The sequence below is a fragment of the Calliphora vicina genome, chromosome 1 (assembly GCF_958450345.1).
Source record: "Calliphora vicina chromosome 1, idCalVici1.1, whole genome shotgun sequence".
Lineage (NCBI taxonomy): Eukaryota > Metazoa > Arthropoda > Insecta > Diptera > Calliphoridae > Calliphora > Calliphora vicina.
The window spans coordinates 45,638,039-45,710,127 of record NC_088780.1 but is presented as its reverse complement, the minus strand read 5'-3'; the positions used below and the strand labels follow the sequence as shown (position 1 = coordinate 45,710,127).

The following is a 72,089-nucleotide window of genomic DNA, read 5'->3' as shown; positions in this document are numbered from 1 at the left end:
ATTGTACCCTACCCACTATGGTGGTGTAGGGTATACAAAATTTATTGTTTGCGTTATATGCTTCTCCACTTCATCTGAAAATATGTTAACTTCAATTAAAACCGGCATCAATTTTTTCTTTTGTTGTGCATTCTTTTCGTCATATTTCAAAAAGATAGTTTTTTATACAGAGGTTACTTGAAATAAAGAGGGATTACTCCTAAAACGCAAAAAATCGCAGTTTGAGATAAATTGATAATAACGCACTAATTATTATTTAATCTATTAGAAAAATTTGAAAGAGGTCAAATAGGGTCAAAATTTTTTATGGCTTACGAAAGTCAAAGTTTTGGATAAATTTTACGGCTTTGAGGTTATGTTTGAAAATGAGTTAATGAGAAAATTAGCTTTAATTAAATAAATTTGTACTTACTTGTCTCTTTATTCCCCATTTTATACCAATGAATTATTACGAACACAATTCGAGAAACACGCACTTAAATTTGTGCAAGCAATACTGAAATTGCAAGCACATTTATACAAAAATTATATCTATTGACTTTGACGCATAGCTGTGTAACGGTGCTTGATATTTAACTCAAACAAAAAACATGAGTCTTTTATTTGAAGTGTTTCCAATTAAAAAGCAACAAAAACAAATGTAAAACGGCACTTTGATTTTAACACTTTTGCACAGAAAAAGGTGTCATTTGACCTAATGTGCATTTCTAATATTTGAGCCGCAAATATTGGCTCAAATTTCCTTTCCAGTCCTTTCCTCTAGGTCCTATCATTCCTTTCCTGGAATATAATACTTTTCCGAGTCTACTACCAAAATCTCGATGAGTTCCATAAAGAATGTCAAAATTTTTAATGTTGGTTATATATTCGTGTTTAATGTATTCCTACGGATGTGGGCCTTATATAGAAAATATATATAATTAAAAATTTATTAGGAATCAATACCCACAGTAGTTGATGATTACAAATGTCGATATTCACAAAATTCAGTACTTTGATCTATGATAACATCTATTATATAAAAGAGTAACGTTACTGACTGACTGACTGATTCATCATTGCACAAACGGCTGAAGCTAGAATCACGAAATTTTAAAAAGAAGGGATTTTTGGAAATTCGAACGTTTAGGGGGTAAAAAAGGGTAAATTCGGTAACCTTATATCTACAAAACTAATAAAGATACAAAAAAACTTAAAATAGCATGTTACTCCATTTATAAAATAACCTGACAGGTGTTTCGTACTTTTTGGAAATTCGAAACTTTTAGGAGAGAATACGGGTAAAAACTGTATTTTGGTACTTTTCTTGCACCCTATGTATCTTTTAAACCAATAAACATAGAAACAAATTTTAAATCGTATTCTTTAATTAACAAAAAATAAAAAATATATAGGTTTGGTACTTTTTGGAAATTCGAACCCTTAAGGGATAAAAATTGTGTTCATTTTTGGTACTTTTTCACAAAATATGTTTTTCTATAATTTGACATAGACATACGAATATTTTATTATGAGCTCGCACCACGATACAGAAATTTATTTGAATTAAATTTTACCAAAGCAATGGGGATAAAAAAGGTACCAAAAAGGGGATAAAATCAGGAAAATAAATTTTATTGAAATTATTAAGCCAATTTTGATAATTTCTTAACATTGGTTCCTGGATTCGTACAAAAATTAACTAACAGGGTGTTATTTGGAATAGTACAGTTTGGTACTTTTTTTAAAACATATTTTTTCTTGGGCACATTAACACAGATTTTAATATTTTGAGACATGTCTGTAGCATAAACAATTTTGGCGAAATGGAATATTTTTAAAATTCGAACTTGATTGTTTCAAGGAAGAAAAGAGAAATTGGTACTTTTCTCCTAATGGTACTTTTTTTTAATATTTTAAATTATTTCACTTATCGACATTAAAGTTAGCTGATATTTATCTGAGTGAAGTTTGTGTTAGGAATAGGGTACAATATTTAGGTACCAAAATGTGAGAACTGAACTATAGGTACTTTTTTATTCATCTAATGGTACTTTTTGAATTTTATATGACAATGGACTTAGAAACATGAAATGAAGCATATATGGTCCTAAGTGAGTGTGAATTTTAGGGGTAGACTTTTTGGTACTTTTTCTTTATTCGACTTTTTGTAATTTCTTCACCAATTAACCTAAAACCATGAAATTAAGCTTATATGGGAGTGAGTGGGAAACCACACTCATATATTCTAATGGTAGTTTTTGAGTTTTCTGCAATAATGGACATAGAAATATGAAATTAGGCGTCTATGGTCCCAACTGAGTGAAAATTCAAGGCCATATTTCTTGGTACTTTTTCTTTGTTCTCATAGGTACTTTTTTGAATTTACTATAATAACGAACCTAGAATTTCCAAAACACCGAAGAACTTCAAAACCGCGGTTTCGTTTTTTTTCGGTTTTGTGATAATTTTTAAATATTAATTGTTATAGAAACAAAATCAGTTGATAATATAGGAAAGGCTATACAAATTTAAAATTCAAACTTGACGGGTTATGGTTTAGTGAGTGCGAATTCAAAAGTGATAATCAATGGTACTATTTATTTATTGCAATGGTACTTTTTGAATATTTTATAATAATAAACCTAACCAAACAAAGAATATTTAGGAAAAACTTCATTACACTATGTCCTTCCAGGCGATATTAACTACTGAAAATAAATAGTACTTTCTATCAATTTCATTTGTGAATGAGCATCTTTTCGCCATTCATAATACTAGTCTGGTATTAATTTTAGACATCAATGTCATAAAGCATTAAACGCGAATACTTATTTATGCTCTTTCCTACTCTATAATTATATGACACGAATCAAGATTTTATAGCAGTGTCAGTTGTCAGGTTATTAAGTTTTTAAATTTCCTTTGACTTGTGTAAATTATAACAAAATCCAAAACTATTCTTGTTACTTTTTCAATGCCTTAGCAATTTTGCCACTCATGTCTCCATTTGTGTTCACATTTGGTTAGTTTCAAACTCAATTAAACAACAATTGCAAATGTTGTGTACAGCTGATGTCAAATGCATTTGGCTTTATCTTTATACGTACAAACTAGAAGTTATTTAATCTAACCCCAAACATTATTTACGTGTATAATTTTCTATTTCTCTTTAAACGGGACATATGGTGTAAAATCTAATAAGTTTTATAATCCATACTATCCTCTACAAATCAGCAGTACATATACACGTGAAACATTGCAGATTTGTAAATACTCACCATGAATGGCAAACAAAGCAAAATATATAAATAAATTTTATATGACGTGGAATAGTAAATTAACATACATATATGTACGACTACATAAATATATGTAAGTATAATAGGATTAACTTTGTATTTTATGGTTTTTGCACTCACTACTTGCACCTTATACCTTATCGGCTGTAGAATCTATTACTATTTTAGATTTATTTACTGTTTTATCATATTTTAATATGATAATAGATTAAATGATGAGACGAAAAATTTATTTTTAATTTTTAACAACTTTTGCTTACTATTCTATGATTAGATAGTCGAAATCGACATCAGCAACAAATCGATTGTCAAGAACCATTAATTATACCGTTCGACACGTACATCTTTTTGAGTCAACTACGCAATCTAAGTGTAATCGTCCTTCATTACAATTTAGAACATAATTTTCTGAGTTTTTAAATGTAATGTAGGGTATCATATGATTGTCCTTCCCGCCAAAACTTTCTTACCTGTTTTACTTTGTAACATGTTAACAATATTTTCAATGGTTCTTTTTCATGTTAAACAAGTTATTGTATAATATTTGTGTGTATTTCTGGAAGGTGTGAAACTATTAAGGGAAAAAGTAACTTTGTACTCTAAAGATCTTTTATGAAAAAACTTTGTGGGGAATTAAATTTCAGCTGTTAAAGAGAAAATACTGTAGTGTCTTTTTGGAGCGCAAATGTTTTGTATGCACAAAGTGCTTTTATAATTTAATGAAATGATTTTTGCATTTTCTTAAATTATAAGTATTATAACACATAATGATTGGGGTTGTTAAGAACAAGTGGCTACAATAAATGTTTTCTTTACTAAAGCCAAACATGTAAATTTTACATATTTAGTATTTAAATATGAATTTTAAAGCAAATTTCGATCGATATCAAATTCTCAACTTAAATACATACTTCAAGGGACGTGTTATTTTTGGCGTATGAAAGTTATTATATATTGTGCTGAAAATATGTATACCTCACGTTGCACAGTTGGGTCAATCGTAAAAAAGTTGTAATAAATCTGAATCTTCTAAACTACTTGCCCGATTTTAAAATGATGTATGAACGACTCGTAGAGGAGATAATAGGCCAGAGTTCAGTGAATGAAACATTGTTACAAAGCAAGTGGGAAGACAAAGAAATTCTTGTTTATTTCACAAAACTATCAGTTATAGTTCAAAAGATATTTCAGTTTAAATTTTGAAACTTTCGTAGAATAAAAAGTTAGTCGTATAATAACTATTCTGGGTCCTCATAAAGTTCTAAGACGATCTAGATATGTCCGGTCTTGTGTCTGTTGAAAAGACGATGAGGCCAAAACAAAATGAGCTAGCTGGCTATAGAAAATGGGGTCCACGATTTCAACTAGCCACCAAGTACTCTGAAATGATACTGCAAAGTATGACGAAAAACGGGAAACCTTTGTCCCTAGTACAAGGTCGCCTCAACAAATGACTTGAACTTTGTATCATAATAATTAATGTCGTGATAAATTTGGCAATAACAAGTTGTATATGAAACTAAAGCTTTCTATAAACTTTTGTGAAGATCTGTCAATGATTCACCTTCTCCCCATAATAATCCCTATATCAGAAAAATATTTTATTGTCAACTAGCTGACCTTACAGACGTTGTCCTGTCCAAATTAAAAAAAAATCTTGTATTCGATTTGTGAATTTGCTAGAAGCGGTTTTAATTGGGTAAAAATAGTCAAAAAGAAAAAAACTAACATATTGCTGAATGATAATTTTTATTCATATATGTAGGTATGGGTTATGTTTGATTTAAATTTGATTTTAAAATATGTACAATGAATCTAAAATATACATAGAAGCGTTATTGAGAGATAAAAAACCTAAGTCTTTTGTCAAAAACCTAAGTCTTGCAACAACAGAATACATGTAAATCAATGTACATATTTTGAGTTTTTATATACATAAGTAATCAAATTTTGGTCTGAAATATAAGATCGAGCTCCTTTTCTTGATTAAACGCTTATTGGCCAAGTTATTAGCGAATTTAGATATCTTGAGTTTTTATATAAAAAATCGAAATATGAGTGATCACAGATCGAGCTCCAAGTTATTAGCGAATTTAAATATTTTGAGTTTTTATATAAAAAATCGATTTTTGTTGAGAAATATGAGAGATCACAGAACGAGCTCCTTTTCTTCGTTAAACGCATATTGGCCAAGTTATTAGTGAATTTTGATATATTTTTATAAGCGTTTAAAATCGAATGGCCTGTCGGTCGGAGCCATTGGGATCCATGGTATCAAAACGGCTTCTCCTTTTTACTTTCCATTAAGTAATGTTGCTTCGATGAGTTTATTCATCAGGTTTTTTACCGCAAGTCGGGTTCCATTACAAATACGTGGTTGGTTTACGTTTGGTAACATTATGGTTACCGATCAAACTTTCAGTTGGAGATTGTGTGGCGGTAATCCGGATAATTCCAGCGAGTTTAAAAACTCAAATGAAAAGTTGACGACATCATCTTGGAATCCACCGATTTGTACGTCATCAATTCGACAGCAATTTCAATTTGAATCCATAATGAGGAGGGTATGCGGGTAAGGACGAATGCGAAGATCTTGCAGAAATATTATGAGGTGATCTTTTGCAATGAGCTTAATAATTTCTTCTTTCAGTAAAATTTGTGAAACTTAAGGTAGTAAAAAAATATTTTTTTCTAAGTTTCTTAGGTGTTTTAAAATAATTTCCGAGGAAGCAATTCAATTTATTTTCTCATATTTAAATAAATAAAAATAAAAATTAAAAATATTTTAATTTTAAAAAAGGTTTACTTTTTTCTAGGAAATTTGTATATTTAGTATGCTCTAACTTTTTTAATAAGAGCTATAAGGTTTAACTTAAAACAAATTTAGTTGAAATATTGTTTTTACCGGACATTATGAAAATATGACCTTATAACAGACCCTTTGAAACCCCCAATTGTTTTTGATCACCTTCACTGTGTTTGGGGACTTATTTCATTTTAAAAATTGGGATTCTATTTCATATGAAATAAGACCCCAATAATGGGGTGTTATTTCATTTCTGTTTGGGGCATTATTTCATTTCGTTGGGGTCTTATTTCATTTTCAAAATTGGTGTTTTATTGCATATGAAATAAGGCCTCACATTTAGGGGGGTTATTTTATTTTTGGGGTGTTATTTGGTGGGGGGTTATTTCATGCCGCCGGACAGGGCAGCAGATTTTATGAAAATAATCAAACTTACGATACCATAAGAATTGTATGTATATAAACCATTTTAAATGTTGGGTGTATGACTTAAAAATACGGGATTTACAATAGATGGCATATCTTTTGAAGGCGGTTTTTGTTTTTAATAACTTATATGTCATTTTGAAGGGTACATATCTCCCATTTATTCTAACTTAGTTATTGAACATTATAAGCAAACTGTTGTTTTTTTTTGCTTCAAAAATTTTGAATTTTGTACCAACAAATAAATCGTATATCATCGGTTTCATAGTGCAAGATACAGGTTGTACGATTCAGAAGTGGTGATTTTGACACGGAAGACAAAGATCGCCTAGATCATTACTTGCGATCAGAAAATGGTCAAAATATGAATATGACTTTATCAAAATCTTGCTAATGACGTGCAATTACAAACCGATCTACCTTTCAGTGAATATTCCATACCGTCGGCATTATTTAGAAGTAGTTTAGTAATCACTGACATATAATTTGATATGTAGTACTATTTTTGTCCAAATTATGAGTTCTTATAATTAATTCACTTTATTTTCTTAAAGTCTATATCCTCATCTATGATTTGCTGATATATATTTTTGCAATTGAACCACTATTTCCAGAAGAATCAGACTCATTACCATTTTTTTTGATTTAACCCACTATGCGTTGTACAATTTTGATATAAAATATTTCACGCTAACCCACAATACGACTTTAACTGTAACATTCAAGCACAAATAAACCAAACTCCTTTAAAAATTAAATAAATTACATGTCAATTTGTTATAATACATGAATGCCTGCCTGTTTGGATGACAGTTGAATTGTGGATTTTGGATTCTTTTATATTTCTACTTTTCTTATTTTTATTTATTCGTTTTTATCTAGTATTCGACTGTTTGTATTCGACTGTAGATATGTACGTGAGCTTGCCACCGGTACGGTTCACTAAGTATTTTATACGGATGAATGGTTAGAACAAACAGTAGCTGGTATTAGTTATATTTGCGAGTATGTTTTAATAGCAAATGCAGCTGTAGTATTCGTATTACACTTAGCAGCTGAAGTAGCTGGAGCAGCATAACTCAACAGCTATGAAAACATTACATGCTATAAATCAATGGTAAGAAAAATAAGAAATATCAAATGCCATTTATCTTTTATTTAATGCAATAAGTGGCTTTCTTACAAACACAAAACGAAAATAGAAATATTGAATGCTGGTGCCAACGAAAAAAAGAGTTAAAAAATATGATTGAGACTTTCCAGAATTTATATACATATTTTAAATAATTTTCTTAGATTTAAATCACATATTAACTATGAAAATTTAAGTTTCCTAAGAAAAAGTTGTAATATATACGAGGTGTTAAACTTTGGCATAATATATGTAGAAAAATTATTGATGCTATTGTTGTATCAGTAGCAGTGTTGCCAGGAGCTGGCGAAAAAAGAAGCTATATTGGCTTCAAAAAAAGGCCAGAAAAAGCTAATCCGCTTTAGAAAAAAAGCCAAAAAAAAGCTAAAATATTATAAATTAAGAATTTTGGTTTATATTTATTTTTAAATAAAAAATTAGAAAATATGTCCATAAAATTCATCTGCTTTACTTAAAGGAAGTACTAAAAAGTTAAATACTAGATTAACAATGTCAGAAAATGGACATTGTTGGTTCTATATTTGTCCATTTGTAGTTTAATATATTCTGCCCCTGAGCCTTAAGCTTCGTAATTTTATTAGCACTTTAATTTTTCACTATCAATATGACATAATATATTTTTTTTGGTTTTACTACTTTATTATCAACGGGAAAAAAATTGATTTTGCGTAGAGTTTTCGTATGGTAATCTTTGTCGCAATTGCTCAATTAGTTTAATTTGTCGTATTATTTTTGTCATAATCTTCACTAATTAAAACGTTCTTTATTTTTTCTCTCATTCATCAAACTAGTATGAAAAATGTGTCAAAAACATTAAACAATTTTCAATTGGCGACGATAATGGATCAAATTCCTTGAATTTTAAATCAGAAAACAGCAAATGATTTATTTACTTTTTGTACTTTGTGCAATACTGGTTTTAAAAAAAGATGGTACGCCAAATTATAATGAGTGTATTAATTACTTAAAAGTTTGGCTTTTTAGAATTGCTGGTTTGACGAAATTAAAACAAAATGGGTTTTAACTCGAAGCATAGATCCACAAGACGTTTAACGGCTATTGATCGCTATCGAGTATCACAAGCTTTCAAGAGTTTGTGGGGCTCTTGTCCATTATATAATGATGAATATAATGTGTAATAACAATTTTGTCTTGAAAGAGAATTTGCTAGACATTTAAGCTTTCAGATATAAAATACTCTATTTCATTTTAAACCACTTGATATTGGCAATTGTTATTTGTTCTTTTAATACTGCACAATTCTTGAGTATGTTGAAAAGCTAAATGAAAATCAGTAATGAATTAAAATGAAAATGGTTCACAAATATAAATTTAGCCTTTTTATTTACTCTTTAGTCTCGAAATTTTTAGCCTTTTTTAATTTCAAAAAAGGCTATTTTGAAATTAAAAAAGGCTAGAAAAAAGCCACGAAGCTAAAACCAAAATTTCGAGGCTAAAGAGTAAATAAAAAGGCTAAATTTAGCCTCAAAAAGGCTAAACTGGCAACACTGATCAGTAGATTAAAATAATCCAACCAAAATGTGGTAAAACAAAATAACTAATGATATTTTATATCAAGCTATGTGATTAGGTTCATAATCTTCCATAAGGGGTGGTGTGGCTTAATTGGTTAGCGCGTTTGATCATTAAGCATGATATAGTATTTGTGGCCTGGGTTCGATTCCCAGCCGCGGCCAATCAACAACATCAGTTTATAATAATTATTAGTTTACTAATAACTAATATTTATCACAGCGCCCTACTTCGGTGGTGTAACACTAAAACGCCACCGAAGTAAAGTAACACATTTATATATAGGCCTATTAATTGCCTGAGTGTTACTTCTCTTTTTTAAAAAGAAAAAAAAAATTCCATAAGGACTTACTTTCAATATTACTTTAATGCAATCTTAAGGTTATTGCAGTCGGTTATATAAGCAATCAGTCTGTTATAGCAGGCTTCCTTTGGGTCCATAATATGTTCTCTTTGTGATAACTAAAACTTATAACATTACGTTCCCCAATCAGAACCTTTGCATGTCAAAACTCCAATAAAAAACAAACCATTGCACAAATGCTAAATATTTTAATATAATCACCAATGTCTATAATCCCTAATGAAGTCAAAGCTTTGGCTTCATCATCCTACGTATGAAGCCAATTAACCTGTTAGATGAAATATCAAAAATGGTCTATTGAGGTCCTAGCCAACATTGGACAGTCACAAAGCACGTGCGTGGACTTCATAAGCAGCTACCCTGCGCAATACCGAAGTAGGTAATATATAGTCTGATACTGTAATACTTGGGTCATTATTAATCCGAATTGTGCCCAACCATATTGCCTGGCCAAGGATCCACCCCCACGCTCTTCCAAATAGACAGGCATATATTTCCCCAATAACTTTACTGGTAGTTTCAATGATGAAGTGTAACCTCTAGATATTTTTCCTCATTCGAGAACTTAATAGACGAGCCATTTAAAGTCGGATCTAAGATCTACTTGGCTGGGTTGATGAACAATCCTCTATATCAGGAGCTATCTGCATCCTTTCCGATATCATTACGTCTTTCCACCCAGTAACAGATATTAGCAAGTCAGCGGCGTAACTATGTGTAAGGAAGTTGTTCCAATAGTTCATCGATGACCGGAGTTTGCTCTACTGTAGCCTCTGCCGATAATGCGCCACCTTGTGGGTAACACTTATTTAACCTTATGGTCTACGATGAAGCACTTTAGTTATGCTTAATAACTCGAGATGATAGCATCTCTAATATCAAGTTCCTTATGATATATCTCCGTAACTCCATTTCTATGGAGCCTGTTCATAGCCGCTAAAATCGGTCCGGATCATTGTCATCGTGAAAAGGCTTTTCCTCATCATATAATTTAAATAGTTAGCCCAAGACCTATGCAATGAAACTAAGATGTGGTGGTATTTTAATCACAGAATTAACATTCATTCTAGCTCCATCCCACAGGCCTTCAAACATTGCGATTGCCTGCTTAAAAATCAAACCAAATCGCTCGTTTTTCAAGCTTTTATTTTATACAGCCACGAAACCCGTATCATCACACTAGGGGGAAGCTCCAGTTTATCTTTGAGAACTCTCCAGAATTTTATTATAAATTTCCTTAGCATCATATCCCATATACTTAATATAAAACAGATCAATGAAAGCAGGAACGATTTGAACTTTGGCCACTTTGTTGAAGCATTTCTCATACCATATTTGGGTCTTTGATCGCTATGTAACTGCCTGTTGACACTGCTTATGTGCATCCAGGTTGGAACGTTGGCATTTAACAGCGTCATTGACTTCGAGAGAGTCTTAATTCGCAAGTTAGCCAAAAGGAACTTTGCACGATGTGATGTTCCCAGATTCAAGGCTAATCTTTGCTTTTAGTTTTGTATTCTTTAATTCTAAATGAACGTTTTGAGTATTCAAAAGATTTAGGTTTCCTTGAATATTTTCATATCAATCGTTTCCATATTAATTAGGCTCAGAGTCTTATGGCATTCTTCTCGAGGAAAACCGAAATTTACTGAGACGCAGGTAGAATCCAAAAAGTTACAGTTCCATCAAAAAGTCCCAATCTCAGTGATAAGATAGGCCAATTGATACAAGCTTCTGATAGCCACCCTATTGTTAATATATAGACGCTACCAGACAGTACTGGTTCAGTTTTTAGAGACTTTAACGAGTATAAATCTCATAAAAATATTGGTATGTAAATAAAATTTAACAGAAGTAAGTTTCATATAGAAATAAATTACACAACCTAATTTGATGATGATCGGTAGATAATTTGTTATAGCACCCATATAAGGCCCACTCCCGAAAATCACTGAGGAAAATAAATTATTGAAATTTTAAGAGAAAATGATTTGCTCATTTACTCAGTGTACGGTCGGGCTTGACCGACTACTCATTCTTGCTTGTTTTACCACAGCTTTCGATTTCTAAGTTACAATTATTCCCTAACAGCACACAAATTTATAAGTGCGTTTTCGAAATTCAAGAATACTTAGGTGCTTCCAAAAATGCGCAAAATTTACTGGGAGAGCTGAATTTAAACGAAATTTTGCTATTTAATGTTTGGAATTACTGTAAATCTTAAACTAATTTCTTAACAACATTTATGAACAACCAATAAATAGTTCTTACAATGACCCGTCTCAACAATATCACATTACTCACAGCCATACGTAAATACACTTACACATATTTATCTAACTATTTATTTTATTTAATTAATGGCTTTATATAGCAATAGCTGTATAACTCTTAAAAATACTCACAAAAATAATCATCTTTGACTACTTAAAACTTCTTACTTCTACAAACACTAGTTATATTACGAGTTGGTATTTGGTAGTTATCTACAAAAAATGAAAAAAAGAAGAGCCCCAATAAAAATAGTCTTAAGAGTCGAAAGAAAACAAAAAAACTTATTCAACCATAAAAGTGCTAAAAAAAAACTAGTGCTGACATGAATTTGGCACGTTCATACTGGTTTGATTGTGGACTACAAGTAGGAAAAAAAATATAACAATTTTATTTTGTATGTGTCTCTGGGTTCTTTTTTATATTGTTTTATTTTTTTTTTGTCATTCGGTTAAAGTGACACTCAAACATTTGTCTTTATTTTTTTAGTTTTATTGGATTTTTTTGTTTGTAACTATACTTTTGAAAATCAGCCAACAAATGGTAAAAATGTTAAGAACAGTTGATGCTACTCGTAACTTGATAAAAAAAAATCAAATTGCAATGTTAGGAAAATCTACAAATTTTTAAAGTCTTTTTAATAAGTTCTGCAATGGCAGGAGATACAAATTTAATACAATTTTGTTATTTAAATCTTAAGATATTTTTAATTAACCCCTTAATAGTTATATTAGTGTAAGGTGACAACTTTAGAATAATCCACAATACAAAAACATTTCACTTCAATTCTTCAATTTTATAAATTCCATTTATGAATAAGTGCCACCAATTTCCACATAATACCTTCCTTTCCATATTTTCTTTTCATCCAGTTCTATTCAGTTAAATATTCTTCTTCGTTCTTGTGCACAATTTAATAATGACACAACCACTCACGAAAGGAAGTATAAATTGAGTTATCGATTTACGCATTTGCACCCAAACACTTATGCTAAATTATGCATAAGTCGGTTGCGATTATAAATGTGAGAACATTAGCAGATGCAATTGAAAAATGAACAAGTATGTAAATAGAAAGTTGATGAAAACAGAAAAAAAAAATACAAAAGTAATCTAAATGCCATGTAGGAAATTTCAGTAAAGTAAAAATATATCATGAGTTTTCACTTTTACATTTCTATAATAACTAACCTCAATCTTATTCCCACATTCAATTGCAGAATATTTTGAAAAATAATCTTCAATTGTTTAAATAATTCCAGTATAATTGATTCCAGAATAAAAGATCTTTTGAAACCTTATTATGTTTAAAAAAAAAAATACCTCATTTGTATTGCATTTTACCACTACATTACTATAACCCTGCAGTCTTACAGGTATTCATGTATACTTTATATACACAGTAGTTTTTACTAACGTCGTAGTAGAAAAAAAAGAGAGAAATAAATCTGTAACTTCTAAACCCTTAGTCCGATGAAATTTGACGTGCGCAAAGAAGAAGTCGAGTTTAAGTTTTGAATTTTGATTGCATGGGCCCAGAAGGGATGCTACCAAGGGTCCGAAAAGCGGGACACCTCGAGTATGCTCAATTTTTAAAACAATCCTATTTCTTCATCTGTGTTCCGATCTCCTCGACCAGCACTACAAAAAAACCTAGTCGTAGCTATCAATAATCTCTTATAACTTGGGAGATATTCGCATTTGGAAATGAAATTATCAACATTTTTAACCACCCTACATCAGTCTTTTGATAACAGCGGGTCCAAATATTCCCCGATTTTATCTATTTTTATACCCTACACCACCATAGTGGGGAGGTTATTATGCGTTTGTGCAGATGTTTGTAACGCCCAAAAATATTAATCTAACACCCACATTAAAGTATACCGATCGACGTAGAATCACTTTGTCCTCATATAAGGCCCACTCAGTCACGAATATAAATTATTGATATTTTAATAGAAAAATGTTTTTGGAAAAACATTTACTTAGTTTAGGGTCTGGACTAATGATAAATGTATGGTAGAAGGGGGGCCATACGCCACTTTTTTTTTGTGGCGATCTCAAATTAAAACAACAATACATATTCTTAATTTTATTCTTGCTTCGGATACTTAGATATGTTGGCTTTAGTTTTGATCATTTCAATCTTGCCTATCTCATCTTCACATACATATTTTTTTAATATTTCTAGACTGACCAAAAATGGCGAAACCACCCCACCCATGGGGTAAATACACCAAAGGGGTGGGGCAGATTTGTCATTTGTAAAATATCACAAAACAATCAAAAAAATATAAATGTATTTTACTGTTTTATACCTTAATTCACAAATCAAAGTATAATAAACTAGATATTTATTGTTTATTTCACACAACTTACTTGGAGATCTATGTTAGACCATGCGTAGGCTGTTTTGCTCTCTGCTATCAAACAGTCGTTATTTGAAAATAAATAGTTACGTACTTAGTAGGGTATTCATTCGATCGTCAAATAATTTCTTACCAATAATTATTCGAACAATTTAAAAATAGTCATTTTCGAATAAAGAATAATTCGAAAAATTTTATGTAGAATAATGGAATAAAACGAATAAATGTTCATATATATTTAAATTGCTTAACATTTTTCATAATTTCAAATTTAAATAAGTAATAATAACTCACAAAAATTTTATTGTTTCTGAAATCTGTAGATTAGTGTTCCGATAGCTCCTTCTACAATTCTAAACAAATCTTTCAAAATTTTTAACTTAGTACTTGAACCAATGAAAATAAAAGGTACGGAATAAAATATTTGTTATTTAGCTGGCGAAATATTAGAAGAATCGCAATTAATAATCAAAATATTAACTTAGATTAAAGTGGAGTTGAATGTGATCTGATCTTTAAATATATATATATATATATATATATATATATATATATATATACTTTATTTTTGGTTTTTCTTTAACAATAAAATATTAAAAAACCGACATCAAAAATTCATTCTTAAATTTTTTAAAAAAATTTTAATTACTCGAATAATTCGATTAATTTTAAACGTGTGATCGAATTATTCGAACAAGTTAAAATCTCTTATTCGAGTTATTCGTTTTATTCGAACAAGAGAAAAATCGAATAATTCGAATACCCTCGTACATAGTTATATATGTAACTAGTTGTGACTCAAATGATGGGTAAAATCACTAGATCTGTACAGTCACCCAGAACTACAGTGCCGTACATTTCATTTCGCTCTAATGTCTGCCATTCATTCCAATCAAATATAAGCTTATAAACAAATATACATACAGATGAGGTTAAGTATATATTAATAGATGTTTTTATCGTGCCACTTCTGTGTTCCATCATCACTTATTTAGGAATTTCATTTCAGTTTCTTTTAGTTTTTGCAAGTAGAAATTGACGTAAGTAGTTTAGTAAGTGAAAAAGACTACGTTGTTTAAATTCAAGCATTTCACAAACTTTTCAACAGCAGTATGAAGAGTTTCCCCAAAACCAGAACTACTAGAAATTTCAATAGTGAAACTGTACTGACTTACTATTGACACAGTCACCAGTAGTAGTGACTTAAACCCCAGACAATGCTATTTGCTATAGATATTTAACATTGGAACCCGAGACTCACTTAATTTAAATATTCATGTACAACCATTAAATGTTATAAATATGAATATGGTTCACCGAATGGTTCGGACAACTAAATAATAATAAATAGGTAAACATATTATATTATGTACAATAGAGTGGACCAAAAAAATAAAATTGCGAATTTTGTCCGTCCCCCCCCCTCTAGAATGGTTCTATGTATTGTGTAAACACGTTGTGTAAAATATTAGGATGATAGGAAACTCAAAACTTCAGCGACGTTGCGGCACCAGTTAACGTTATCCTATCATCCTAATATTTTACACAACAAGTTTACACAATACATAGAACCATTCTAGAGGGGGGGCGTAATGTACCTAGAACATTTTTTTCGTCCATACAATCTTGGAGGACTCTAATGTACAACCATTAAATATTAAGTTTCTATACGCGTAGTCATAATATGTTTAAGATGCAAACAAAATATGTTTACTTTTAATAGTATTTTGTTCTCACCAGTTGTGAGTGTTGGTATTTGTTACAGGATTTAGATTTTCGGGGCTCGCAGGTCAAAAATCGGACAACGTTTAAATGTTTCACATTGTATATGAAATTTCGATGTTTAGGTCAAAGTATTAACATTTTCAAATGCCAAATTTTACATTTTCCAACTTTATAAACGAAATTAAAAAAAAAATTGTTTTAAAACTGTTTCTATTATGGGTTACCTTCAATGTGAAATTGAAGCTATCCAAGGAAATTGTATTTTTGGTCTCAAATTTGTTAAAATTATTGATTAAAAATACATTTCGCAGTCTATTTTATAATATTTAATATCAGAATTTTTTTTTTTTTTTGATTTGCTTATTTCGATAAAGTTTTCAGCCATTGCTTTTTAGAAAGAGGAGAAACATTTTTGATCTTGGGAGCACCGAAAATCGAAGAAGTCCAAAATAAAGGCAACCCTACTATACACCAATAATGAATAATTTTCAAAATAATACTTCAATAATTTTACAAGTGTTATACATATGTATCAAATATCATGATAAAAAAATATAAAAGCCATAACCGCAAATTTTAATTTAACATTGTTTACTTGGAAATTTGTTGATTCTTTACTATTCTCATTTAAGATACTACGAATTTGTAAAAATTATTCGCTTATAAGATACGCTCTCATTGATAAATTGCTTGATGTTGTAAGCGTATCCAATATATTCATAAAATGTATGTTTAATCTTACATGAATTCTGTTTTCATTACATAGATATTTGGTTAAAGAAATGTAAATTTTTAGTGCTCATGCATTTTGTCATACATTTCAGGAATACTAATGTATTTTTAATTTCATATCCATGGTAACCCAGTAACATTTTCATATACACCAAGTTTCTAGGTTCATGCATAAGTTCTCGTAAATATATTTGTTCCCTGGCATTTAACAACTCTATTATTTAACACAACCGGATATGAATGAATACAATGGCATGAGCAATTATTACTTATAATATAAATGGTTTCAATTAATATGTATTAAGAATCTTACCGCATATAAGAGTACTTAATAAGTTGCCAGGAAGCCAAATCGTTGTTAGACTGTAATTAACATAAAAGTCGTTAACAGAAAGAGGATTACGATTATTAATTTTCATGTTTATTTTTTCTTGAAATTTCAATTTAATAACTTTTTTACCCTATATATAGTGGAGAGGGTATATTATTATAGCAAAAAGAATTGTCCAACACACACCTTAAAGTATGCCGATCGATCGGCAGTTTTGAAGATATTTTTTTTTGGCCTGTTGAAACTGATTAACATCGGTCCATAATTTCACCTAGACCCCATACAAATGTTTTCCCGAAGTAGGACGTTTTTTCACAAATTTCTGATTTATTTCTGATCCACACAAATTTCTCCACTAATAAGTTTTATATAAAAGGAAATCAAATTCAAAATTTGTTTGCGGGTCAATCTGTACACCTATATAAAGCCTCCTGCCGAGCATCACTTTAACGAGCATAAATATCTTAAAAAAGTTGGTATCTACATAAACTTCATCACAAATAAGTTTCATATGTAAACGCGACCTAATTTCATAGCGATCGGTCCATAATTGGCCATAGCTCTCATACAAGGCCCACTTCCGAAAATAAAAATTTTGGAATCAAAATAAAATTTATCAAAAAAAAGTTTCATATAGAAAAAATCATAATTGTGCGATGCAAAAAAACGTTGTTGTTTACACTGTAATATTCAATAACTAAGTTAGAATAAATGTCAGATATGTACCCTTCAAACTGACGTATGAGTTATTTAAAATAAAAACCGCGTTTAAAAGATACACATTTTTTGCAAATCCCGCAGTTTTTAAAAAAAATTTAATTTTTTTTTAAGTTCAGCAAAATTCCTCAAAACTGATAACACCGTACGACACTCAATATTAGACACGAACCGGATGATATACGTCTGAAACAACAAATTAAATGTTTCCTTTTAAAAGGACTTCAAATTTTCATAGGAGTACATATTTAAAAAAATGTTTTAAAATACTTCTGATCATCCTACTATGTCAAGTTTGATGTCAAATGATCAAGAGGAGTTGTAGAATATTTCGTATTATTTTTATTTTATTTTGTAAGGATCAAAAGATGCAAAAATGTCATTTCAAAGTTTTATCCTTGAATATCCTTTTAGATTTCCAAAACTTTTTTTTAAAATACTAGTGAGTTAAAGATTCAAATATTGAATACCACATGCCAAAATTTCATCCTTCTATCTTAACTACTTAAGTGTTAAAAAATATTTTAAATTTGAATTATTGGATTTTTTATACTTTATTTTAATATTTCATTCAAAAAAAATATAACAAAATCCATTGTGAAAAGCAACGAAGAAGACTTTTTAATAAACAAGTAAAATGGTATAGTCGGGCAAGCACGACCTTATGATACCCTACACCGGGTATATGATTATAAAGAGTTTTCTCTTGATATGAAACTTATTTGTGTTGAATCTTATTTGAATACACATATTTTCGGTAGTGGGCCTTATATGGGAGCTATGACTAATTATGAACCAATCGTCAAATTTGGTGGGATGAATTGCGAATATATGAAACATATTTGTGTTGAATTTTGTTTGGATACTGACATTTTTCAGAAATTTATGTATATTAATGACATTTTCGAGAATGTTGCTTATATGGGAGCTATGGAATATTGTTGATCGATCGTCAATAAATTTGGTCGTGAGAGTTCGGCTAACGTAAAACTTAATTGTGCTGAATTTGGTTTGAATATGTTTATAATTAAGATATTTATGAGAGCTTAACTATTTTCAAATAAGCCAATTGTATGGGTTCTAGGATAAATAATGGGCTGAATCTAACCTGAATCCTTGGGGCAATTTAAAGCTTTGTGACAAATTTTGTCGAATTATCTTTTAAATTGCGACCTGTAGTTTGATTACAAGGTTGGACAGACAGACAGACAGACGGACATCGCTTATTCGACTCAGAAAGTGATCCTGAGCAGATTGGTATACTTTTAGATTGGTGTTGGGACAATATTTTAGTATGTTGCAAACAACAGCCCTAAGCCATTATACCACCCCCACTATGGTGGTGTAGTTTATAAACATGCACTTTTCTTAATAAAACTTTTTTGTATACTAATAAATTTTTTTTTTATATTTTAATTTGATCTTTATATATGTATATAAAATATGAAATTTTGATATTTAGTATAGAATATTTGGTTCTTTAACGCACTATTTTTTTAAAAGGAATTTATTGGCAATCTTAAAGGATACTAAAGGATAAACATTTTAAAGGACATTTTTGGCATCTTTTGATCCTTACAGGATAAAATTAAGATAATACGAAATATTTTACAACTCTTCTTGCTCTTTTGATATACAATTTGTCGTTGTTGGAATAGCAGGAGTATTTTTAAATATTTTTTGAAAAATGTACTTCTTTGAAACTTTGAAGTCCTTAAAAAGGACACAGGATCACGAAATGAAAAACTGAAAACACGGTTTGTGTCTAACAAATTTTTTCTCTATTTGTCGGACGGTGTAATTATAATAATAATCATAACTGAAAGGTAATTTGCTTCTCAATTATACTGTATTATAATTTTTTCGATGACAATGATGAAGCTATTGACAATGAAATTAGTTAATAAGTAGTTTTGCGTTTTAATAAATATTTAAGAAGAGTCCCGAAGACGAGGAAATGATGATGGATAATACAACAGCAAATATCCGGTCTATGCCAAAAAGAACAGGGATGCCAAAAGTTCTACGTCCCAAGAAGAATTTTTCTTAGCCAAAAAATTATACTGCCACTGCAGATCAACTTCTATTGGGAAAAAGGGAATAGAAGAAATGACGTACACGTTGGTTTTATGCACAAAACCACCTCTTCTCTTTGAATAGATCTAACTGAAAATAAAGAAAAAGGAGATTATCTATTAGAATTGCTAAATGCGAATAACTAGTTTACCCATAAAACTGCACTCAGGGAAAAACTGCAACTTAAAAACAAGAATGCCTCATACTAATTCAATAATGTTCATTATAATAGAAAAACCATATTGAAATATGATAAATCAATAATTTTCAACTTTAAATTAATATTGTTCCATATTGAAATAAAAAAATTCAATATTACTAAACTTTCGTTAATGTTTGTTATTGATACAATATGGTTTTCATTGATTTTAAGTTGTTTTTTCTCTGGGTGTGGAAATAAACCAGCATATGTGCATGGATAGTTAATATAACTATATGTTCGAAATTATTCTTATGACCATCGTCAGTATTTTTTAGCCCCACAAGGCTAAAACAGAATGGCTAAAATATTGGAAAGTCCTTAAGCACAGACTAAATAATCATCCAGTACCAATACGGTGGCCTGGGAATGATATACTCAGAAATGAGCAGAATTAATATCGATTTTTTAATTTGAGTTGTGCCGTTCTACCTAAGTAGACGATCCCCTGGGAAAATCCCTGTATGGCAATGAAATTAATGCATTACGAACCGATGATCTTTAGAGATTAAAGATCATATTATTATATTAAAATCCTTGAAACAAATTGTCGATACAATAGATGCAAAATTCCAAATTATGAATGACCTGTGTTTCAAAACCAGTCAATATAAATAGCAAGCAAGATCAAATACCTAGTAGTAGTATTCGATTGGAAATTATATGGTGCAGATTAGAAATATGGATCAGCCCTAAGTCCAACTACATTGATGGTAATGAGAGAATGCAGAATGAAGGATTTTGCAGAATTCGAATCTAATATGTAAACATTAACTACATCACCGTAATACCAGAAGGTGAAGTAAAAAGAGTATGTCACCCCGGAAAATTTCAAACCCTTTCTAAAGTTTAAGGACGAACTACAATATATGACGACATACTGGAACATGGTAATATCCTGCATTTAGTCGTACTGATAATGTTTCAAAAGGTCCATGTATTTCTTGTACGCATTGCGTGTATAAATTGATAAGAAAGATCACTTTAAGAAAATCCTTTCTTAAATGATGAGATCAGTCCATATAAATGTAATATAACACAATTTATACCATGTGTTGTAGGTAGATTAGTTAGTTATAATTACTTTAATTTTAGTACGTAAGATTTTGTAAATAAAAACCGAAAAAATAAAACCGAACGGTTGTATTTTTAGTCTGGTTCCGTCTAGTCCCTACTCTTAGAATATGTAAGGAATACTGACTGTAGTCAGTAAGATACTGCTCTACTTAACCTAATCTAAGTATGCCTATTTTATGCTTTTTTATTTTAAATTTATTTGAAGAAATATAATTAATGAAACAAATAGTTACATGAATTGTATATTTTAAAAAAGTTAACTAAAAATATTTTTGCACGGATATTTATTTGTTGAACAAAAACTTGTAACAGAATGTCTAAATTTTCAATTTATCACCTTTGATCAAAAATCACTTTCATATAAATCCCAACATAATCACTACTTACTTGATCTTAATTTTTGAATAAAACACATTATTTATTCAGTTTAAATGCAGTTTTATATTTATTTATTTTTTTTTTTTTTCATTTTTAATATTTTCATTCTTATATTAAGTATAATTTATCTATCAATTACATTTATTGTTTATAGTTTTTTTAAAATTTATGAAAAATATATTCAGAATATTCAGGGGGGTCTTCACATTTTATTTTTACGTTTAAATATTTCATTCTTAGCAAATTTTTAATAGTAATATTTCCTATTCGTATGTATGTAAGTTTTAAATTTCTTTATTGTTCCTTCACAATGTTCAACAATATTTAGTTGGCATAATCATCTATAAATGTATCGATTATGTAGCGTTTAACTTCGTTTATTGATGTGCGTTTCTCTGAGCACTGGTAGCGTTCTTGATGTTCGGGTAATATGAGGAGTTGCTGTAGTTCGCCCTGAAAATATAAGTTGAATTAAAAAAATTTAAAATTAAATTTTGGTTCAAGCAAAATAATAATGTTATAGTTTGCAATTAATATTGTTTTATTTTGAATTCCCACTGACTTTATCTTATATATAAATTCTTTAAATATAATTAAATTTATAAATACTTTTATACCATTACAATTTTTTACTTACATTGAAGCCTCTGCCTATTTCAACATCCGCTGTGACCGGCAGTGAAAATAAACGTTTTGAAACAACAAAACTGTTTGTCCAGGAACAATCAACGTGAATTGATATAAAATCACCATTTTGTATGCTGTCAAAAACATGTAAAAAATGAAACAAATTAAATATTAATGACATGCAATAAACGTTTTTAACATCAAACGTTTTTACGATAGCTTAAAAATTAATTACGTATTTACTTATAATTAGAAATATGCAAACTAGTAGTAGATTTAAATACTGTTTAAATATGCATATGAACATAAGGTCATATCTTTTTGAATTTTTTTTTTCAAATAAGGCCTATTTTATAAAAAATTCTTTAAAACATAATACCAATATAAAACTCAGAAACAACAAATTTAATGCAAATAAAAATTTAAGGCCTATTTTCAGAAAGATTGTATTATATTGTAAATATTGAAATAGAATTCTGCAAATAATATTAACAAATAACTTTCAACTGATAAGCAATCACATACAGAATACAATATGTATTAGTTTTTTTAAAAACTTTTTATAAAAACTAAGATTTTAATAATAAAAAACGGAAGAATAAGTTGTGTTCGTAAACAAAGTTTTCTCGTTACTATACCGTTGTGGGCAAAAGTGCTAAGTCCATTTTTTTTTAAAAAAGTAGCAGAATTATTATTTAACTCATAGACATAATAAAATGTTATATCAACAAATTTTGATATAACATCCAATGGATATTTGTATGTATGTTCCGAATGAATTAAAAATGGACTAGACGGATTTTGATGATATTTTCAGGTGACTGTAAAGTCAGAATTTTGATTATCGGAATATGGTAAAAAACAAATTTTTACACTATATAATTGTTTATCGACCTTTTCTTCAATTTTTATAGACAGTTTATTTAGTTTCCTATACACAGGCTTTCAAGGTCAGTGATTGTTGTAAAAAAAAATTCTGGAAAAAAAAAATTTTTAAACAAAATTAATTTTGTCCAAAAAATTTTTTTCTAAAAATAATTGTCGATCAAAAAAATGTTTTTTTCAATTGGAGAATGAAATATTTTTTTCATTTCCAACGTTCAAACAATGACAATTTTCATTACGTTGCTTAACATAATTAAAAACTTTAATTCACAGTGATGTACTTGAAAGGAATGATTTGGTGTAAGCGAAGAAAGGAATATATTCCAACGCATTTCCGGTACTATAAAAGTTCTTTTACATTATCAATCGATGATAAACTATTTTGTTTACACCTTCATATTAGGTACATAAATAAGAAATTTCCATATGAAATCTATTAAACAAAATAATACAAATAAGATTTGTTTTCGAAACTTTGAACTTTAAAGTTCAAGGCCAAATGTGCAACAGAATTATGATGCGAAGTTCCTTGAAATTTATTTCACTGGAAATGAGACTACAGAAGACGAATGCTATCACCTAAACCCTTCTGCCGAAACATTCTCCAAACAATTGTTGGACATCGGAAATGAAAAAATTCCAATTGATCCTACCACCAATGAGATTTCGTTCCTGGACTTTAAATCATAAATAGGCAAGTCGATTTCTTTAGACCCCTTTTACGCTCACATTATACATTAAATTTGGGCAAGAAATATACCATTTTAAAGGGATTTATTCACAGAAGTGCAGAATATATATTATATTGATTCTTCAAACTTAGTCTAAATGGTTCTTTTATAATTTTGCATAGTTTCGCTGAAATTGTTCGGGATTGAAATAGTGGGCGTGGCATACCCTATATAAAGTATATAATAAATTTCGAATATCTGTAGAACTATAATTGTAAAATTGTTTAAACTTATAGAGAAATAATTTCTTATTACTGTGCGGAGTTTAGCTGAATATAGACGGAATTAGATTTGAGGGAATAGCACACAAAATGGGAGGGGTCGGAAAAGGAGGTGAGTCACCACCCATACAAAGTAATAGTTGCAACTTTCTTCAAACTTTGTCTGCATAGCTCTCTTACCATTTTACACAGATTGGCTGAAAATCGTCGTGATTGCATTAGTGGTTGTGGAACAAAGTAAATAATTAATTTTGAATATCTGGAGAACTATAATTCTAAATGAATTTAAACTCTTTATCAATCAATTTATTACCATTCTATGGAGGTTAGATAAAAACGATTTATTTCTGTTCCCTGTTCGAAGTTTAGCTAAGCATTATCGGCTTAGTAGGAATGACCCCTCCCTTATAAAGGAAAGTTAAAATAAAGCTTGATATTTACATAATGGGTGAGATCAGAGCAGTGGTATCTCCCATACAAAATTACACAGAAAAAATTAAAATTCGTTTTCAATCACAAAATTTATAAAACCAAACAAATTTTTTACTGAAATAGGACCTATCACAAAAATTGTAAAATCAAACACAACAAATCGTAATTTATTTATTGAAAAAAAAAACATTTTATCTTTATTAAATTATTTGCACTATTATTGAAAGAGAGTATTTGAAAATAATTTAAATTTCAAACAATTAATTTTATAAAAACAATGAACAAAATGTTTGGTTTTAAATTTTTGTCCATTAAAAAATTATTTTTATTTTTTATTTTGGTTTCTTTCTTTAAACAAATAAAAAACAACAATTATTTATAAATTACATGTTTTTTTAATGACACATAATTTCTTATAATATATTTATCATATTACAAAACAAAAATATCATTCGCAGATTCCTAACAGATTGTCTTCCAACATTATTGTCTGTCCAACATTAGTCCATCTGGAAATTGCGAAAGTTTTTATTAGAAATTTGGATAAAATTCAATCAATTAATAAAAAAAATACTCACATTGTGTCCCAGTTGTTTTTGGTTGTCTAATATCTTCCAGAGATTCCGGTTTGTTATGTTGGAACGGACATGTCTTTAAATAAAATTATAATGTAGTTTATATTGCAATAATAATTTACACAACTTACCTCCAGAAAAACGACTAAAACTCCTAAAATCTTTGAAGAATCACAAAATATGTTGACAATATGAGAAAACCGATATTTTATTTTCATTTTACAAAATTTGTAATTTCTAGTTATTTTCTTTTTTGTTGTCAAAATTTATTTTTTTTATTGTTTTATGAACTATTTTTGAAAATAGGAAAAACAATGAAAAATGTTTATTGAATCAAATAAAAATGTTTATGAAATACAATTTAAAACCAAATAAAGTTTTGTTTGGAGAAAAAATAGTAATAATTTTTTCTGTGTAGTTAGTTATTGATTGGTTGTAATTGATAGATTCTCAAATTTTGTATGTGTTATTTTCGTATTTCCATTCATATTTTTTTTTAATTTTACTAGGGTAGGGGTAGCGAAGTGCACCGGGTTATGCTAGTTTAAATAAATACTCAATCCGTTGTACGCAAGTTAATCCCAAGTCTTACAACCAACTAAAAAAATTAGGATTGGCTGTGGGATCGCGCAACTTTGGCATGATGTTAACAAGCACAATGACAAAATCCAATTCAAACTGCATGGTGAAAATTGTTTAAATTCATTGGAACCAGCCGGAATGCCACCAAATGTGTTAACATTGAAGGTTGGATCTGTATATTAAAATCGAGATCGAGATGCAATAAAAAACATACGTTTTCTAAGGGCCATCAACGTGGACCGGCTTCAGCTAGTACTAAATGAAAAAAATGTTCTAACTTAATGTCTGAGAGAATTCCAATTTTCAGAGTTATATCATATTTTAAATTTCAGGTCAGTCGGATCCTAAATTTATTTTTGGCGATTTTTGGTATCTTTGTGACCCCCACTGAAATTTTCCAGCATAAATTTTCGTAGAACATTTTAATCCTTAAATGTCTTTTTTGAAAGGACTTTTTTGATTTTTTTTGATTCCACAATAATGATCCCCATAAAATTCAACAATGTAACTCTCAGATATTAAGTTAAAAATTTTTTTTCATTTAGTTTAATGCTCCCTTCGATCAAAAAATGAAAACTTTGACCCACTGTAAAAAAAAACTGAGACCAGCTGGACTATAAATTTATGCTACAAAAATATGACCTTTCAGAATTATAGTGTCGCTATTCTGTTTCAAAAATGCTGTTATCCCAAAAAGTCGACATATGTTTTACATAATTACATTGTTTGTTTTAACTATATGAAGCAGTCCATAATTAGTCATAGCTTCCATCTAAGCCTCAATTCCGAAAATAAATAAAACTTTTTTTGAAATAAAACAGTTTTTTCTCATATACACGGTATATTGTATTACATGGTAGAGCTTGATGGACTATACTTTCTTACTTATTTAATTCTGAATAAAGATATTAGTGAACTAAGCTCTAACTAAGTTGACTAATTAATTCCAACCTCTGTACTTTAGCTATTAACTTGTGTAGGATGTCAAATGGTTTAATGTTCTAAAATTTAAATTTAAAATAAATTTGTTTTAGATTTTAGCAACTATGCTTAAATCAAAAACAAATACATACATACATATGTTGGTTTAAAATACACACATACTCAAATAAATACCAAAATAAATTTAAACCAGAATCTCCAAATACTTAAACAATTCAACTCTGTTGGTATGACAAAATCCAAAAAACACACACTTACCTTATAGCAACTTGATGCCAATGGTAATCGTATAAATTAAATTTAATGGGTAACATTTCGGTAGTTTTATCTCGTTCTAAGTACAAACGTAAACCATCTTTGCAGGATTCCAAATAGAGATTGTGTGTGGAATTGCGTATGGAAAATATTGTCGCTGTTGTATAACTATCATTCTGTTGTTATGGAACGATAGCCAAAGGCAACGAACGATATACACAGGCACATCCAACCAAACACCACAGAACGAATTGTAATAAAATAGATAAAGGAAAATATGAAATAAGAGAAAAAGGACACAGACAGAGATAAAGGTTTATTAAAAAGGCTTATACTGGCATTTTAGTAGTAAAACAATAAAATTTAGCTTTTAAATGAGCTAGCATATCAACAATGTACTTCCTTCCTTATGGGAATTACAAAAAAGAATCATGAATTGTGATATTTAAATGGTTACATTTTTGAAAAAGTTTATCTTTATTTGTGGTTAGCAAAAGTTTTCCTGTCATTTGAAATTGAATTTCTGCCCAATTTACCTATAATGTTTATGCCGCCTCTTACCTTAACTCTTAAAGTCAACATAATAGTAAAATTTAATGGATTGTGCCAGTTTTGTACATAGCCCATGTTGATGGGCGTTGTGAATGTATTGATATTTTGATTATTCGTTTCTGTTCCATCACTTTTACTATTTATTGTAGATGAAGATAAAGCTGACGATGTTACCGAACCACTTATTGTTGAGTATGATGACGATGCAGCCGCTATTGTATATAAGTCCATCGTCATTGGTTGTGTTGAGGCTGTATTTGTTTCATCGGTTGTGGGATATTTACGATAAAATTTCAATAAGTCATTAATATCATCTGGAATATATGAAAAAAAAATAGAAGAAACCATTAAGAAAATGATTTTTATAAATTCAACAAGCAATTAAACAATAGCGCTGTTCACATCTTTTTGTATATGCCATAGAAATGAAACACAAAACTTAAATAGAGCGTAAAATTAAAAAAATAAATTTGTTTCCTCCATATATTAATATTATTCAATGCATAAAGCTGATAATAAACATCTTTCTTAAGGTAGGGTCACACATGGCAAATATTTGACGAAAAAGAGGTAACCACTAAATAAAACATATTTGAATTCATTTATTTATTTCAAAAACGTATTTTACTTAAGATGATTCAAATCAAAACACTTGGTTTTATTTTATTTGATGATGTTTGATCTTACAAAACACTTGTAAGAGTAAACACGTCAAACAAGTTTGTGCTCAAAAAAATGGTTACGCTTTTTTGAGTAAATAATTGCCGTGTGTGACCCTACCTTTAGTCAACGCGAAATTATTAATAAACTTGTGTCAAAGTTAGGCAGACCTTCTTCTGTTTGAATTTTTAAAAATCTGGCTCCATAGGGATTTTTAATCAGATTAGTATTATAAGTATGCTGAAATTTAACTTCCTAGGTAAATATGAATAAATCTCGTAATTTCCCGGGATTTTCTGGTGCTACGAAACACTTATTATCTGTAGCCAGATAACGGCGGGTGAGGTGGACATATGACAAAATTGTAGCAGATATCTTTAAGTACAGTGCCATGCTGTGACCTTAAAAAAAGTAACGAATGTACTTAAGTCAAGTGGATTTTCCAAATGTAAGCCAGCAATAGTCAACGATTGGACTTGTGTTTTGTTGATAGTTATAGGAAAGTCAAGACGAAACTGGAACTGGAGCAGCTTGAATTCAAATGGTAAGTCTTTGGAAGTCAACGATATGCGTAGAATCAGTACGTCTTTGATATGCCATCGATGATTGTTGCCTCAATTAAATTGGGTGAACATTTCTTGATGTTCAATTTTGTTTCATTGCATAATTTTGGCGCATTAAAGTTGTGGAGAGGCATTATCGGTGAGTCAACCTTCAATGTTGGCATATGGTGGCATTCCGGGTGGTTTCAATGAATTCAAAAATTCAGTAAGATAATTGATGGCTTCTTCTGAGTTCATTACTGTATCAATCGATTTGTATTTCATTGTACCGCCAGGCAGTTTCTAATGAATTTACTCATTGAGCTTGTTACCATCATCATTAAACGGTCACAGCCAATACGAATTTTTGTAGTGGCTGTAAGACTTGGGAATATGTATGTATATCGTCGACAATTTGTTTTTCATATTTTATTTATTGTATCTTCACAAATTGTTCAAATCCTAAATCTAAATATTAATTTTTATTTACGTCCCACCACAGTTGGACGAAAAATTATGTTTAATTTATAGATCCTATCATCAGCGCAGGTCTGTTGGATTCCTTCTTCCTTCTATCGTCGACAATGGCTTGAATATTCTTCATTTGCATTTGGCAGAAATTCGGCGGGAATGAACTCTCATTTGTGGTGGGATCAATTGGATTTTTTTTCCATTTCCGATGTCCAACAATAGTTTTGAGAATATTTCGGCATATTCATCAATAGCGATCGGCTTCTGTAGCCTCATTTCAAGTGAAATAAATTTTATGGAACTTCGCATCATCATTGGGGAGCGGGAGCAATGATCCAATTCTGTCATACATTTGGTCTTGAACTTTAAAAGTGGGCATGAAACAGACATTGGTTACGATATTAGTTTCCCCGAAGGACGTCTTTTGAAAGCATGAGTTTTACTTTCATATATTTTGAAGGAAGTGCTTGGAAATCGGAATGGCACCGGAAATGTTACATAGAAGCGGCTCCGATGGCTCAATAATTGATGGCAGAACAACTATACCATCCTTGTGATTCCTTTAGTCATCATCCTTATTGTAATGAAATGCCGACAACTTCAAATCGATTCTTTCTCTTGACCGAGTCATTCGGGAGCGATTGACTTCTAGTCTTTCGATATGCTGTTAGGGAGTCTCTGCAGCACTCGATGAATTCTCGTTCTCTTTCCGTTACTGTGTCTCTAGACGTATATGCTCTTTCGCGATTTTCCTCAAGACGTGATTCGTTTTCTCTTTCTGTTTCCCCGGCTCTAGACGTAGATGCCCTTTTGCGATTTTCTTGAAGACGCGATTCGCATTCCGAAGCTGTTTCAGCTGCTCTTCTTTCCCTGATCTTCCGTCATTTGGTTTTAATTTTCACTAAAAATTATTTGTAAACCAATTGTATTCTTGCAAAAAATTCCAAAACACTTGTTACTAATTTGATTTACCTTATAGTTTTTAACTGATCAACAGAAAACTGCAGTTAACGCAAATGCAGTCAGTAACTAAATGAAAATAATGTTTTTTTTAATAATACCTGACATGTTCAGGAATGTTTTCCTTTCTTCGCTTGCACCAAATCATTCGCATGAGAGTGTATCACTGTGACTTAAAATTTTTAGTATAATGATGTTAAGCAACGAAATAAAAATTGTCATTTTTGTAACGATGGGAATGAAGGAAGGATAAAATTATTTTTTTTTTTGTCAGAAATGTCTAATCTTCAAATTGAAGAAAATGCCGATCAACAATTATAAAAAAAGGATAAAATTCTTTTTTTTTGTCAGAAATGACTGATCTTGAAAGCCTCTATCAGTAAGAATTGAAGAAAATGCCGATCAACAATTATAAATATAATTGATTTTGCCACGCCCCTCCGCCCACAGTCCAGCCGTTTTTGGGTACACTCGGAACATAACAAATACTATATACGAGCAATACTCTTTGCTCTAGAATGTTTTCCGAAAATCTATCTATTGGATAAACTGTATCTTTCTAAAACAAAATTGCTGGTCAGAAATAATGCCATTTGCGTTTTTTTACACATTATATATCAAAGTGTAGGAAATTGTTGATTCTTTTAAAAAAATTTTAAAATTTTTCGGAATTAAAAAACTCATAGAATATTTTTGGCAAAAATTTTAAAATCAAATTTTAGCTGATTTTTTTTTTTAAAATTTTAATTTTTTAAAATTCCATACAATTTTTATTTATGAATCTTTTTTAATAAAATTTTACAATTATATAGACATTTTTGGGGCAGACCTATATGGATCATGGCGATAATTAAACGGCTGAGGTTTGGTGTGAATTATTGGTATCACTGAAAAGGTAATTTCGTATAGATTTTCAATATGTAACAAAAAAAAAATAGTTTTACCTACCAAAAATCGTAAAAATACAAAAAAAAAAATTATACACAAGTAAATAATTATAATTTTTTTTATATAATAGTAAAAATTTTATGTTTTTAGGCGAACAAATATTTTTTAAAACAATTTCGTCATATATTAAGTAAAATTAAAATTGCTAATATAATGAAAATGTGTAAAATTAATGTAAATTAATGAAAAAATTTTGGTTGTAAATTGTATATTTTTGTTGAGCACTATTGGTGCATTATTTCTATTATTTTTTAAATATTTAAAGAAAATATATCAATAAGCTTCATGGTATCTTTGTTTAATTTTAAAATTGAATGCAAAAATCCAAAAACTAAGTGATTTTGCTAGATATTTCAATATTTTTTATTTTCAAATTTGGCAACTCTGGCGAAAAGAAAATTTTTAATCTACATATATTCTGAATAACTGCAAAGGTTTTTATTTATAAAGAACTTTCTTATATGATATAATACCTCCATTTGTTTATTTTGTATAAACTATTAAACTTTATATAATTAAATTTCACTATGGAGTGACGTATTTTATTGTCCCCCTTTAAAACCATAATCTATTTCAATACATTTCACCGAGTATTTTGTATAAGAAATTTATGGAGAATTCGGGAGAATTTCATACTTTTTTACTTCTAAACTTTTAAATAATAATAAAACATCCAAAAATATATACATTTTCTTTAAATTATGATTCTGGCCAAGTATTCTTCTGAATTAATTCCAAAATGTTAGCTGTTTATTCGCGACATATTTTTGTATTGGAATAGAAGCAAATTTTGTTTTTTTCCTGGTTTTAGTTTCAGGTGTATGAAAAAGTATATTAATAAAAACTATTTCATGACAATTTTTTTCTTAACTTTGAGAATACATAGCGGTTCATTGAAATCCGACTGAAAAAATCAGCTTACGGATTCATATAGAGAAAAATGTCAACTTTCCGCCGATATAATTTTTTCCCCGAAAAATCAGTTTTCGTTTTCGAATTATCGCCAACAGTCTCCATATGTCTGCTCCAATGTGCAATGTAAAACTGAACAAAATTTAATTTGCTATTGAGAATTCCACAATTCCCAAAAAACTTTTCAAAAATTCTAAAAAAGGGAATTTTTTTGAATTTCAAGCCAAAGTCGGGGCTTGCTTTCCGAAATATTTGGGAAGATATTGGGGCATATAAAACAGGTTTTAATTTTTTCAAAGCAGATATACGATTACCGAAAATATGGCATACATTTAAAATTTACATACAAAATAGGTCTAATTCGATAGGTTCTGGATGTCGCAGTAATACAAAATTTTAAATTATGTTTCTTTAATAGAACATCCCAAAATATTAGCTTGATAGAAATTCAGACACAATTTTTGAACAAAATCGGTCTAGAACACTTTGAGTTATAGGGGGTAAAAATTTGACATTTTTGTAACTTTTAGCTATTGTTAGCAAAATGAGTTCCAAATAGTTTCTTCAATCTTTCAAAAAAAAAAATAAAATAAATAAAAAATGTTTGACAATTTTTTCGGAAATCAAAAACTTGTTTGGCTTTTATTCAAAAATGGGCCCTCTTTTTCTCAAAAGAAAGCTTAGATATTTTCCTTGAAGACCTATTTGGGCGCTTAGTGGGATGCGAGATGGATATCTACACAGAGAAAACAGATTCGTGATAGCAACCGAATTTGTTGCCAATCGAATGATTCTAATTTAGTGACCTAATTTTACAGTTGTGGCTATAGTATTTTAAGAGGGGTAACAAAAGTTTGGTTGCTATAATCGAAATTCTTCTTTGTCAACTGACTTTCTGTTGATAGAATAGAAAAATTCTATGTGTACAACCGAATCATTCGATTGGCAACAAATTCGGTTGCCATCACAAATCTGTATTCTCTGTGTATCAAAATAAATGTTTTGTAACTTAAAACACATTTTTTTTTTACCTTTTTGCAAAATCAAAAATATTTTTGATTTTCTTTTTTCAAAATGGATAATTTTTTTAATTTTTTTTGCCCAAAAGAAGCTTAGGTCCATTCCTTTACGAGGTTTTTGATCGCTTAGTGAGATACGATTAACCCCACTTTTCAGCATTTGTTAAGACATCTGTACGAATATTCACTGTGTAGTGCACTTAATATTCTTTTCCTAGTAAAGTGATTATAGATTAAAACTCACGTTTTAAGTTCCTTTTCATTTATTCCTTTGGCATTAAAACTATAACTATTATTCTAGAAAAACACAAATCTACAGGGATTTGTTTGTTTTTTTGTTTCCTATACATTTACTTTTCGCAGAGAGACTACCTGGATATTTTCATTGCACCAGAGCTTTGGTAACTAGGTGAGACGACTTGTAGTATTTAAAAGATCTAGTGTATATTTTTTCATTATCCTTTTTTTCTTCTTTGAAAACAGAAACGCATTGTATTTTCATTTCTACTAAAAGTGCGACAACAAGGACAATATAGATATTATTAGACAAAGGACGAACAATGGAAGTTATACCTGGGATTCGTTATTACAGGTTTTTAAGAATTTCGAATATATGATACCTTCGACTTGTATATAAACAACTTATTGAATTTTTGCATAAGTTTTTATCTATTATAAAATCGCATACCAAATATGGAAAAAACAGTTTTGTACTCAAAGTAAAACTTTTAAACCTCTTCAAATAATCGTTAGAAGTTATTGCAGCCCAATTTATTTCAAGTGTCGGTAACAAAAACTAAATTGTAAAAATATTTAACACAACTAAACTGTGTCAACAAAAAGGAAACAACAAAATAAATACTAAATAATGTAAAGTCACTTACCACTGCATTCGAAACTGTTGCAGTTCCTTTGCTCGATGTTGTAGCCCTCACAGGACATGGTTGAAAATAATTTCGCTGATTTATGCTTTTTACGTTTTACTTTTAACTGTTGTTGCTGTTGAAGCTTTTTTAATTTTCTAGTATCCTTTTTGTCCTTTAATGATGTCGTAGCGACCGACGAGAATTGAGTTTTAAATGATTTTTCATTGTTCAGTGTTAAGGTTGCTGTCAGAGCTTCGGGTGCTGTTGCAGATGATGGGTTTTCACTAAATGTATCATTGAAATGACCCTCAAATATGCGCATAACTTCAGGCTCTTCTGTTGTAGAATTTTCCACTTTAATCTCCGTTTGGACTGTTGTCACAAAATGCAACATGTTGCCTGTTATTAAAGTATCCGTTTTAAGCAACACTTTGTCGTTGCTGTGATGATGATGATTAACATCCGTTGTTGTAGTTGTAGCTGGTGTTGTTATAGTTTTTGCCACATCCTTCTTTTTGCCAACAGTTACATTTACTTTGTAGCCAACACGCTCATCATCACTCCTACTATCTGCCTCATCTATTGTATTGTGTTGCTCACTTATTTCATCATCAACAATCATTGTTTCATTATCATCCTCCTCCTCGTCTTCTTCGGCTTCATCTACTTCCACAACGACATCAGCATCAACATCTATGTCCTCATCAGCATCGTCCTCGTCGTCATCATTATTGAAATTCATGTTCAAATTAACCAATGGATTATCCAGCAGGCAACGTCGAAAACGTTGTTGCACACCTTTGCCACAAGCCACACTACACACAGTGAAATCACTCCAATCGTCCCAACCTGTAGGTGGAATAACGAAAGTGAAGAGTGAAAAGTTGTTACAAAAAAAATCTATAGTTAATTAATTTTCAATGTAATTTTATTGTCAAGTAATTATTGTAATTTTTGTACATGAAAAAGCTATTAAACAGTTGTGTACATTTTGTAAAATATTTTAATTGCTTTAGAGTTTTAGATCCTTAACAGATGTTTAAATGTTTTGGAGTTGATGAGATTTAATGAAATATAAAATAATGCAGATAGAGGATGTTTTTATGTATGCATGTCCATTAGGGTGGTAATTCTTTTATATACATATAAAGAAAGATTCCCACAATCTATAGAACAACATTTTTATTTTAATAATCCATGTATTGGATTATCCGAAAGAGTCATGGGTTATGATCAATAAGGGAGCGATCCCCACAAATTTTTATTAAATTTTTGAGAATCTAAATCTGACGTATAACAGTGGGGCAGAATCAAAATTTTTTTTTGGGTAACTTCGACATGTAAAATTTTTAAAATAACAAAGATTTTTATATTTTTGGAAAACGCTCGGCTAGATTTCGAAAAAACATGTTCCTAACTATTTTTTTTGTTTGGATAATTAATTTTGGTCTTATAAAAAAAATTTCAAGTCAATATCTCATTTAGTTCCAAAAATATGGCACTTTAAAACTTCGTCCTTCAAAAATATTGCAGTTTTTCATATTTTAATGTGGCTAAGTCAGAAACGTTAACTTATTGTTGAATAAAATATTCAGAAAATTTATACATATTTTTTTATATGAAAAAGTACAATATTTTAGGAAGACGGATTTAAATTTTGATACAAATTTTAGTTTTAGAAACTCAATAAATATATAATATTTAATAAAATCTTTATTTATTAACAAAACTCAATGAAATTTTCAACGTTTTTTAAATTTGTTATTATAAATAACAAAGTGTATAAAAACTTGCCAAATTGAATCCTGCAATCTCTAAAAATTGGAGCGAAATTCCAAAAAATTGTATTTTTTACAACTTTGCCCACAGGGTCCACATTTCATTCGGGGCTATGAAAATACTTTGGAAATGACTAGGGAACACATCAAGGTTTAAAATCTGCTTTCCGTTTTATCATTTGGAAGATGTGACCCAAATTGAAATTTTGATAAAAAAATAGGTCAAAATCCGAAGGGCGTAGGGGCGTAATATTTGAAAAATAGGACATGCTTTTTATATATTTATTTACCATTTTGTTAATTTTTAAATTGAAGATCGATTATTTTTTGATTCATAATTGATTTGGCTCTGATATCATTTGTATATTAATGGTAATTTAGTAGCCTAACTAACAAAAAATTCGAGTCCATGCAGTCTAAAACTACGAACTATACTTTAAAAGCTGACCAAGGTATGGCAAAATTTTAAAATTTAAATTTTGGAATGCCCATAACTCATGCATGTTTTTTCAAAATTATGATTATTCCCCACTGTGCATGTGTATAATTTATTGACGTTATTATCTACCAACATTTTTATGAGCAAATCCGTACATTTAAACACAATTCCAGAAGGTTACTGGGTTGCAATATTTTCCAAGAAATTGCAAAGAGTAAATATGGAAAAAATCCAGAAAAATTGTTTTAGTATTTCATTTAGATATATAAATATAAAATAAATATATACATTTGCTGGCATCGTTTACGGATTATTGCATCGAATCATAAAATTTCATGCATCCCAATAAGCACTAAAGACCTAAAAAATTCAAGCACTTGAAAATTATCTTGGAATTTGAATTCAATACAAATATAATTTTTTTTAAACTTGAAAAATATTTGAAAAAATTAAGTATTTTTCAAGCAAATTAAATAATTTATGTTTCCTTTTTATTGGAGAATGCTATTCATATGAAGTGTAAATGGGAATTTTTTCAAAAGTAAGGAAAAAATATTTTTTAGCTGATTTTTTTTTTTTTGGAAAATTTTCTGTTTTCTGTAGATCTCTTCTATTAAACACCATAAATATGTACAATATTAAAATATTTTAAATAGGATGTAACAAAGTGGGGTACTTTGGAGTATTGATACTAAAAAATAGAAATTCAAAACATAAACTCAATTACATTTCTTCTACAGCCATGGGAAATTTTATTAAAATCGAACAAGTAAATAAGCGAGCCGAAAAAATAATCTGAAATTAAAAAATTGGTTAGAATAGATGACAATTTTTTGGAAATTTTGAAAATGTAAAATTTTGAGATTTGAAATATAACATAAAGTCTAGTATTATTAATAACAGCTCACAAATTAAGATTAACCCTTAATAGCACTTGGGGTCCAAATGACCCTGAACTTTTAAAATCACAAAAAACACTGACATTTTGACCCGAAGTGCTCTTAATTAAGGGTTAATTTCCATTTTTTTGCTGTTATTGTAAATAATAGAATTCATGTTATATTTTTCTTAAGTTTCATCAAAATCTCCCCAAAAATATATAACATTTCGCTATCTTTCCATTAAAAATTCCAAATATTGAAAAATTTGACCTTTGACCTTCACGATTTAAGGGTTCCGTTTTAAGGAAAACTTTCAGACTATATTTAAAATCCAGAACTGATTTTACTTAAAATTAATAACAGTAAGGAAATTGGGGTCATTCGCCAAAATTTATATCGCAGGTACGGAAAAACTATAGGAGGTATTGACATACCTTTTTCATATTTTTATTTCCTATTATGTTGCCAATAAATCTCCATGTGATGATAAAAAAATTCTAAAATTTCTTTAACAAAATTTTTAAAAATTTTAAAAAGGAGTTTTGAAACTGCCGTTAAAAAAATATTTTTTTTGGTTATAATTCCGAATAATTTAACTGAATCCTATGAAGATAAAAACTCATATACAAGTAAATATGGATATATTTTAAGTAAAAATAAACTTTTGTTTTAATATTTCTCAAAATATGTTAATTTTGTTCCTACAATTCTTTTTCTAGTGGCCTGAGACACATTTTTTAATAACTTTCATATTTTTTGACCAATGTTTGTTTTTTATATCTTATTAGAACGACAATTAGGTACACACTTCGATTCTTTTAAATTAAATTGCAAAAGTAATTACTTAATGGCAAAATTTTTAAAAAAAACTGAAAATGTATTTTCCCCCTTTTAATGCACCTCAAAACTAAATCGCAAGTCGGCACGGGTTGCAATAATGATCGAAAGACAAAATTTCATATTTAACTATAGTTTTATATATATAAAAAATAGAAGGTACCCCTACCAAAATTCTCAAAAAAAAAATTTTTGGCTTATATGGGACAATCTAATGTATATAAATCAAATAATCTCCAGTGACACGCTAGTCAGCAATTTGAGCTGCATTTCAGTTTGGTAATTAACTAAGTTTAGAATTTATATTTCACTTTAAAAAACTTTCTTTAAATTAAATTTATTATAATTTAAATTCATTGCACTTCAATATAAATTTGTGCCTTATTTATTTACCTAAACCATAAATACAAGCATATTCCCCCCTAAACTTGTACGTTTTTATTTTATTAAATCACTGAATAGTGTCAATTCAAATGTAACAAATAGATACATGAAATAAAAAAAAATTAACACAAATCTAAAAAAAAGCAAAAACACAAGTATGAAACATGAACACGATATGTCAACGTACTCCATTCCACTCTGCTCTGAATGAAAAATGAAGTCAATTGTAATTTAAAGCAAGATAAATAAATAAAAAACTAAAGGGAATATCTAAAAAATACTTAAGTATGTACATATTTTAAGTCATACAAAAATCTGCTCATACCACAAGGTATAGTGATAAGCATTGGAGACAGAAAAAAATCAATAAGATAAAAAGAATGAACTGTTTCCAAATGAAATGTAAAGATATTTTTAAATAAAAATATAAATGAAGTTCATACTCTAGGGGTTCACTTGAAACACAGAAATACAGTAGATATACCGGTTAGCGTATTAAAAAAAAAGTAAACTGATATACATATGTATATGAAAAAAGATTTCAATTAATTTTTTAGTTTAAATTGAACTCATATGTAGTTTATTGGAATAAAATATCTTATTGAGAATATTTACTATAATAATACTAACAATTTGATATATATAACTCACCCAAATGTTTCCATATGTAATTTTCAAACTGCGTGGACCAACGATGTAAACCATTTATACTGATTTTCAATACATCCTTTGTTGGCAGCTGCTGTTGGCGACGCTGTGATAATGTTGACGACGATGAGGATGATGTGTAGTCATGGAGATCCATTAATAAATCATCTTGTTGATGTTGCTGCTCTTCTATTGTTATCAATTTGCCAAAGATAATTAAATCACTTGGCAACATTTTCAATAAATTTTCATCAAAACATGATAACGGTTGAACAGTTGCATTTAATTGGCTGCAAATAAATAATGCAAAATAACAAATTAATAAAAATAATATTATATTATTTATATCAATATTATTATATTTTTTCAACAAAAAATTCATTTATAACTTAAATAGTTTAATTTAAACAAGTAAGAAAGTATAATCGGGCAAGCCCGACCATATGGTAGCCTACACAGGGTATATGATTATAAATAGTTATCTTTTGTTATAAAATTTATTTTTATTAAATCTTGTTTTAATACCAACAGTTTTAAAATTTTATGCACGATAAGTGATTTTCGGAAGTGGACCCTATATGTGAGCTATGACTAATTACACTATGCGACAAATAGTAGGGTCAGTGATAGATAAATTTGAAATTACTATGTATCATATAGGAAAAATTTTAATTTTTTTGCCTTTTTCATACATTTTGGCCATCTAAATGTCCGAATATCGCAATGTTATGTTCAGTAAAGTTGTTAAGCTCAACATAGTCAATAAATAAAAGTGGTATTTTTGGTTTTCATTGAGTGGGACCATGGAAAATCAGTTTATCAGCATTTTTTCGTTAGCTATCTTACAAAACTCAATTAAAATCATCTAATACTATACTCAGAGAAGAAATGTAGTTGTACATGTTTACCATAACCATTTCATAATTTTTACAAGTTTTTTTTAACAATAATATGGTTACTGTAATTATTTATATGATTACGGTAATCATAATATGTTTAAGTTACCGTTCAAAAAAATTTAAATTTTTCCTATATGATACATAGTAATCGATATATCTCGATTCCTAGACCTGACGGTTAAAGTGATATCAAAAAAGTTATATTATAACATTTATTTTGTGACTTTAAAAATTAAAATCTACCTAAAACAATTATTTTTCAACGTAAAAATAAAAGTTCACATGAAACTATTAAAAAAGCAGTTTTAAATAGCCGTCATAAAATAAACTCATTTGAGGAGTTTTATTTTCCCGTCAGAAAATTGACTCCTAAAGCTAGCCGCATATCAGATCATTGCAATTTGTAAAGCCCCTTGCTTTGCAACTGAATAATTTTTCATTAAAATAAAATCAAGTGTGATTTTAATTTGTTATTGTTTGATTCCCATTATTAAATTATTGTTGTTTTTTTTTTCTTAAACAAATAAATTACTACAAATATTATATCAATAAGGAAAGATACTGAAAAAAAATAGAAAATAAACGAAAAGAGTTTTATTTTCTGACGGGAAAAATAAAACACCTCAAATTACATTTATTTTATGATGGAAAAAATAAAAGTCCTCAAATGAGTTTTTTTTTCTGACAGAAAAAAAGTCCTCAAATGAGATTTTTTATGACGGATATTTAAAACTCCTTTTTTAAGTGTTTCATGTGGACTTTTATTTTTACGTTGAAAAATAAATTTTAACTGTGGAGTTGAGATCTTTTTTTTAATATCACCATAGATTCTGAAAGAGCACGTCAATACGAATCTATTGGTATATAACAGTATAGGTCTCCGTTGACTCAAACATAGAGATTTTTTGATTTCATATTTTCTGGATAACCGTTATTTACGGTCCCTGCTAATTATGAACCGATCGTCACAAAATTTGGTGACATGATTTGCGTATACATGAAACTTAATTGTATTGGAGTTTACTTGGATACTAACATATTTCAGAGATTTATGCTCATGTGGGAGCTATGGAACATTGTAGACCTATCGGAATTAAACTAGTTCAGCTTATATAAAACATATTGTTACGAAATTGTACTTGAATTCAAATATAACGATTTTAACGGCTGATTTGAAAGTAGCCTAATGCTTTCAAATAACAGTGCTGTAATAGCAAACTGTAACATATCTGTGGGCATTATTAACATTGAATAAAAGCTTTCAGTTGACCATTGATCGTAAGTTGGCAAAGCTGTTTGCTGCGACCGTATATTCGAATTCGAATATTCAGTTAAGGAACATGAAAGTATACCACAGATGGCGTATGTATTAGAAACCTCTAGACAGTTAAAGATAAATCTAGTGTGCAGATGGCGGTGTTATAAATAGTGGCAGAGGTTGCAGTCGTTAGTCAATTTATCGGAGACGCTATTCGAATAAACATCAACTGAGTGCCTTAATGTGTGCTGTATTTTTCAAGTGAATTCATGTACATTATAAAGTTTCTGTATTTCTGAGTATTTATAAACGTGTATAAAAAACATTGAGTGACTATTTAATTCTGTGGTTGTTGTAAATTTTAAATAAATAAAGAGTTGTTACAATTTTTAAACTATTAAACGGTTTTTATTTGCAATCAAAAGTATCCGGTTTATTTAAAGGAAATAAACCAACGTTTTAAAAAGGTTAAAACGTAACAATTACAATATTTTTCTGAATTTGTTTTGGATATGTTTATAATTAAGATATTTATGAGAGCTTAACTATTTTCAGAAAGTGCCGTTTTATCGTGGTTAGGAGCAATAATGGAACGATTCTAACCAAATTCAATGGGCTTACTCCTTGGTGCAATATAAATAGTTTGTCGAATTGTCTTTAAAATGGCGAATTGTAATTTGATTACAAGGTTTACATGAACGGACGGACGGAAGGAAGGACATCACTAAATCGAGTTTAATTTAAGGTGATAGAACAATATTTTTGCACGTTATAAACATCAGCACTAACCCAATATACCCTTTCACGATGGTGGTGTAGGTACAAAAACGTGGCGTGAGTTATGTTGGCTTTGAGGGTGTATTTTCCTTTAGTTGGGGAGCATCCTGACTTTAAACTACCATGTCTCAGCCATTCTCCAATCGATTTCTACAAAAATTAATGATTAAATGATTCGTTTGACACTTGAAAAACTATTTTCTTCTCAACCATTTTTGCCATTGTTGCCAAAGAAGTTGCTGATCTCAGCTCAGCGTGCCTTTTCATGAAGTATTGCAAACTTGGGAGCCAAATTACCGAAATCTTCAATTAATACATATCAGGCTTTGAAGTGAGTAAATGGAAAAATGTTATGTGTTATCGTTTAAAATTAAAAAAAAAAAATTTTAAATTTTTTGAAAATATTTATATTTTCTCCCAAGACAACATATTAGGAGCCGCAGAACAAAAGGTACTTCTTTGAAAATTTAAAAATAATAAATAATAATAAATTAATAATAAATTGGGAAATTGATTATTTCTAGAAGATTTCAACCCGAATATTATAAAAGTACCAAAACAATCAATTTGAAAACAGATTCGATAAGTACCTTTTGTTCTGCGGCTCCTCATATGTATTCAAGATGGGGAGTATCATTTGAAAAAGATTTTCAATCTAACGACATACACGTCATCACCAGACTGGCCCTTAGTATTAAAATATTCCACAATTTGTATGATTTTTTAAGAATTCTTTTATGAAAATTTTTATTATTTTTGCAAAAAATTTGAAATATGTAAAAATATATTGGGTGTATGACTCAAAATTGAGGGAGCTTTTAAAATTTTTAGCCTTTATTTTGAAACATTTGTACAGTATAAATTAACCCTTTCGCTATATTGTATCCATATGGATACATTTTAGATTTTTGTACATAACTTCGATATTTATGAATATTTTTAAAAAATTGTTTTTGTGTCTATGTTTGCAATTTATTTCAATGAATTATCGCTATTCGTATTCGATTGATAGCAATTTGAAAATGTGTGAAAATAGATTTTTGAATCCAAAATTTTTTTGCATATAAAATTTGTAAAAACTTTAATTTTGTAATAAAAATAGTTTAGAATGCTTAGAAACAAATAAAAAAGTAAAAAAGTCATTGGAGGCTTCAGGATAAGCTTTCAGGACTAAACAATTGATTTGGTATAATGGATAAACCAGGACACGTAGGACCTTAATATTAATATCAGTCTATACACCTCCAGTTAAAACTTGTAGCGAAAGGGTTAATTCAAATTATTGGCAATTGATAGCTATGACCTTTCATCATCTTTATGGCAACTTATGGATTTCGAGCCAAAATAACTTTGTCGGAGTATATCAGAACGGATACTGAGAGAGTGCGTTCTGCATAGAACAAATAGTAGTCGCAAGTGGCTGGGTCTGACTGTAAAGCCGGCGAGGCAAAACTTCCAAATCACTTCATTCTAAATACTCTTTAAGAAGGATTCCAATATGTGACCGACCGTTGTCATGATGGAATATAAGGACTTTATTACGGCTTTATGTCTGGCCGCATATTCTGGGCATTTTTCGGTCAATGCTCGCTTCTAAGGAATCAGTTGCAATTAGTACAGTTTCTCTGTGATGTTCTGGTCAGATTTCAGCAACTTTTGCTCCCACCAAATACAGAGACATTGACATTTGGCTTTGGTGCCGTTTCCGCTGGTTGGCCGAGCTTAATATTCAAATTGATATTTCTGAAACGCACAAATCATCTCTCACCGATGATACACATTCAACATAAGCTTTAAAAAAATTAAAGCAAAGAGGTAAAGCAAAACTTGCCACATATGACGCTATCTTGGTACAAAATTCGATTTTTTCGAATCAAAATAAAACTTTGTTTTTTACACTAGTAGCAACAATACAGTTGCCGAAATAATTGGAATATTTTATAGTTAACTAACAAAGAGATGGTGAAGGACAATCTTTTAATTTGCAGATATAAAGTTTCAGTTAACTAAACTTTGTCGAAATATGATTCAAGGTAAATTAATTTTAAAATTTAAATGGATTTTGTGTTTAAAATATTTTAAAAAAAAAAATAAAATCCAATATATTGAATAATTTACTTATTATATAATTTCTTAAATAAACCACAATAAAAATCCATATTTATCAAATTTAAACTCTCCCCATAAACTGTCAGATAAAAATATACGCTACGATTTTACTAAAACCTACAGTTACAACTCCCTCATTGCCAGTATTCTACATTCAATTTAAATTTTATTCGTAAACCATTTTACATTTATCCTTAATTGTTAAATATGCACTTTTAAGAAAAAAAAAATAAAAAAAAAATGATTGCTTCAATTTAAACCCCACCATAAATTAAGTCCCAGGGAAAATAAAAGAACACCAAATGCATAGTTTGCAAAAGTGAACAAAAAATTAATCCAACAATTTCAATTTCTTATTTGCTGCATGCTATTCTTTTTCACTTACCCCTCATATAAATACGAAGCCTCTGATGAATTAATAGTGCCACTGTTGTAGCCAGTACCAGTACCACCATTGGCACTGTTGCCATTATTACTGTCAATCGTACTGCTGCCGGTGCCTTTACCACTATTACCACTACTACTGGCCATGTTGTTGCTACTACTGCCGCTGCCGCCAGTATTCGTGCTTTGTGAGGTTGCATGTTCAGCAGCATTGGGTGTCATTTTTAGTAACGATGCTCCTTTGTAGATTGTTTCCGGTGTTAATGTTATTAAAATGGCATCAGCATTCATAGACGCCAGCATGGCGGCTCTATTAGTTGCAGCATCACTAAAAGTTTGCTGCTGCTTCTGCTGTTTGTGCTTGTTTTGTTGCTGTCTTGTTGTTTTTTCAGCAGTTTTTGTTGTCCTTTGTGAGGATTGCGATGATGATGTTAATTTTTGTGTTTTTTGTGTTCTCTTTAAAGATGTAAGAACTTTATTTTGTTCATTTTGCCATTTTAACAATAATGCATCGTTACTATTGTGCAGAATACGTAAATCTTCATCATCGTCATGATTAAAAATGTGGGCTCCCAAGGCCTTAAGTATCACTGGACTTGTTTTGATGAGTTCACTAAGACTTTTATGTTCACATGGTGAACTACCAGTACTTGTGCCACCCTCAATGCCACCAACACGTCTTCGTCTTGGGCCACCACCGCCTCCCACTTCATGATTTCTTAACCTTCTGGTGGCTGCTGACGCGGTTGAAGTTGTTGCGGCTGTCGTTATAATGGGTGTTGCTAGAGTAGCCTGCCATTCTAATACAAGTACCAGACAACTAAATAAAAGGCAGGTTATAACATGCAGACACTTTGGCTGTTGAAATTTTCGTTGTTTCTTGTGCATATTTTTTTTTCTTATTTTTTATTTCTGTCTTAAAAAAAGTAGTGGTACAAAAAAATTGTTTATTTTTAAGCTACACAAAATCTTGAGCAATTAATTTCTTCTTTTTTATGTATTATACAGCAGAAAAATTCTCTACATGTTTTCCAGTACTTTCTGCTTTAACTAGGTTTTCTTCTAGCTGTTCTTTTACAGCTGAAACAAGAATTTTTGTAGTCATGTTTTATCCAACACCCCCTAGTTTTTGTTGCTCATACATTTCATGTTGTTATTTATCCTTGAAACATTTCAACATTTCATAGTTGAAAGTCACGTAATGAAATTGTACTTCATGTTGATTACAGCTGATAAAAATTTATCGTAAAAGCTTTCGAAAACATTGCGGTTTTTAATAATTAATTAAGATGTTAAATCTGTAAATATTTAAGAAGAAAATAAGTTGTACATCAATTATATAAACTTGTTAATTAAGCTTGATAAGTTTTTAATTTGAAATTATGTTAGACATTATCCTAACATCCGTTGTATGAATATAATTGGAAACAATCTAATAAATAGTTACAGTAAATATGATAATTATAATTGGTATATTCTTGGAAAATAGCTTACAGTAATTAGAAGAAATTTCTTAATAATTAAAACCCCGTCCGCTACGGCAAAAACAACAAAGGATGCGAGAACTTCGATAAGTTATCCTACTGTAGCTGGATATTCTCAATATTCAATGGCTTGCATACAAAGTATAGAGAGGTCAAATCGTGGAATCATCGCCAAAATGAGTTGACGCCACCGACGTAAAATTTACTTTGAGTGGTTGTACTGATTATTCGTGAATGATAACTGGATTCTCAGCTTTGCTTTTCACCATAATTTAGAATTTTTCATTCGCATTTCAAGGAAAAATTTATAATCAAAATAGCAAGCAATCTCATTTGTATAAATGAACTAATAAGACGTTCTGACCATTAAAAAGATTATGACTAGCTTTCGAAATGATTGGATTGCAAACACCGTAGCTCCTATAGGAGCTACTTTATAAAGTACAGAGAGATCGTTCAAAATCATTATGAGGATAAGTTGGATTTACATCCAACTTATCCTCATAAAGAGAGTAAGACAATAGGGCCATATTTTATGTTCGAGTAAATAGAGAAAATTCTCCTGTCAAAAACCTAAGTGGTGAGAATGTATTAGTTAAAAAGTTATGTAATAAAAAAATAATGTTAAAAGGTTGCAGATTTAATTTTAATAGCTTGAAAACTCTACCCTCAACTTTTCGTTTATTAATATCATTGACCATCGGTAAAATACTTTTAAATTTAAAATGATAATACACACATTTTAAGTGAAGAGGTCTAAATCGGCTTTATTGAACAACTTAGACCTCAGATATAAAAGGGCTAACAGAGTTCTAGAAATTTAAATCAATGAAAGAGTAAATTACAAAGGTCAACATATTTGATGCAGTACAAAAGTGGTAAAATTTTTCAATGCAATTTTTTTTTTAAATTTTTAAGTAAAATTATAAATTTTGTTAGACGTTTCTAAATATAATTAATGATAACTCGAAAAGGGTTTGTCCGATATTATTAAAATAAACTTAGAAAAATTTAAATCTAAATTAAATTAAGGTTGCTGTTGCTTAATTGGTTAGCGCGTTTGATCATTAAGCATGATATGGTATTTGTGGCCTGGGTTCGATTCCCAGCCGCTGCCAATCAACAACATCAGTTTATAATAATTATTAGTTTACTAATAACCAGTGTTGCCAGGAGCTGGCGAAAAAAGAAGCTATATTGGCTTCAAAAAAAGGCCAGAAAAAGCTAAACCGCTTTAGAAAAAAGCCAAAAAAAAGCTAAAATATTATAATTTAAGAATTTTGGTTTATATTTATTTTTAAATAAAAAATTAGAAAATATGTTCATAAAATTCATCTGCTTTACTTAAAGGAAGTACTAAAAAGTTAAATACTAGATTAACCATGTCAGAAAATGGACATTGTTGCTTCTATATTTGTCCATTTGTAGTTTAATATATTCTGCCCCTGAGCCTTAAGCTTCGTAATTTTATTAGCACTTTAATTTTTCACTATCAATATGACATAATATATTTTTTTTGGTTTTACTACTTTATTATCAACGGGAAAAAATTGATTTTGTGTAGAGTTTTCATATGGTAATCTTTGTCGCAATTGCTCAATTAGTTTAATTTGTCGTATTATTTTTGTCATAATCTTCACTAATTAAAACGTTCTTTATTTTATCGCTCATTCATCAAACTAGTATGAAAAATGTGTCAAAAACATTAAACAATTTTCAATTGGCGACGATAATGGATCAAATTCCTTGAATTTTAAATCAGAAAACAGCAAATGATTTATTTACTTTTTGTACTTTGTGCAATACTGGTTTTAAAAAAAGATGGTACGCCAAATTATAATCAGCGTATTAATTACTTAAAAGTTTGGCTTTTTAGAATTGCTGGTTTGACGAAATTAAAACAAAATGGGTTTTAACTTGAAGCATAGATCCACAAGACGTTTAACGGCTATTGATCGCCATCGAGTATCACAAGCCTTCAAGAGTTTGTGGGGCTCTTGTCCATTATATAATGATGAATATAATGTGTAATAACAATTTTGTCTTGAAAGAGAATTTGCTAGACATTTAAGCTTTCTATCTATTTCATTTTGAACCACTTGATATTGGCAATTGTTATTTGTTCTTTTAATACTGCACAATTCTTGAGTATGTTGAAAAGCTAAATGAAAATCAGTAATGAATTAAAATGAAAATGGTTCACAAATATAAATTTAGCCTTTTTATTTACTCTTTAGTCTCGAAATTTTTAGCCTTTTTTAATTTCAAAAAAGGCTATTTTGAAATTAAGAAAAGGCTAGAAAAAAGCCACGAAGCTAAAACCAAAATTTCGAGGCTAAAGAGTAAATAAAAGGCTAAATTTAGCCTCAAAAAGGCTAAACTGGCAACACTGCTAATAACTGATATTTATCACAGCGCCCTCCTTCGGTGGTATATCATTAAAACGCCACGGAAGTAAAATAATTTAATAAAGGTTGTTGGCTTGACTAAGGGGCCATCTCACCACCAGAGGCGCTGCAACCTGCACTAATAACAAACGTAACGCGCAATTGTAGAGTTGTCAATTAAAAAGCTTTTCTCCTCCTTTCATCACCTTTTCCTCTACACTCTTTTTAAAAAAAAAAAAACCCTTGAAGTTTTGTGAAAATGATAGAATTCAGTTAATTGTGAATAAATTTTAAAAGAATCCATCAATTTTTATGATCATTAAAAATTTGTTCCTATTACATGTGGCTTTGCGAAAAAGCAATAAATCTGGACAATTTAAACATTTTTTAAAAACAAATCTCTCCATAGAATTTAAAATTTCAAAATTGTGTAGTTGTTTAAAATGCCTTTAATTTCATTTTTATTTTGTTGCCATGTTTTATCAAAGTAAGGAAATAAGTTTAATTAAATATTTGAAAATGGGCTACGAAATGTATTTTTAAATAATAATTTTAACAAATTTAACAAATTAAAATTCCTCGAAATCCGCTCATGTCAAATTGATCAATACGCTAATCCATTATAGTTGCAACTGCTATGATTTGAGTTAATTGTTTGTTATTCCATCTGAAATTCTCAAAATATTGTTGGTTTAGATGCATAAAAAGATGATTTGAGAAAATGTCTGTCCATTTGGATTACTTGAAATGGTTTTTCCAAAGCTCATGGACAATATTAATCATATCTGTTTATACATATAGGTTGCATACTAGCCACAAAACGATTTCCCTTTGCAGATATTGAGATAGCCGAAATTTGATCTCGATTAAATGACGTTAACCCATGCCCCTCTTCGCTCAAATTTTTGAGGTACATTTACGGCTTTCGTAAAAATGTTTCCATTAAAAAATTACCTTTGCCATTTCATTTAAAAGAATAGCAATGTGTTCTAATGAGATATAAATGATTGGTTAAACAAACAAAATAGAACAGGAATTGTAGAAACAAAATTAACATATTTCAAGAAATATTAAAATAAAAGCCTATTTTTTATCCATTTTCATATTTTTAAAAATTTTATTAAATAAATTTCAGAATTTTTTATTCATCATATTGGAAATTATTGAGAATATAATATGGCCATATTTTGGCGAATGAGCACAATTTTCTTACTGTTATGAATAGAGTATCCAAAATCCAAACCGAAAACCGGTCAACCGGTTTTTTCATCTTTGTGAACTCCACCGGTTTCGGTTTTTTTAACTTTTTGTAGGACGGTTGACCGGTTTTAATGAAATATATTTTCTAAATCTCATTCAAACATATTTATGAAAAACTTCGATACCATTTTTAAAAATATTGATTTATTTTATAGAAAATTGTTGCATTTAACAACATTTCGTAAAAGATATAAAATAATTGCATAAAGAATTCAAAAATGCTAATTATCCATTAAATAAAAATTTAATACAAACCGGTTAACCGGTTTTTTGAAGGCAAAAATCGAAACCGCTTAACCACACGCAGAGAAAAAATATAATTGGGCATGGTTACTGTAACCATTTATATAGTGTTACAAGTTTTTTAACTATATTATAGTCACAGTAACCATTTACATGATTGTGGTAACCATAATATGGTTAACTTACGATTCACATGATTGTCTCAACCATATATATGGTTACAGTAAACATATATATGTTTGTGGCAACCATATTTATGATGAATAATTTTATCATAATATGTTGTTCTCAGATTATGATAAGCCTTAAGCCGAGAGCACCATAATATGATAAGTCCTTCATCATATAAATGGTTGTCACAAACATATATATGTTTACTGTAACCATATATATGGTTGAGACAATCATGTGAATCGTAAGTTAACCATATTATGGTTACCACAATCATGTAAATGGTTACTGTGACTATAATATAGTTAAAAAACTTGTAACAATATTGAAATGGTTACAGTAACCATGCCCAACTATATTTTTTCTCTGCGTGCAGTATTTTTAAAAGACAATAATCGAAACCGGTTTTTTTTAAAAACACACTTTTTCGATTAAACCGGGAACCGGTTTTTTAAATTTGCCGGTTTTTTTGACACTCTATGAATGAATTTTAAGTAGAACCTATTCAGAATATTATATTCCAGATAATTCTAAATTTACTCTGAAAGTTTTACTAAGATTGGAAAACATTAAACCTGAAATCGTGAATGTAAAAGATAAAATTTTTCAATATTTGGAATTTCTAATGGAAAGATAGCGAAATGGTATAGTATATTTTTGGGGCGTTTTTGATAAAACTTAAAAAAATATAAAATGAAGTCTAGTACATATTTATAAAAACACCTTTGGAAAGGGGAATCGTCTTGTAGGGTCCAGACGAACAAAATTGCTCCATTGAATTATTGAGGTCACCCTATTGCATACATAGTGTACTGAAATTCAGCGAAATCAGTTTACAAATGTCGAAGTCATCAATACTTATTTGTTATAAATTAGATTAATATATATTTTTCTATTCCATAAGCATACGTAGCATATAAAGGATGTGTTGTATATGTATATATTTAATTGGACATAAAATTATTACTTTCATTTAAATTTTTATACCAATTGTATTTTTGTGCGAATATAAATTTCAAGTGATTATTTCTTGATTTCCGGCTTCTTATACTAATGAACAGTGGTTCGATTAAGTTTTCAATATATCGAAGTCATAATTTCTGATTATGTTAAATTTAATTTAATGCCTAACACTCAAAATTCAAATTTTAATGCTAAACGTTTATTCATCTGCAGTGATGTTGTATTCATAGTGATTGAACATTTTACTATTTATGACTATTTTATGTATATATCATGTCGTATGATAAATGTGGATTTTAATATTAATGAATATTAATTATACGTAGTTGTGGACTGCATTATTTCTAAAGAAAATGTTTTAAACCACATTATGTTTACTTTCTTAGATTATTATTTAAGTTGCCACCTTAAAATGCTCCAAGTCCATCAATATTTTCGCTATCACCAAAATGCTGACGTATTGCGCAACAATTTATTAAAAATTTCAGAGCAGATATATTCCCTAGAATATCAAATAAATCAGTCCTCATTGCCGAGATATAAGACAAAATCCAAAATAATTTTGTGTTGCAGTATACTATTGTTGAAGGAATATAAGATTCGTCACATGCCAGTAGCACCATCGATGTCTAAAAATGATCATATTTTATATGCATTCATCTGTTGGCATATGAAATAAAAAACTATTATTAATTGCATTTTTTTAAACATTTTTAAGTTTTAAAATTTAACCCAAAACTATAAACTTCAAATAAAATGTGCAATCCCTAAACATTAACAGATTTTACTAAAATTTTCAGCATTTATATAAATAATGGTTGCCCTAATATTTATACAAATTTCATATTCATTTTGACAAACCAAATTTAAGATGTTTGACTTAAACACATTCTAGATTTCAGCGAAACAAACCTTTTGATGTGGACTTTCTAACTGCTAAAATATTCATTGCATTTAATTAAATATACATTTATCTCAAAAAGTCTTCTTGTGTCCTTGATACTTTCAGTTTTCATTTCCTGTCATATTTCTTTTAGCTTGACTCTATAAAAGGTCAAAACACAGTTACCCAAAAAAATATTTAATTTCTGAATGTAATCATATTCTTGCTTTTTTTGCAGCATTCTTAACGTGTTTTAGAAATGTTTATTAATCTTTTTTTCTCTTGCTAACAGTAGAATGAAATAGAAAAATACATCGTAGAAATTCCAAACCAAATCATTGCTTTCCCATTTTCAGTTTTATTAAGTTGTTGAACATTTTATCTTGAACATCATAGGAGGAGGCTTCAAATTAAATTCTATAAATTGTTTATTTTTGCAAGCCCAAGGTCTTTTTTTATCGTAAAAAATTTAATATATTTCCTTTAAGAAATGTTAAATTGTAGGGTACATATTTGTTTTAACTCAAATATTAATGAAGTTAAATTTGTAATTTTGTGTTACTGATTTAAATGTAAGATATATGCTTTAACAGTGTCTTCATTAAAATTCTGTTAAATACATATTTATAATGAAGGAAAACATTTCACTAAGTCTATATTTTTTTGTTTTAGAATATTATATTTACCTTCAGTAGCCATATTTAAAATTGTAAATAGTAATTTAAATAATATTTGTATATTGTTACTAATAAATCTTATGTATTTCTGATTTTGAACAGTTAATTTTTAATTACAAAACCAATTAAAAAAGATTTAATTTGTAATTAAATTTCCCTAAATAAAATCAAATATACTTTTACATATTGGCATACATACTTAGCTGTTTAATTTTTAACATGATTGCTGTATTTTTATTTACAACAATATAAATTTATTATGAAAATTGCCATTTTTCTGCTACAGATGATTTTATAAATTATTATAAACATGCAAATTTACATACTTGTAAAAAACTTAAAAAAATGCAATAAAATTAATGGTGCAGAGATGGATTAATATTGCAACAATGTATGTAGTTTATAATTTATCTAATTTATATAAAACACAATATGTTTAAGACATTTATGCTCGTTTATGTGATTTCTGGAGGAGGGTCTTATATGGGAGACACGACTAATTCTGGACCGTCACACAGTGGTTTAAAAACTTTATTTTTGGAAATAATTCGTTATCTTGGGAACTATTGGAGATATTGTTGCGAAATTTCACACGGTTTGAGCTGAGGTGTTTTCGAGCTGATTTACGCTTGTTCAGCTTCCTAGCGCAAATTGGGGCAAGTACGTAGCCCCTTAAAGTTGGTCACCGGGTCTCAATTTTTTTAAAAAAAATCGCCAAAAAATGTACAAATTTTTCAAAGGGGCCATGGTTTGTGGAACTTCTGAGGCTTTTTTATATAAGTATTTGATATTGTTGAAAACACTATGACTTGTGGATTGATATTTTAGTAAAATTAAATAATTTTATAAAAAATTGGGACGAAATTCATATGGTGATTTTCCACCAATAAAAATATAAAATTTGAATTAATGTAAAATTTTAACAATTAAAGATAACATAACAAAATTTGGAACTAATATAGACTCAAATGTCCTTAAATCAATGGCATTACAATTTTTGAAATTTTTTATTTTCAAATACTGAAATTCCTAAAACGGGGAAAATGTGTTCCAAAAACTAAGTTTTTTTAGAAAAGTGCCTACTGTGACGTTATTATACCCTACACCACCATAGTGGGGAGGGTATTATGCGTTTGTGCAGATGTGTGTAACGCCCAAAAATATTTGTCTAACACCCACCTTAAAGTATACCGATCCACTTAGAATCACTTTCTGAGTCGATTAAACGATGTCCGTCCGTCTAATTGGCTGGCTGGATGGCTGGCTGTCCATGTAAACCTTGTGCGCAGATCAAATTTGGTACATATTATTTTTTCGGCCCAAGGACCAAGCCTATTGAAACTGGCTGAAATCGGTCCATTATTTCACCTAGCCCCCATACAAATGTCCTTCCGAAATTGGACTTTATCGGTCATAAATGTTTAATTTATACATGTATCTTTACAAATTGCGTTCCAAATAAGTTTTATATATACAAAATTCATGTCACCAAATTTTGTTACGATCGGTCCATAATTAGTCATACCTCCCATATAGACCCGCTTCCGAAAATCACTTTAACGTGCATAAATCGCTTAAAAATGTTGGTATACTCACAAAATTCAACATAGTAATCTTTCATATAGACATAAATCACACGACCTAATTTCATGGTGATCGGTCCATAATTGGTCATAGCCCCCATATAAGGCCCACTTCCGAAAATCACTCAAAAATATAAATTATTGAAATTTTAAAAGAAAAATGTTTTTACTCTTTTACTTAGTGTAGGGTATTATATGGTCGGGCTTGACCGACCATACTTTCTTACTTGTTTACCATGTGATAGTAAAAATATTTAGTACGTATTTAAAAAACATATGGGGTTATAAAAATATAGAGCTGTTTCGTGGATCGGTGCTTTGCCTTTTTAGAATTTTTTACTCAAACTGGGGGGTGGTATGTCCGTTTAAGTGAGATAAGTTTTTCTTTACACGCCTTTGCATTAAGTTATCTTTCCGGATCATATAAAAATTGTATATAGTCCCGAAGAAATTTTTTTTGTACAAAAGAAAAAATATATGGACTTTTTTGGGGAAAAACGTAAAAAATGCGGTCCTTTTTACAAGTTCCAACTTTGGATGCGTATAACTTTTTATAGGGAAGAGATAACAGTTTGCAATTTATTTTTATTTTATTTAGAATTATATCGGCAATATAGTTGATATTTTAAAAATAAATTTCGACCCACCGCAGGACCGCCATATCAATCAAAAAACCATAAAAAGATCGAGCAAAATTAAAAAAAAAAATCAATAAACCTGAATATCTCTTCAACTAATATAAATAACCTACACTTGTAAGCGTAGTTTTTGTAGATCTTCTTAAAGACCATTTACATTCAAAATTTCAGCTCGTTCGGGTCATAAATGGATTTTTGGCGATTTTTTTTAATAAATTTGAGACCCGAGGTGACCAGCTTTGAGGGGCTACGCACTGGCCCCCATTGGCCCAAGGAAGCTGAACAAACGTAAATCAACTCGAAAACACCTCAGCTCATACCATGTGATGATGTGTAACAATATCTCCAATAGTTCCCAAGATACCGAATTATTTCCAAAAAAAAAAGTTTTTAAACCACTGTGCGTCATAAAATTAGGTGACATGACTTCCATATATTTAAAACTTATTTGAACCCTTGAATCATTGACACATTTATGACCGGTAAAGTCCAATTTGGGGGCTAGGTGGAATAATGAACCGATTTCAACAAATTTCAATAGACTTTGTCCTTGAACCGAACAAAACGCATAGACTAGGGTTACATGGATGGCTGGTTACACGTACAGAAAGTGATTCTGTGTCCATCGAATAAAAAGTTATTGACTTAAGGATGTTAGATGTAAGCCAACAGCTTGATATTTCCATTCTACAAAAACTTCTGAGAATCATTTTCTGAGTCGATCAGTAACCTTAAAGTGCGTATTAGAATCAGGGACCGTAAATATTAAAAAATTAAACCAGGAAATTTGAAATCAAAAACTCTCTATGTTAGAGTCAAAGGAGAACTATATTGTTATCTACGATTCGTATTGACGTGCTCTTTCAGAATCTATGGTGATATTAAATAAATGATTTCAACTCCACAGTTAACAGTTATTTTTCAACCTAAAAATAAAAACTCGCATGAAACATTTAAAAAAGACTTTTGAATAGCCATTATAAAATATCTCATTTGAGGAGTTTTATTTTTCCCGTCAGAAAATAAAACTCATTTGAGGAGTTTTGATTTTTCCATCATAAAATAAATATCTGATGAGGAGTTTCATTTTTCCCTTCAGAAAATAAAACTCTTTTTTGTTTATTTTCTACTATTTTCAGCATCTTTCTTTATTGAGTCTATCTGATATAATGTTTGTAGTAATTATGAGTTTTTTTCATGACGGCTATTTAAAACTCTCTTTTTAAGAGTTTCGTGCGAACTTTTATTTTTACTTTGAATAATAACTGTTTTAAATGGATTTTTTTGGAAGTTTCTGCTAAATATATTATCTGGACAAATTTAGACTTATGAAGTCGTTGGCTTAAGATCATTTTAATCTAACATCCTTAAGTCTTTCCATTTTCTTCAATATTGGACAATTTCATGTAGAGCTGGTGGTGCATAATTCGTACTCAATTCACTTACTCATTTTAATAAAGGGTGTTCCAACCAAAACGCACGATGCTAATAGTAAATAAAACAAAAAGTTTTCAGAAAATTATTTTAATATTTTGTATTATGATAGAAGGATCTATGACAACTATGTTTGAAACAATATATCGGCCAAATTCTAGTCCCGGCTTCGGTGGCATATCTCTATACGATGATCCATATTTTCAGTCACCCTTATCGCGGTTGGCGTATGTATTTTACGCCTACGACAGTTTCATACTAGATTAAAGAAACAGGTTGTAAGAGTAACACACATACACCAAACGCGATAAGTGTGAATGACTCTGACACATAATTGAGGTTCAATGTCGTTAATGTACCGAATTATCTCATCTTTAGCTCTTGAATTGTTCTTGGCTTATTTATGTACATTTTGTTTTTAAATAACCTCAAGAAGAAAGAAGTTCAACTGTGTGAAATCACATAATCGTGGTGGCCAATTAACATCGCCACGACGTGAGATAACACGGCCATTGAATTTCTCGCGCATAAGTTTTGTTGGCTATGTGGCATCATCCTGTTGGAATCACATGTCGTCCAGGTCCATATATTTAATTTCTGGCCACAAGAATTCCGTTATCATCTCGCGATAGCGAACACCATTCTCGGAAACTGTTTGGCCGACCTAATTTTCGAAGAAGTACGTCTCCATGACCACGCCAACCCATAAACCGCTACAAACAGTCACTCTTTGTGGATGCATCGGTGTTTTTCCATTTCCTACAGACCCGGTTTGCGGAAATTTGCGCACAGTTCTCCCGATTGTGGACACATTTGGTCGATTATGCTGAACAAAAACATCACGAAGAGTACAAAATGTATTTACCTTACAAACTTAACGCGCTACTAAGTTGTGTACCTCTACTTGGTTGAATTTGTCAAACACTAAAACAAACAAATGTCAAATTAAGTCATTTAAAAAACTTGACACACAATTAACATCATGCATTATGATTGGACCACCCTTTATAAGAAACATATTTTTAAAAGCTTTAACTGTTCCTAAAGTAACTTATTTCATAAGTAAAACAATTCTTTAGAAAGTTTAATTTATCTAATACTACATTGTTCTCATCTTATCTAACCAAATCCTTTAAAAAACGCTTTAAATCAGCAAAGTATACATGTAACTAAAATTAAATTAAAATCTCTACTTTAAACCATTGCTTCATAGAAAAATATTTCGATTTCAAATATAATATGATCAAAGTAATATTATTAATCCCATCCCTGATGTGCAAAATTTGCTTGTGTGTATTTTGCCTAAAACCTAGCATAACAATACCTATAAATTAATATAAAAAAATATACTTATACTTATATATATATATCTATAAACAATTTTCCCTTTTAGCTGCCTTTTACCATACAAATTCGAAATATTTTAATTAAATTTCAATGAGAATTCATTGAGTTATTTGCTGAATATAATAGCAGCAACAGCTTTCGCAGCATAGTCGTCATCATCAGCATCATCGACAGCCTTATTATATGGTTTAAGTACGTAGACTTTATAGTACATTAATGGTGCATCAAGGAAAGGGAATTGAACAAATCCTTATGTACATGTGCGCTATAAATATACAATTTGCTAGGAAACATCATCAGTTCAAGGGAAAAACAGTGGGAGGAACAAAACGTTTGCAATCAGTTGTCAGTTACAATGATTGTTTAGAAATTAATAAAAAAAAATAAGAGAGAGTACTGTATTCGACTATACCGAATCTTACATACGTTTCACCATAGCATACCCCAACAGAAATAATAACCGATTTATTTATATCTTGGCCATGGTTTGCTCATAAATCAGCCATTTATGTACCTCATTTATCGGGTCATAGTATATATATTAATGTTAACAAATTCTCAAGTAGCTTCCGAAAATTTATTTGAACAAAGACCTTTCTAACTATATTTTCCTTAGAAAGGTAAAGTTCACAACTACGTATACTTAATATTAATTATTTGAGTAAAATATACATCTATCATACAACATAATGACTAACAACTAGGATGGACCTTTTTTTTACGTTAAACAGTGGTATAGAAGAAAAAGAGGGAAATACATAACTGTAACTTTTAAACGGTTAGCCCTAATAGGTCCACCAGGGGAGGGGTGGGTAAAAATTATTAAAATTTAATTTTCAAATGCGAATATCTAATAAGCTATAAGTGATAATTGATAGGTTTTTTGTAGAGTTTTATTGTAGTGTATATATAATTTTTTTTTTTTTTGAAATCGGAATACAAACGAAGAAATTGGATCGATTTAAAAATAGAACATAATCGAGGTGTCCAACTTTGGGACCCCTGGCCGCGCTCATGGTGAGCCCATGAGGTCCAAATACAAAACTTGAACTCGGAAACACTTCCACTTTGCGCATGAGAAATTTCATTTAAATCGAACCAACCGTTTAGAAGTCACAAATTTATTTCCCTCTTTTTTCTATATCACTGTACATCGCGACGATTATCGTGAGTACCTATAAGTGATTTCTGCCACATTTTCTAACTGTTGTCTGTTAAAAAATAAAAAAAATGCATACCTAATTTAAACAAAAAAAAATAGATTTAAAAAAATCAATACCAATCTTAAGGAACCAATACGCAAGACCAATATTAGCTGAAGGCAAAATAAATAAATTTATAAGAGGAGTAGGTCGATAAGACATTCTCCCATAACCATAATTTAAATAACTGGCAACATAATTATGATTAAATAAACATATTTTTATTATGTGACTAGAGTCTAAATATTGTTCTATATAAGTAAATAAAATAAGATTTTTAACTATGTAAAAAAGACAATAAGCTTAAACTTAACATATATTTAACTATTTATATTAATGTCCTATCGATGATATCTATAGTATATTTTTGCCTTATCATGTTTATAAATACCCTGTTGTGAAAAGCTCAAGGTCGATGTTTGCAAAACTTTATTATTATATTTAGAAAATCTGTAATTCATTGACTACAAAAATAAATGTTTTCTCTCAAACATCCAAATATCATGTAGACTAATGGTATTAAATATCACTTTTTAAACTTTCAATTCAATATTGTTTATAAATATATAAACATTTCCATTACTAGAAACTTCTAATTATCAACAATGTTGATAAAACGCTGTTATTATGGTATATGATTGGTATACTTAGGTCACAACTGACAGACAAGGGTTAACGAACGAATGGGAATGTGGGATAATTTACAAAGATGACAGACGGATTAATGAGAGTATTAGCGGAATGTGTTTTACTATGTTGGGTGTACGAGAGTATTAGTTGTGACATCGAACTGAAGAGAAGTACTTTTAAGAACAAAGACAATATTTATTATTTATTTTTTCTAAGAGCCATTATTAATATTAAATAAACAATGAATTTAAACCAAATATAACAGTTTATTTTTTATTTAAAGGGAATCGACAAATTCCTACATAAGTATGACAACGTTAACTGTTAAAGCTGCTTGGAAATAGAACATTCTAGATTCGTCGGTTAGATAATTCATGAAACTACTAGAAGATGGCGCTGTGTATATAAATAGTAGCAGCGAGTTGCTGAGCAGTCTGTATATCGTAGGTACTGTTGACGAAACATCGAGTTATGTACGTGTTAATTATATAATTATATTTAAAATTGTATGTTTTTAATACATTGTCGTCTAACTTCTTTCGAAAACTGGAATTAGTTTTGGCAATTCAAAATTATCATTTCTAAATATATATTTTGCTTCATAAAATGTTGGAGAATTATTTGCAATAAGTTTTTGATATGTGTTAAATGAAGGAAAAACATTCACAATTATTTCGTTGCAGTAGCGATCAGTAATGGATTTTGTTACCTACAGATTTTGTTACTTCACAGTTATAAATCTTCGAAGCCATTTCATACGACCCGATAATCATGATTGGATTCTACTTTACAGTATGATTAATATGTCCATGATTTTAAAATCTTACTACAATCATATATGTATATAATTGCTATAATTGTATGGTGTATGAAGGGTAACATAAACATATTCTGATTACCGTCATCATATACATAACTACAGTAACTATATTATTGTTAAAAAAGTTGTAAACATTTTGAAATGGTTATGGTTAACATGTACAACTATATTTTTTCTCTGGGTATAGTATTAGATGTTTTTAATTGAGTTTTGTACGATAACTAATGAAAAAAAATTATGAAAAACTGATTTTTCAGGCACCCACTCAATAAAAACCAAAAGTAACACTTTTCTTTATTTACTATGTTGTAGTCGGCGTTGAGCTTAACAACTTTACTGAACATAACTTTGCGATATTTGGACATTTAGATGGTCAAATTGCATGAAAAAGGCAACAAAAAAATACAATTTTCCCTATACAATACTTTCTTCAACCCTTGCCTGACTAATAGTTTTTTTACAGATCTAACTTTTTCCGGTGGGCAGAACCCCCGCCGCTCACTAACCCCTACCATTGTCGCATAGTGTTATAAAACAAACTTCATGATTTTGAAAATTTTTAACTCACATGAAAATCATAAACAAATATTTCATAAATTTTATATAAAACCCATTGTATTGTTATTTGTTTTCAAAACTTTTCATTACTGCAAAATGCTAAAATACTCTACTAGAATTTTTAATAAAAAAAATCTCAATATAATGCAATCAATATTCCTCTTATCTTTTATAAAAATCTCTAACATAATTTCATTTAACAAAAATATTAACAACGTAAAGAAAAACAGCTTTTATTGTTTAGAAAATCTTGGCAATCTCTCTTTCTTTATTAAATTCCAATATTGTATATTGAAAATCTTTGCAATATTAGTAGATAAAACAAAGACTACCATAGAATATGCAGTGTTCTGTAACTTTACTTTTATCCTTTAAACTTAAATTGTTTATATTTCAGTGTTTTTATGAAATGAAACTTCTATTGTTCACCTAACAATATTTTTATCTTTTTTTTTGCATTCTTCTTAACAAGCTCTTTTGTGCAAACACACACACATACACACAAACTCATAGATACTTGTATTCATACACATGCAAACAATAAAATGGCTAAAGTTAAAAGGTTTCCATGGATAATAACAATTACGGATTAGGAGCATAAACTACTCTAATGTTAAATGAAAATATTTTACAAAAGCAATGGCTCGTAAATAATTCCCATTTAGTTAAGCTGTTTTACCTACATACATTTAGTTAGTTGTTGGTACAACAATAACAACAAAATACACAGATTGGAAAACAGGGAAAAGAGTAATTGCAAAATACTGAGAAAAGCTACTAAAAGGAAATTGAAGTAAGTCAGATATTCGCTCACATTCATACCATAAGATTATTAAATAAAGAAAATTAGTTTTAAAACATTTGTTCATGCTTTTTTCCAACTAGAAGTCATAACAGAAATTGAATACATTGTATGTACTATTTTTGTTATATGAATCTTTTAAGATTTGTATACATAAGTGTTTTTTGTAAGCAGAATATCTGCATTTAGAATTTTAAAGTTTATTGTGTGAAATCCTTGAAAAGATTATGGTGCAGTTTGTGTAGCAGTTTATTTGGTTTAATGATACACAATTTGTGATTATTGAAATTATGTTTGGAAATTGTTATTAAAATAAGGAATTACCTAATTTTGGTTGTCACCACCGAAACGGGTTTTATATATAAATCTACATAAAGACAAATAGTGGCACTAATTTTGCTCTTTTTCTATACTGCCAAGGCTTAAAATTGTTATCAGTCATCTAAAAACCAAATGTTGAAAATTTGAGCATACTCGAATAACGTTTATAGATTGGAACATTTTCCAAAAATTATAAAAATTAAATGTTGTAAAAAAGATTAATTGAATATAGTTTATGTATTTTTCTTGTACTGCACTATAGGAAATTTTCCCCATTTTTTGGCCATAATTAATTACAGCCAAACGGCTGGACCGATTTAAATAATTTTTTTGGATTCGAATTTTTGAAGACTCTTAAAAGGGAGGGAGGGACCAGTAAAACTTTTCCATACACTGAAACAAAAATTTCAAAGATAAAAATAAAATTAACTAAAAATTTCTTCCAAACTGTGTTTACCGGGTTGTATGTTCCTGGATCCAGTCCATACCTGTAACTCTTAGGTATTTGCCTAAACTCTTTTCTTCTATTTTGGTTTTTGAGTGTAAACTAACTTTTAAGATTAAAAAAAACTTAGTTATGTTTAAAATTTTAATTTATTCATCAATTTGATTTTCTAATTCTAAATTATCAACCATATTTAAAAAACAAGGGTTCAAAAGAACGCTCGATTCTATTTCTTCATTTTCACTTTCCGATTGCTCTTCATCTGTTTGGTAATTTTCCAAAGAAATAGGATCTGTTTCTTCTGTTTTTTAATCCGTTTGTTCAGAGAAATACTGGAAATGAAAGGATCAGATGTATCCAATGCTGTATTAAAAACGTCGGTCAAATTATTCACACGGCTGCTTTTTCGAGCATGCAACAATCTATCAGATTTATATATTTTATGACGCGATTCAGAGGCGTCTTCACCGAAGCATCCAACGGGAAGCACAGTTGATTCAATAATTTGCCTTGAATGCACAAAACATTCGTGACTGCTCCTATAAACATTGATTTAGATTTTCTGAACAATCACTTTCATCAATATGTGACAAAAAATATGCATGTATAGCGGCTCTTTTTTCATTTTCACCATATTTCTCATGCCATACATTAAATAATTCTGAGTTTTTCACACTGTATTTACCTGAAAAAATGCGTTTTTTGAAAAAGTATGCAAATATATGCAGCTGAAATATGAAAAATTCTGTAGGTAATTGACTGTCCTAAAGAACTGTTATGATGTTATAACTAACATCCGCTAACATTTTTTTGTAAGTCCAAATAAAATTCAGTTTCATAATTTTATTATTTCATCGTAAGGTCACTTTAATTTTTCCAATTTAATCGGTCTAATAGCCGAGTTCACCACGATTTCTCTATATATTAATAAATTACTCACTTTCAACATTATTTTCCATTTTTTAATTTTTAAAAACTCTATATATTTATTATGAAAACTTTTATTAGAAATTATATCAAAATTTGCTGCACTCAATCGTTATATGAAAACTTATTTAGAAATCGAACATAAAACAACTGATAAAGGGACAAATAATCAACTTTTTTGCAAAATTTAAAAATATATGTTTACTTTGTTATATTTTTATTTATACTAAAGCATAAAAAATTTATTTTTCAAAAATTTAAATTTTACATTTTGGCCAAGAAATGGGGAAAATTTCCTATAGTGTACTGAAATAATGGCTGAAAAATTATGCTGGTGAACCATAAACCGACTCCAGGGCGGTATATCGGACCATGTATAATGGGGCAGAATCAAAAATTTTTTGGAATTAAATCTGGCATTTCTAAACTTTTATTTTTAAAAAAAAAAAATATAAAATTGTTATATCGAGCCCTTAGCGCCAAATTATCGTAAGCGACACAAATTTTACAGGAGCAGGTTTTTTTGATTATTTTGAAATTTATACATAGAATTAAAAATGTTATGATGCGATATAATATAATTTCGATATAATTATAATTTGCGATATAAAAAAATATTTATAACTTTTGACAATTAAAAATTCATGGAATACTTTATTGAAAAATATGACAAAAAATGTTTTTTATTGAATTTTTGCATAGATACAAAATTTTCGAATTGAAATTAAATTTTTATTTATGAATAGTTTTTAATGAAATTTCGCAGATATATAGATCTTTCTATTTAAAATTGAAAAATAAAAACCAATTTTGAAATTTATTATCAGCAATACCGCAATTCCCAAAAAAGTGTTGAAAATATCCAAAAATGGGAATTTTTAGTTTTTTGTCTATAATATCCATACCAGGGTCGGGGTTATCGGAACCCTTTACAAAATAATTAGAAATATATTAGGCCACATAAAATTGGTTACTATATTATGATATCGAATATGCGATTTTAGAATTTTTGCCCTAAAATTTAATTTTGCATGGACCTGGTCCCCTCGGTAACAACATTTTTTTAATTTTTGTTCATTTAAATATTTTATGAAAACTTAGCTTTCAGAAAGTATATATCCCTTATACAGCCTCTTAGGCATTTTTTCCGATAACTTAAAAAGAAAAAAGTACTTTTTTCCCAGAAAAGTAGCGAAAAATCGTCTTTTTAAAATTTTTTAAATTCGAATGCTTATAACTTTGGACTTAATCATTATTTTTAAACAATTTTAAACAAACGAAAATTGGATAAAATCGGAAAATATTTGGACCCGCTGTTATCAAAAAACTGGAGTGCGGTGGGTAAAAATTTTGAAAATTTAATTTTCAAATGCGAATACCTCCTGAGCTATAAGAGATATTTGACATTTGATATTTTTTATAGTGTTCAATGAGAAGACTATATGTGTTTAATTTTTTTGAAATCGGAACACAAACGAATAAATTGCATTTTTTTAAAAATATCACATGCCCGAGGTGTCCTACTTTGAGGACCTTTGGTCGCGCCCTCAGTGGGCCCATGAGGTCAAGGTTCAAAACTTAAACTCGACAACACTTTTTCTTTGCGCATGTGAAATTTCATTCAAAACAATCTTTCCCTCTTTTTTTTCGATACCACTGTGTGTCGCTTACGATAAAATTCGTTTTCTGTAAAATATAAACATTGACTTATATAATTTGGCGCTAAGGGCTCGATACAATTTTAAATGAATTTCAGATTGTTTCTTTGGATTTCTTATTTATGTTCTTTTAATTTTACATTTTTAGGACGTTACTAGCCCTTTTATATCTGGTTTCAAAATTTTCCAAGACAGCAAAATTATTAGAAATGTGAAATACATAACAAGTATTAGTTAGGAACAATTTCTGTATTAAAAAATATTTCTGTTTATTTCAATTAGTTAACTCTTATAGTTTAAAACGTATTTAATTTTAAATTTTTAATATTTTGGTTTTCGCAAATATCTTCCTTTGGTAATTGTTATGTAAATATTTTTAGCAAAATATTCTCTTATTTCTAATAAATTCCAAAATAACAAATGAAAAGTCTTTTGGAAATATCTCAACTAAAATTTTGAAATGATTTTGAAAAATGTCTAAATTAAAAAAAAATAGAATCAAAAAACTATTTTTTTTAATACATTACAATAAGGATACAACTGTATTTTTTTGCGAAAGAGTAGAGAATATGACATTTGATTTTTAAAGTGGGTAGATTGATTTCTAGCAAAAAGTGAAAATTGAAAAATTTTGAGTTGATATCAAAAATTACTAAAAATAAATGTTTAAATCGAATTGGCTTTTATTTGTAACCAGCCCGTTCAAAAAATTAGAGATTTTCTAAAAATAGAAAACTTTTCAATAGCAGACAAATAAAACACGTGAATTTATAATTATATCATTCTTAATATTTTTTAATTAATAAATTGGAATAAAATACTTTCATGACTTAGCTTATGAAAATTGGACAATTAGTTATAAAAAACACAGAAAAACGTATATACATTTTTTCAAATATATTCTAAAATTTCAATTATCTCGAGAACCCCTCTTAATCGATCGATTAACCCATTTCCACACCAACTTGCCATAGATTTTTATTTAAATAAAAACTTTGAAAATGGAAGATGGAATATATTTCTACGATTTTCTATGCTATATCCGGATTTCTAGAAAAATCTACGATTCACTTGCTTTAACATGAGGAGATAATCCATGAAAATCTACTAAAAAAATAACTTCAAAAGTTATTAGCAGTTTTACATTCGGTATATTGCAAACACATATTAACAAATTTTACCTTCTACCCTATATAAAAATCGAATTAAAGCGAATTTCTTAATTTTGTATGGCTCTGGACAATATTTATACCAAACATAAATAAGTTTTAGATTTAGGTTCATATAAAACTTGTTTATGTTCAATATTTTTACCATAAATACAGTATAATTTCAAACTACTTAGAACTAATTTTTTGATATAATTGATATCTTTTACACTAGTCAAATTTATGGATTCAAAATCAACAACAAACGGAAAATTTACAGAATCTTGCCGTTTTGTAATATATTTTTGTGTACTGCATTGCCGTCTACTGCATTACCAAACGTCTGAGAACACTACAAGATAAAGCTAATTACAGCTAGTTACGTATTTTGGAAAAGATAAGATATACATACATATTATACATCAACGTGTAGGAAATTGTGTCTTCTTTTCAAAAATATATAAGATTTCTAATAATTTAAAAATTTAATTCAAAACAAGTAAGAAAGTATGGTCGGTCAAGCCCGACCATATAATACCTCATAATACACTACTAAGTAAATGAGCAAATTAATTTTTCTTTTAAAACTTCAATCATTTATTTTCGTGAATGATTTTCGGAAGAGTATATTATATGGGAGCTTTGACTAATTATGGACCGATCGCCATGAAATAAGATCATGTTATTTATGACTATATGAAAGTTATTTTGAATTTTATGTATACACTGAATCAATTAAGTCTCCGTACAGACATACTCATAATATAAACTATCAATTTATGGTCACTTTTCAATACATATTAAAACTTTTTTTAATTCATTTTATAAAAAAATTTATAAACTAGAAATCAACATAAAAAAATACAAACGTTTTCCTTAAAAACATAAAAATTTACATAAATTCAATAATTGTACGAAAAGTATCACCACAAAAGTCTCCGTACAGTTAACCGTTTTAAGGCTAAGAATCCAAATCTTAAACTTAATTTAATATGTGGTAGGTCCTCTTTCTAAGCAATTGCTTCATTTTAATGGCTGTGCATGGAATGGGCCAGCTTTGTTGTTGTCAGGGAATCCAAAAATAAGCAAATTTTAATGAATAGAAAGAAAATTATTATTAACTTCTAATAAAGGATATTGTAAAAAGACCACGCTCTTCCATTCAGTACGTTATTCAACAGTTCAAAAATACCGGAACAATGGCAAATAAACAAAGAACTGACCATCCAAGAAAAATAGACCACCACTTAGAGAGAATTGTACGATTTGTAGAAGGTAATCCAAAAATTAACGCATGTTTAATTGCGGGAAACTTGAAAACTAGTGCTGAATTAACGGTAAACCCCCAAACTGTAAGAAACGCTCTTAAACTAAATGGATACAATGGTCGAGTAAGCCTTAAGAAGCCCCTTGTTCGAAAAGTGAACATGAAAAAGAGATTGGATTACGCTATCGAGCATATTGATAAAGATTTTTTATTTTGGGATCGAGTTATTTTTAGCGATGAAAGTAAATTTAATGTTTTTGGTTCTAATGGAAGAGAAATGTTATGGAGAAAGCCAAATACTGAAATGAATCCGAAGCGTTTGACGCTAACCGTAAAGCATGGAGGAGGTAACGTTATTGTTTGGGGTTGCATGGCTTCATCTGTGGTGGGAAATCTTATTTTTGTTGAAAACACTATGGATAAATATGCATACCTTAATATATTAAAAGAAAACTTAAAACAAAGTTCTGGAAAATTAGGCTTGGTATTGCTTCCAACAAGACAACGATAGTAATCACACCTCTAGATTAGTAAAGGAATGTCTTATTTATAATGTTCTTAAGCACTCAGTCACCTGATCTCAACCCGATTGAGCATCTATGGGATCACTTGGAAATAAAGGTTCGGCAGCACAATATAACGAGAAAAGATCAGCTAAAAGCCGTTATAATGGAAGAATGGTATAAAAAAGATTCCCTGACAACAACAAAGCTGGTCCATTTCATGCACAGCCATTAAAATGCTGCAATTGCTCAGAAAGGAGGACCTACCACATATTAAATTCAATTAAAATTAATATTGGGATTCCTTGCCTTAAAACGGTTAACTGTACGGAGACTTTTTTGGTGATACTTTTCGTACAATTATTGAAATTATGTAAATTTTTATGTTTTTAATGAAAATGTTTGTAGTTTTTTTATGTTGATTTCTAGTTTATAAGATTTTTTATAAACTGAATTAAAAAAAGGTTTAAATGTGTATTGAAAAGTGACCATAAATATCTAGTTTATATTATGAGTATGTCTGTACGGAGACCTAATTGATTCAGTGTATATCGACATTTTTAAGAGATTTATGCTCGTTTAAGTAATTTTCGGAAGCAGGCCTTAATGGGAGCTATGACTAATTATGGACCGATCATCATAAAATTAGGTAGCGATATTTTTGTCTATATAAAAGTTAGGATTTTTCCTTGAGCCGAAATAATTGTATGTACCAAATTGTATCGAAATATCTTCAAAATTGCGACCTGTACTTTGCGCACAAAGTTTGCATGGACAGCAAGCCAGCCAACCAGCCAGCTAGATGGATGGACGGACATCGTTTAATCGACTCAGAAAGTGATTCTGAGTCGATCTTTATACTTTAAGGTGGGTGTTAGACTAATATTTTTGGGCGTTGCAAATATCTGCACGAACGCATTATACTCTCCCCACTATGGTGGTGTAGGGTATAAAAATCATTTTCTGTGCGCACAAATTTCAGAATTTTTTTTTCCTCATCGATAGCATAATATCAATTGCTAAATTGACCCACCCTAGTATATATACTTTTTGGATCTACGACCAAATCAATTACTCCAGCGTTTCGATGGATCAGGTCTAGGCATCAGGATATATCGATTTGAAGTTAATATAATAATAGACGATTTTAATTGAGTTTTGTAAGATAACTTACGAAAAAATAATGAAAAACAAATTTTCCATAGTCCCACTCAATGAAAACCAAAAATACCACTTTTCTTTATTGACTATGTTGTAGCCGGCATTGAGCTTAACAACATAACTTTGCGATATTCCAACATTTAGATGAAAAAATGCATGAAAAAGACACACAAAGTTTAAATTTTCCCTATACGATACCTAATAACTTCAAATCGAGATATCTCGATTCCTAGACCTGACATGTCTAACGTTTTTTTATCGATATAACTTTTTCCGGTGGGCAGAACCCCCGCCGATCACTGACCTCTACCATTTGTCGCATAGTGCAATGAAATTAGTTTGAGAAACATGTGTGTTTGAAAACATTTTAGCAATAATTGTTTCTGTGTATTGATTTCTGATGTACCATCAAACATTTACAAACTATTAAAAATTGTGCATGTCTGAGTTGGCCTTCTTTGAGACCCCACAGTATCACTTTATATTTAAAACATAAACTCGAATACTCCTTTTCTATGTAAGTATATATAAGATTTTATATCAAGCGGATCATACGGTTTGAAATGGCAGATCGATTTCAAAAATAGTTTCATTCTGTTCGCTTTCCATTTTTGTCTAATTAAATGGAACGAAATCAAATTTGGTACAAGAATTTTTTTTAAATATATGCTTATATAATTTTTCTACAAAAGGTTTAATTTCACTACAAATTATAAGATTTTTATTCCTAAAATTTACGAAAATTTTAAGACATTGTACCTAAAATTATATCAATTACATTTTTCCAAAATAGCAAAACAGGTAACAAATACATTTTAAATGTCTGTATCCTTTTTAAGCTACTTAATGTAACCATTTAATTAAGATAATTATATTTTAAACAACTTCCCACACTTTCGTTCGTTCGCCTTATAACAAAGAGATAAATGAGTTACGTTTGCCTGTAACTTGTATTTCACAGAAATTGCTTAACAATCCTTATAACGAAACACAATAGATACTAAAAGCACCTATACCAATATACAACAAATATTTGTCTTTATTTCGTTTTAGCTTAAAGATGAAATTATACTGAGTACATGAGTACTGCAACTACTACCTTTTAACAAACAATCAAAAAGAAATCAACAACAATTTAAAGTACTTGTCTTGTTTGCTTTTTACCCCATAAATGTTGGTATTTTTCATTTTTAATTGACATCTATCATGTAACTTCTGTTACGAGTTTTTCATGTTGGAGAAAAAAAGAAAATTCATCATACATCAATTATCAAAAAAAAAAGTGAAATAAGAAGAACAGTTACACTGACAATTAACAAGTTTTATATATTTTTTACTCTGATTGTAAATGTTCAAGCCAAAGTAAGAGGCAATAAATGCACTAAGGGAGAAGGTAAGATTAAAAGATAAAAAAAAACTTATATTGTTCAAGTATGTTGTTGCCAATTAAAATAAAATCTGTTTGACGAAAACTTAAAATACACATAGTAAATTACTAAACCTACTACTTGCATATACCAACTGAAATTTGTATGTTTCTTTTAACTGTTTGTCAATTATTTCGGTAGTATTCTTTGACCGTAACTAAATATTTAGACCATTACATTTGTTTGTGAAATATTTTTGCTGAAAAATACTAATATAATTTTGAAATGATTTCTTCATATAGAATTTGAGAGACTAATAACACTGTCCAACAAATTGAGACTTTTTGATTGGAATAGAATAGCGACCCTATAATTCTGAAAGCGCATATTGAGTAGATCATTTTTGTAGTATAAACTTATAGTCCAGCTGGTCTGAATTTTTTTTACAGTGGCTTAAAGATTTTAATTTTTTATCGAATGGAGCATTACACTAACTGAAAAAAAATTGTAAGTTAATGTCTGAGAGAATTCTTATTGTCAGAGTTATATTGTGGATTTTTATGGAGATCATTTTTGTGGAAGGTATTAACCCTCAAGCTCCTCTCTTTAGGGGTCAATTTGACCCTTTTTTCGAGAAAATCAATATAAATCCTTTCAAAAATGATATTTAATGATTAAAATATTCTTCGACAATTTGTGCCGGAAAATTTCATTGAGGGTCACCAAAGCTGTAAATAAAGCTCTTTACGCTAAATTAGCAAAATTATCCGCCACCTCGGGTCTCACATTTTTTAAAAAAAAATCGCTAAAAATCCAACTATGATCCGAATTTTGCGTATGTTCAGGTGTTCAGCTTTACAATTTTGCTAAATATTGTTAGTGAAAAATTAAGAATTCTTGAAAGTTATTCTTCAAAAAGGGAAAAAAATTTTTTTCTTACAATATTTTTTCAAAAAAAGGGCACGAAAAAGCTATTTTTTTGGAATAAAATGTTAACACAGTTTGTTTGGCGAACTCTTAGCTATATTATCACCAAGTCTGAATTAGCTGTTGACCAAAAAATTATGACATCTTTTTTGTAAGTCCCACTTATTTTCAGAATCTTTGGGGGTCCATAAAAAAAAATTAATCATTAAAATGGACAAACTGAGTATAGGGTTTTACTACACTTTGGTAGTAGAGTCGAACCCATACTATCATGATCGTGTGTTTTTCCAAAACTCTTAAGAATTTTTCCAAATTTTATAGTCTTATAAATTTCGATATCGAAGCAAAATTGTACACAGATCACACTACAGTCTATAATTGGCGATCGCTCCCACATAAGATCCACTTCCGATATTTTTATAACGATAGGTTCTATAGAGACGTATTTTAGAGGTACAATTTTTCCAAACAATATTCTTTGTTGTTCAGAAACCTTTGTTGTTGAAAAACCGCAAAGAATTATTACTAATAGCCAACTTATTTATGTCTACAAAAATAGGCAGAATAGTTCAAAAGTTTTCATCAAAATATATGAAGCAATTTGTTCGGACCACTATAGAAATTCGTATCCCAATAAAAAGGTGAAATTTATTAATTTAAATTCTAGTAATAGAAAATATAAAACTAACAAAATCTGTAGATGCAATCGGTGCCCATATTATTGAGGCGTAGAACGAATCAATCCAATATCGGTTACTCTGTTCTAAAGTGAAGCGTATCCCGGAGATATTGTTCTGCATCGAATGAAATACACATGTATTGCAACATGTGGCCGAGCGTTGTCATAATGAAATATTACGGTTCGATACAGGTCAGATTTCAGCAGCTCATAACACTATACAACAAAATCAAATTTTTTCCAAAACTAAAAGGTCCGAACAATAAATTTTGATAGAGGAGACAAAAAAAAGACACATTTTGAAAGTTTACATCTGAATTTAATTTCCCATGTGATCCTTACATTTTAGGTATAAAACGAGTTCCGCAAATTTATGTAAAATGTTACGGAGAACATTTCTGTAGAATACGTTAACCCTCTAAATACTCACGGCACGGGTAATTTTTGTCCTTCTTTAAAAAAGAGCAAAACACACCATTAAAACAGGGATTTAAGGGGTTCAAATGTTCCCCAAAATAAAATTCTTAATAAATGCGTAATCAACCCTAAGCTCTCTTTTGTTGTGCATTATTTCTCACTTTATGGTTGA

At 29.4% G+C, this 72,089-nt stretch overlaps 1 protein-coding gene across 1 annotated transcript; it reads right to left on the bottom strand.

The window, feature by feature from the left end:
* Positions 1 to 21,525: 21,525 nt before the first annotated feature.
* Positions 21,526 to 44,903, bottom strand: LOC135963934 (uncharacterized). The gene is made up of 7 exons (XM_065515949.1): positions 44,017 to 44,903; positions 38,592 to 38,878; positions 33,640 to 34,470; positions 27,253 to 27,557; positions 26,695 to 26,867; positions 22,079 to 22,202; positions 21,526 to 21,894 (listed from the first exon to the last, which is right to left on the bottom strand). The coding sequence occupies exons 1-7, from the start codon at positions 44,901 to 44,903 to the stop codon at positions 21,766 to 21,768; spliced, it is 2,736 nt and encodes a 911-aa protein (XP_065372021.1). The 3' UTR covers positions 21,526 to 21,765.
* Positions 44,904 to 72,089: the final 27,186 nt, after the last annotated feature.

Excerpts from the sequence above, each read along its gene's own strand:
- LOC135963934 (XM_065515949.1), bottom strand. The coding sequence starts at position 44,903 with ATGCACAAGAAACAACGAAAATTTCAACAGCCAAAGTGTCTGCATGTT. Across the intron at positions 34,471-38,591 it reads TTACATATGGAAACATTTGG|GTTGGGACGATTGGAGTGAT; the intron begins GTGAGTTATATA and ends TTCCACCTACAG. Across the intron at positions 27,558-33,639 it reads CAACAGTTTCGAATGCAGTG|ATGATATTAATGACTTATTG; the intron begins GTAAGTGACTTT and ends CATATATTCCAG.